The sequence below is a fragment of the Pholcus phalangioides genome, unplaced genomic scaffold (assembly GCF_987345545.1).
Source record: "Pholcus phalangioides strain wild (caught in Gottingen) unplaced genomic scaffold, Ppha-v1.0 ptg000043l_1, whole genome shotgun sequence".
NCBI lineage: Eukaryota > Metazoa > Arthropoda > Arachnida > Araneae > Pholcidae > Pholcus > Pholcus phalangioides.
Genome location: NW_028301629.1, coordinates 657,264 through 715,102, shown reverse-complemented (window position 1 = coordinate 715,102; position 57,839 = coordinate 657,264). Strand labels below are relative to the sequence as shown.

The 57,839-nt window shown below is 36.8% G+C and overlaps 2 protein-coding genes across 2 annotated transcripts; one reads left to right on the top strand and one right to left on the bottom strand.

The window, feature by feature from the left end:
- Nucleotides 1–4,419: 4,419 nt before the first annotated feature.
- On the bottom strand, nt 4,420–31,958 carry Gcat (Glycine C-acetyltransferase). Its single transcript, XM_089255651.1, has 12 exons — nt 31,834–31,958; nt 28,785–29,008; nt 27,370–27,459; nt 25,477–25,696; nt 22,326–22,422; nt 17,740–17,826; nt 13,871–13,953; nt 13,631–13,740; nt 11,921–12,022; nt 9,544–9,619; nt 9,389–9,436; nt 4,420–4,583 (listed from the first exon to the last, which is right to left on the bottom strand). The coding sequence occupies exons 1-12, from the start codon at nt 31,856–31,858 to the stop codon at nt 4,477–4,479; spliced, it is 1,269 nt and encodes a 422-aa protein (XP_089111777.1). The 5' UTR covers nt 31,859–31,958; the 3' UTR covers nt 4,420–4,476.
- A 462-nt stretch (nt 31,959–32,420) lies between these two features.
- LOC149063758 (protein SET-like) lies at nt 32,421–34,384 on the top strand. Its single transcript, XM_089255653.1, has one exon. The coding sequence runs from the start codon at nt 32,538–32,540 to the stop codon at nt 33,414–33,416; it is 879 nt and encodes a 292-aa protein (XP_089111779.1). The 5' UTR covers nt 32,421–32,537; the 3' UTR covers nt 33,417–34,384.
- Nucleotides 34,385–57,839: the final 23,455 nt, after the last annotated feature.

The window sequence follows — 57,839 nt, the reverse complement described above, 5'->3', positions numbered from 1 at the left end:
TAAATCCAGAATTAATGAGTGATAATTACATAATTAATGATAGTGATAATTACATAATTAATGATAGTTATAAATACAGAATTAATGAGTGATAATTACATAATTAATGAGTGATAATTACATAATTAATGATAGTTATAAATCCAGAATTAATGAAAGTGATAATTCCAAAATTAATGAAAGGGATAATTCCAAAATTAATGAAAGTGATAATTCCAAAATGAATGAAAATGATAATTTCAGTTCCAAATTAATGAAAATGATAATTTCAGTTCCAAATTAATGAAAGTGAGTTTCAGTTCCAAATTAATGAAAGATAATTTCAGCTCCAAATAAATGAAAGATAATTCCAGCATTAATGAAAAATAATTCGGAATTAATGAAAGATGATTCCAGAATAAATGAAAGAAAAATTCGTTTTAATGAAACATAATTTCAGTTCCAAAATAAATGAAAGAAAAATTCGTTTTAATGAAACAATTTCAGTTCCAAAATAAATGAAAGAAAAATTCGTTTTAATGAAACATAATTTCAGTTCCAAAATAAATGAAAGAAAAATTCGTTTTAATGAAACATAATTTCAGTTCCAAAATAAATGAAAGAAAAATTCGTTTTAATGAAACATAATTTCAGTTCCAAAATAAATGAAAGCGATAATTTCAGCATTAATAATGAAAGAAATAATTCCAGAATTAAGAAAAAGGGATATTTCCAAAATTAATGAAAGAAAAATTATAGAATTAATAAAGTGATAATTCCAAAATTAATAAAAGCGGTAATTCCAGAATTAAAGTAAAAGATAGTTCCAAAATTAATGAAAGAAAAATTCTAGAATTAATGAAAGAAATAATTCCAGCATTAATGAAAAAGTGATACTTCCAAAATTAATGAGATATAATTCCAAAATTATTGAAAGAGATAATGCCAGAATTAATGAGATATAATTTCAGAATCAATGAAAGAAATAATTCCAGCATTAGTAAAAGAAATAATATCAGCGTTAATGAAATATAATTTCAGCAATAATGAAAGAAACAAATCCAGAATTGATTAAAGCAATTACTCCAAAAGTAATGAAAGAAATAATAATTAATAAAGAAATAATTCCATAATTAATTTAAAAACATCCTAAACTATATGTATTGATGCAGTTGTATATTATAAGACAATACGGAGACATTAATTTTCATTTTCGTGCTTGAGATATAAATAAAAAGTTGAAATCAATGTTATTGCATGGATATCAACCTCAAAAGTGGGTCTGACTAATTAATTTATATTTAATTTTCTGGGCTTCGTATCTCTAAGCGAACTCAATATTTCGAAAACCGAGAATTCAATTCAATTTTTAAAATTATTGATGTGGCGGAAAACCTTACTAAATTTCCGCAATTCTATGTTAAAATCGGCAATTTTAACATTGATCTCTATGGGAGATCGTGTTTGTTTGCACCGAATCACGTGGTATCCTTGCATTAGATGTAGACGACGTCGCGGCTGCTGGATGCTGCTCCCTCCAGTAATATAAGCTCGATGCCCAAGGAGACATCCAAAACAAAGGACCTCCACACAAGCAGACGACAGGTAAGATCGTAAAAAGTGAATTTTTCCACCCTACACTTTATAGTAATGTGCTGCCATCTAATCTCAAATTAAAAAGTGATTCATGTGGTGATGATGAAGTTTAAAGTAAAAAACTATATTATTCATTCCGCTCAGTTCCTTTTAAACAAAGCTCATAAACTGAACTGGAAATTTAAACTAAAAGTTCGGTTATTTTATTTGAGCATAAGGAGACGTCCAAAACAAAGAACCTCTTAATGAGCAGACGACAGATGGTTTGTTCGTTCCCTACAAGCTAAGCTCGCAAACAGAACTGGAAGTTTGAACTGCCAGTTCAGTAATTTTTTCAGGACACAAGGAGACGTCCAAAACAAGTAACCTGGAAAGAAGCAGACGACAGAAATTCAGAGGCTTGGATCGAGCTTATATTACTGGAGGGAGCAGCATCCAGCCGCCGCGACAGCAGCGATATCAAATGCGAGGAAAACAAAGTTCCCGCCTGGCAATTTGCTCATAGAAAGGTACAGTTCGGTCTCTAAATATTGCGTTTTAAAGATTAAAAAAAGGATAGAGAACTCATCTAAAGGTGAAAAAAGATTAAATTATTTATTTCATTAATACTGGAATCATTTCTTTCATTAATGCGGAATAATTTCTTTCATTAATGCGGAATAATTTCTTTCATTAATGCGGAATAATTTCTTTCATCAATTCTTGAATTTTCCTTCATTATTTCTTGAATCTTCTTTCATTATTTCTTGAATCTTCTTTCATTATTTCTTGAATCTTCTTTCATTATTTCATGAATCTTCTTTCATTATTTCTTGAATCTTCTTTCATAAATTCTGTAATTATTTCCTTTATTAATTATTATTTCTTTCCTTTCTTCTGGAGTAATTGCTTTCATCAATTCTGGATTTGTTTCTTTCATTAATACTGAAACTATTTCTTTTATTAATGCTGGAATTACTTCTTTCATTGATTCTGAAATTATACCTCATTAATTCTGGAATTATCTCTTTTCATTACAAATACAACGCCACAACAGGCAAAGTGCCCAAAACAATAATAATAATTATATAATATAAACAATAATTTTGGAATTATCTCTTCCCTTCATTCTGGAATTATCTTTCATTAATTTTATTATTTCTTTCATTAATGCTGAAATGATCTCTTACATTAATTCTAGAATATTATCTTTCGTTAATGCTGAAATTATATTTCATTAATTTTGGAATTATCTCATCGATGCTGAAATTATTTTTTCACACACACACATTTATTGTTTTAAATTCTTTTTTTATGTCATAAGAAAATAACGGGGGATCGTGTTGTTTTCAATTTATATACTGTTGGTGCTGCCATCTAATCTCGAAATTTCAGGCAACTCATGAGATGATGAAAGAGAGATAGAGAGTTCTTAGTCATTTTTTGGCATGAAATTTTTTTGACGAAAATTTCGGTACCAAAATTCGTACATTTGCAATAATCGATTTTTATTTTGTAGAAAAAATAATTATTTCTTTCCATAAAAACATTCGGACAATATGGATGATCGAACAAATAAGTGAAAATACGGATTATGTGGTCTTCAGATATAGGTTTACCAGATTCAAAACTGAAAAAAGAGGACGCCTGGTGCGAACATGGAGGAAAGAATACATTTCTGGTTCTTGTTTCCTCCGTGTGGTGCGAACCTTAGGCAGTGTCATCTTAACGCATGCCTTCCCCATGCGCGAAATGTCTTATGAGAAGAGGTAACTCAGAAAAACGAGACGTAGTTGAATTTTTCGAGAATTTTCCAGGGGTAGGGCCTCCAAAAAATCCCTTGGCTCGCAGGGGCCCATGATGCTCTTAAGACTATCCTGCCTGTCAACCCCCACCCTTGTGGGGGGGGGGGGTCATAGAATTCCAGTACTTGATTCCTTTACTTCTATTAATTTACATTAATTAAACAAAAACAGCAATAAAAAAAAAATCGAAAAATGATCAAAGTTATAGAATTGCAACGTATATTTGATAAAGAGATGATGAAGCGCTTCAAAAGTATGACAAAAAGTTATGTCTGTTCAATATGATTCGATAAGATGAAGTGTCAGCAGGTGGACCACGCGCTAATTATTATTAATAATTTATGAAATTATTTGTAAAATTAATTTAAATGTTGTTTCTTTCTTTATTCATGAAATAAAACTACGGACCAAATTTCATAAATATTGCTCTGGCAGTTTTGGCTCGGCATGATTTCTCTGTGTGTATAACCTTTGAATCCCCTTGAGGGAGGGGGGGGGGGATTTTTTAAAAAGAACCACCCTCTTTCTTTATTCATGAAATAATACTATGGACCAGATTTCATAAATATTGCTCCAGCGGTTTCGGCTTTAGCATGATTTCTCTGCATAACTGTTGAACCTCCCCATAACTTCAGTAGTTTTGACTTGGCAATGATGAATCAGCGAATCAGTCAGGACATGTCATTATATTTAGATTACTGAAAATCATGAAAAAAAATGTTCTGTAAAGGAAAAATAGTGAAATATGTATGCAAAATCATAAAAAAATATGCAAAGTCATAGAAATGCAAACCCCTAATCATAATTTTCTGATAAGCTGCATCTAAAAAAATGTTTTCTCAGAAACATGGTTTTTTTTACAGGTGGAACATGAATTTTGTAGGACTTTCAATATGATACTTATACTGTATAACATGAACATGTGACCACAGCTTTGAATTAGCCGCAGGAGTCAGAAATTAATTTTGATAACTGTTTAAGCTGTCTTTACTTTGAGAAACTATAGCGATTATATTCCAGTGTTTTTTTTTCATGCCTTAAAAAAACAATGGATAAGAAATTACAAGAAAAATATATTTATTTCGTGACTTTTTTTACAGGAGATTGATATTGTGCTTCACTTAATCTCCAGTTCAGTAGCGACTTCTCTAAATGCTTTGACAGCTCTATCAATGTCCTCATCGCTGTGGGCTGCCGAGATCTGCACTCGAACTCTTGCTCGACCTAAGAGAAAAGAATAATATTTGAAGTGAAACTTATATGGCGACATAAAAATGGCAAAGTGAAATGCTTTCTATTTTCCTCAAAATCCATTCTGTATAATAATTACTTGTGTGATGAAGTGTTCAAGAAGTAGATGGGTTGTGGTGGTGGTGGTGGTGGGGGGGGGGGAGGATGTCAACAGACAATTCAGCCATGTAAGAAAATAAAGTAGTTGGGGTTGGTTTGGACGGTTTGTGTTGGACAAAAACAGTTTATTACCTTTCCTTCCTCCCTCCCCGAGACGCCACACAAGAGTACATTCACTACCTCCTATATACAGGAGTATGTATATAGGAGGTAATGATATACTTTACACGTGAATTCAAGTTTTGTGACATCACAGTGACAGCTCCTAATTGGCCGCACTGTCATAACGCTGTACATCCAGAGCATTTCATTTTGTTTTCTTACTCTCCTCACTACTGTACTACGCTTCAGTTTAGATAAAAAGTCCCCCTCTCCCGCCCCCCCCCCCAACGATTTAGAGCCAACCCCGATTATCACCAGAAATTTTTAGTGAATAAATCTACCACACATGGGATTCACTATGGGACTATTATGGCATTTAATTAAATTCAAAATTTCTAAATTCAATTTTAAATAATTGAAATTAAATCCAATTGAGGTGAATCTAGTGATATATATCAACCTAGAAGTTTCACTTCTATTACGCAAGAGATTCTCACACTTTTTATACTTTTTCTTGCAGCTTAAAACTTTTGGTAAATTTTACATCACTGCATCAAAAGATCTCAAAGCTCACAATACTGTGGTTATTCAAGTTAAAGGAAAAGAGATCAAGCATAAATAAACACACAAGCATATTATTTTGTCAACACATCATACACAAAGTGCTTGCAATTGAACTAACAGTACTCAGAGCCATGGCCGTAACTAAGATTTTTGTGGGGGGACGGTATAATTTTGCCACCCCCCAATACTGTGAAATTTTATTTTTAAAGATGTTTTAGTTGTTTCCAAATATCTGTTGCACTTTCTAAAATGTGCTGCAAAGTGCAGTTGTCCTTTCTCCTCCTGCTTAGAGCAATCAGGCTGTCGCTCGATCTAAAAACCAGAATGTCATCAAACTTTATGGGGGGGGGGCTAATGACCACAGGTGTGGTGGTAAGATGCTCGTCCCCCACCGTGCCGTGAAGGTTGCCATAATGATCCCAGGTTCAAACCCAGAGAATATAGATAAGATGTTTTCCCAACAAGCTTGAGGCAACCATCGATGGACGGTTCCTTCATTTCCAACCCAACTCATTAATGACAGTAAATTGCAATATAGTGTTATGGCCAGAGTTGGTGGTGTTTGGTGAAGTTGTAGGTCCGAAACCTAAGAAAGGACGACGCTTGTGCGTGCATCCTTGATAACATCATTTTCTCAATTTTCACTACAGATAGCGCCACTATACAGACAAAAAAAAAAAAAACAACTTGCCACTACAGTAATTTTTCACCTAGAACACAACCATTAAAAAAAACAAATAAAAATTTTTCTCCCTTTGCTTATAATGAAATTTTCCTACCATCTGGTCAGTTTCATTACTTTACCGTTTGAAAGCTTTTTTTCTTTCGGAAGCATTGTTTTTTTTGTCATAGGTGATTTGTAAATCAACATTGAGTGATTTTGCTTCCTATATTCCCTCTATTTCCAATACTCTCTTAATTTCAGAATGAAACACCCCGTTCCTCCTCACTTCAGTGAACAGCATTAGTTGTTCTATACTGAAACAAGTATCCTCAAAACAGATGTTGCAGCTTTCTTTTTCCAGATCTGCTTTCCGGACTGTCTTTCCCATATTATCCTGGAGCAAGCTGGGACACAGTTACATCAGCATCTGCTCTACTAGGAAGAAACTTGGATTCTTGTATTCTGGGGCTTTAGATGGCAATTGGCCAACGTATGTGAACATGTTGTGTGAATAAATATGCATACACATACTCATGTCAATGAAGAATTCGCAGAGTGAAAAATAAAATTCCCAGGGGAAAAAAATAGTTTGGAAACCTGAAAGGAAAGATAAAAGGGCAAATTTTCTGAAACATAGGGGCACGTTTGAAATGACATAAAAAAGAAGAAAATTTGGTAACTCTAGTCTATGCCAATAATACAATTTTTTTTCACTGAACAAGGGGGAAATTAACACAATACCCCCCCCCATTGTATCTGTCTGTGACCCCCCCCCCCTCATAGTATTGCAGGCTGATTACGATACCTTACAGAGAAGAATGTGTCGGGTTCAATTTTATACCTTAAAAATGTGCAGGAAAAAAACTCTCGACAAAAAAAAAATATATTAGTCATAATAAAAACTAAAATCCTGATCACTGTAAACCATTTTTTCTTATGTTATGATATTGGTTCATTCCATACTTTGCGAAAGTGATAACTAGAGCCCGAAAGTTCAGGCATATTATAATGAATTATATCAGGCAAAATGCCATATAACTACTGTACTATATATAAATGCCTTTTTTTGCCCATTTTCAAACTTTTTGGTAAAAATGCCTTTTTTTGAATTTCCATGCCATAAATGCCTATTTTAAGTTTATTAGTAAATTTCAGAGGCTATAATCTATAAAACTTGGGTATTTTGTTTTGAGCATTCAGAACTACAAAAGAATTGCTCTTTTTTAAAATTTTCCAACTCTCAGTATTAATTATCATCAGAAAGCCTCCCCCTCTCCCCCCAGTCCCCATTTGATCTCGAATAAGTGAGCTGAGAGATTGGTGTTGCCATGCATCAACTTTGCTCTAACCGGAGGGTGTCAGACATGAATGATTTTGTTTTAGAGAAATGCAGCCCGTGTCACAAAAGCAGGGGGAAAATATATTTTTGGTTTCCAAAGTCAAACATTACCCAGAGTCGCCCCCAGGGGTGTGCAACAGATACGATTACACAGAGCAACACGGCAACACACTTGAAGGAGTCTCACACATGTGGTAATATTTCACAAAAATAGAACAAAATAGCCATGCTTCAACTATAGAAATATAATAATGATTATTCCAAATAAACGAGAATTATTCGCAACTCAAGGGAGCCCAACAGATCATTTTCTCTATGGGCTCCATGTCTGATAATGGTGGCCCTGGAATTGGTTTAATTCTGAGGGTCTACTAACATTTTATTTTGGGCTTGAAAACAATTTAACTTGGATAATAATGCAGTTATTATAAACTGTAACTAAAACAATAGACTGATTAAGTGCAACCAACTTTTCAGCTAGTTTTTGGACCCTTCATACCTTTTTTTTTTAGTTATTTTTCTTCCTTTCAAAAATTATAAATGTCTTTTTTTAGTGTCTATTTTGAGCATTTTTAGTGCCTTTTTGCCTGCCTATTTCGACCATTTTTAATGCCTAAACTTCCGGGCTCTAGTGATAACAATACCCAAATGATAACATTATTCATGATTCTAATACGCAACATCTACTGCTGTTCTAAATGTTGCTGATAGGGTAAAATGTAGCTCTGTCGTAGTGAGAGCAAACAAATGAATAATAAAAACGAAATTGCAGTGAAACATTATGCTTTAATTATTACATTCATTTCTCCAATGAGGTTGGAGATCTTCAATGTGACCGCCATTCTCATGGACCACATTTTGCAGTTCTGTTGCATGGGCACATTGTCTCCACATCCTGCAGCAAGGCCCTTAGGCTGGGATCCTTGACAGGTCCCCTCTATAGTGAATTTATAGTGTGAAAAAAAAAAATAAGAATCCTCCCAGGGCTAGAGTTCTGTCAGCCCTGCTCTTGGGGGACCACGCATGAGCAACTTGTCCCCCCCCCTCCCCTCCAATCTCACTCCTTTTGACTTTGGCTTTAGGCTCGCTAAGCCATAATGTTGTGCAGGGGATGCAAAGTGTGATCCATAAGAACAGTGACTATATTGAAGGTAGTCTATGTAGCTGCCAGAGAAATGAACGTGATAGATGTGAAGTGAGACGTTCCACTGCAATTTTCAGTGCAATGGTCTCCTTATCAGTGCTTACGTTGCTTCTTGCGGCAGAGCTTGGGTGTCTCACGGTTTGTCCAGTTTCTCCAATGGAGCCCAGGCAGAAATGAGATCCAGCCTGAACAGTCCCCAACGTTGTAAAAATCTTATTCGGCAAATGAACTTCCCCAGCGTAACTTTCGTTACTTAAACTGTTCCGTTTGGGTATATAGGATTTTATGGTGACTTTTAAGCATATGGCAATGCTGTTAACAAGCTCTTTTTTTAATGGGAGCCATAAAAATAGTCTGTTCCTCTTTCTCATACTTTTTCATAGTGACGACTTAACTGAAATTAGCGATGAATAAACGAGGGTCAATAACATTGTGGTCTATGAGAGCTGGAAGGGTCTGAAGAAAAATGACGACTTATCAGGGTGACGACTTAATGAAGTTTTACTGTATTACATATTCAACAGAAAAAACAGTGACAATTTGTTGCCGACAAAGGACAGCTGGAGCTAGACACGTAACAGGCCCCCATTATTTTCAATAGCCCAGGGCCACATCAAACAATTTCAGCCTTGTGCTGATGAGTGCAATGAAGATAAGAACTAGTGATGTAAAAAGCTCAAGAAAAATTTTGAGTGATACCAGTTTAGATACTTCAGACGAAGGGAACAAGACATTTTATGACGTGCATGAAAAAATCAGTAAAATTGCTCCCGTGAACTTCCATATATGTTTCACTACAAAAACCTATGATAATTTGATTTCAAAATCTTAACGCACATACCAAAACTAAAGTAAAGGGTACTAACCTTTTGGTACCACAGGATAAGTAAATCCAATCACATAGATCCCTCGCTCTGAAAATCAAATGAATCTAGTTATGTATCTAACAATAAAATGACAATTAGATTCAAGACACGATGTCAACACACAGGGACACTTATTTTTCCTCGAAAATACCTACCCAACATTTTAGCTGCCATACTCATTGCAAGTTTCTCTTCGCACACCAGAATTGGGCAAATTGGATGATCATCGCCCTGAAATGTTAATAATGGCTAATAATTCATCGGCTGTTTCAAAAAGACATTAAATACCTACACTACATAGCCATGAGTAGTTCACTTTGGAGATTAGAAATTTTTTTCCAATTTCTAGAAAATACTACTACTACAAATCGGTTTTTTGATTTATTTCTGATTTAGAGAATAAGCACACAGCTTTGTGACCTCCCAATTTTTTTATGAGCATAATTTTTTCAGCGACCTCGTTGGGTAATTAGCCTGTTCTGGCATTTGTTTTTGTACTTGCATTATGCAAATGAGAAAAGACCCTGTGCTGGATGCCGTATAAGAAATGTGCTTGAGCATGACACATGTATGATGTCAAAATGAAAAACTGAAGGAAATAATCAAATGACAGAAAATAATCAAATTACAGATTTTTGGAAAATCCCTTTTCATCCAGCTACTTCAAAATAAAAATACAAATACAAGGCCACAAAAGGCAAAATGCCCAACAAGGTGGTTGAGAAAAAGATGCCCATAACAAATGTGGATGTCATATATTTCTAAAATACAGCAATCCAATTAAAAATGCAATTACAAAATCTAAAAAAATATATACATATAATAAAACATTTTAAAATGGCCATAAAAAATATTTATGGTTGTCTTATTCTGAGTATGAAATATCTTCTCGATTTACCCCAACATGTTTATCATATTTCTTTTTAAACGTGCAAATTGTGTTAGAATTTACTACTCCTGGGGGTTAGCTATTTCATTTATTAACAACCCTATTCGAGAAAAATTCCCTGCCACCCCAAAACCTAGAATTGCCATGAATGTACAACGATACTAGTGTCCAATTGTCAAAGCAGTCGATTGACGGTGCATTAGTAATTCATGGTCCATCCTTTTGAAAATTTTGAACAGTTCGATCATATCTCTCCCTTGACACCTGCGTTTTTCTAAAGTGAGCATATCCAAAAAATGAAGCCTTTCTTCATAACTCAAGCTCTGTTTGCCAACAAGGACACACTTAGCACTTCTCTGCACCCCCTTCAACCAATTCTATGTTCCACTGTAGGTATGGTCATCTTACAGCATACTAAAACTAGTTCTCCAAAACCTTCAACAAGTAACTCACCTTATCACAGACACCTTTTTGAATTTTTGCGACATTAAAGTGGAATTTTTTTTCAAGTTGCACTATATATTTTGGCAATCAAATTATGAAAAAATAAAATTGATATTTTCTTTATGCATGCATAATTAAAAATCTTTTACTTGAAATGCTCATATCTAGAATTTAAAATTCCGTTATAGTGTGCCTCACATGTAGTGTCAAATTTTGTTTAAGTTTCGCAAAAAACTGAATGATTACTCTGCATATATAAGCAGAAAACATGCAATGAAAATTGGAATTGTTTTAAGAAACTTTATATTGTGGCGGTATACTAACATCTCCATTACTGCCAAACCATGTCACCGCTTTAGGGAACGTTCTGCTTGTAATGACATACAAATGAGTGTCAGTGCTAATCTATATCACAACCGATTCATGGTGGTTGCACGGATCCTGCCATTTGCAAATCCTCGGATTGTAAAACATGCATTGTGTATAAAAGGACTGAGCTATGTTACTTCACTTGCTTATGCTACTACTGCTAATTCTCAATGTAAAATCATATTCTGTTTGCTCGCAGCTTTTAGTGCTGTGTAGTTTAACTGTTAATTGTTACAATAAATTTTTTAATTGTGACAGTTTCATCACCTATCCTTCCGTGAGTGTCTTAATTCGTTCATAAGGTGTATGCACTTAATCCTGCCTGACATCATCTATAAGGATTCGAGTCGGGAGTACATATCTACGTGAGATACTTGACCTCATTGAGAACGAGAAAATATCTACATGAATATATGTGCTATTTTTTCAAGAAAATTCATACAAGTATTGCGCAAACCAAGTAAAATATTCTGTGAAAGTTACAAATTATTCACAGCTTCATCATAAAAAGCTGTCTATTGACTATTCATAACATAAGACACACTGTAGTGGAATTTTAATTTTGACAATTCAATACTCAATGAGCTATAAGAAACAGGGTTGATAAGAAAAATTGTATTTTTTAATTTTTTCTTAGTCCCCTAAAAACTATTGAATCTGCATTGGAAAGTGTGAGTGCAAGTACTATGTTCACATGCCCGAGATTATAGAACAACTCCTCGAGTATTTTTCTAGAAATTCGAAAAAATGTCTAAACTCCAAAGTGAGCACTGACTTATGGCTATATAATGTAATTTAGGGTGCAAAAAAAAAATTAAATTTTTACTCACAATGACTTTTAATCCAACTTTCTTCATCGATGATCTAAATTTCTCTGTGTTTTTGTGCAGTTTCTCGACATACATATTCGATTCCATCAGGAAATCAAAGGCCTAAGTGTAAAAGCAAAATTGTATCAATTGTATCCAATTAGATTTTTGACAACATAGAAACAACTTGATTAAGGAAGTAACAATTTACTCACAAATTTCACCATAGCACATCCTTAGGTTTATCACACGCACTGTCTACAGTGCAAGTGTATTCAAAGTTGATATTACTTAGGTCAGAGGTTCTCAAAGTTTTCCCACCAACACAGTACCCCTTTCCCGAATCAACACTTATATGCGGCTCCTCAGAGCAGTTTAACTCTTGAGTCTTTTAGAAAACCTTTATCAAGGCTACTGTTCCAAGGTGCCCCTGATGAAGGTTGGAGGCTCACCAGGGTGCTGTGGCACACAGTTTGAGAACCCCTGACTTAGGTGAAGTTCATAGCTGCCAACCTTGAGGAATGACAATTAGGAAGATTTTCAAGCAGATCCATATTCCTTACAAAAACTGTACATAGAAAAATATAAAACAGATTTTTGAAAAAGTACGGATTTTTCATAAATGGAAATGAAATTATAAGGATTTTTTTCTTGGCAAAAATGAAACGAGACACACATGAGCCACCCCCAGTTAGTTAAAACTTGCTAATTTTCATTGAATTACCTGTCACTATTACATTCAAATCCAAACCATGCTAACAAAAATCACCATCGAACCAAAGATCTGTCGAATGGTCACGACCATTCTATCAATCAGCTGAACTGTTGCTGGCTATTCAACAAATATTGTCTTTTCTTCACCGAAACTGCATTTCTTTGAAATTAGAAGCAATTGTGCTAATCTAAGCATTTCTCATTATTTCAGGAGCTAAAGACTTTTTCTTGGTAAATTCTTTGTGAATATTTTTTTTCCTTCCAAAAGTAAGGATTTTTTTTTGTTTATGTAAAAAAAATTCAAGAGATGTAGGAACTTCTCTGGAGTCTGTAAGATGGTGTACAAATTCAAGAGTCTCCCAGAAAATTTAGAGAGACTTGGCAGATATTCAAGTTCTTGAAATCTGACCTTGGTAGCACCATTTTTCTAGCTTCTGTTTCAATGCCAGCTAGTGGTACACACTAAAGAGGATCAAAGATTTTTCTGTTTTGAAGATGTGCCAGGGGCAAAAATTCACCAGAAGCTTACAAAACAAGATGGGGACAATAACCAAATGTACAGTTGACGCTTGTTACATAGACCCCCCTTCATTCCCTCAAAAACAGAAGCTATATCGAAAGAAAAACAGCTAGGTTGTTATACGAAAATATTTGTAACTTTATTCAACCAGTCATTGTAATGAACTGGACACTATAATGACATCGACTGTACTATGTAGGAGTGTGTGGGAGTAGATCAAGCAGTCGAACAAATTTTATGCATGAAGAGGGGAAAAAAAACGCCTGTCAACGGATAAAGAGATTGATCTCAAACATTTGTGTAAACAAATCAAGAAAAAAAAAGGCTGCTGGTTTTTATCTTTCCCTCCCAACAACGTGCACACAAAGCCATTTAACACCTCAGGATATTTTTATAATTTATATTAATATATTTATAATTTATTAATTAATATTATTAGTCCCAATATTTTTATAATTTTTGCAAGAACAATAAAATGCGAAGAGAAAAACACCTACCTTACCAGCACACGCTACAACCGGTGGTGGCAGTGAATTTGAAAAAAGATACGGACGAGACTTCTGACGAAGTAAATCAACTATCTCTGCTTTGCCTGTTGTATAACCACCTAAATTACAATTCAAATAATAATCACACATCAGAGCTCTTTTTAAAATAATTTTAGCTGAGACATATAACATTGAGATAATCGACAAGTACCATATTACAGAGATAATTTATAGATAAGGAAAATTTACCTGCAGCACCACCTAATGCTTTTCCCAAAGTAGAATTGATGATATCGACTTTGCCCATTAAATTCAAGTGTTCTTCTGTTCCCCTAGGGAAAAAAAGGGCATTCGAATGGATAAACCGACAGTTCGTAACTTAAATGTGAAAGTTATTAGCACATATTCAAGCATCACTAAAATTATTAAGAGTGATAATAATTAATTATAATTTTTTCACAGGTTAAATTTGACAAAAAACCTTTTCGAATAGAAGGTAGCTCGCTCTAAATGTAAAGCTCCTCACATATCCAGACGGTTAGACACTTGGCATCAGGGCTGCAAAAACTAGTGAGAAAGTTTAGTGTGTCGTCTAAGGCCAGTGTCCATTTTGGTGCCCATCCAACAAAATTTTGAACAAAAAAACCAGTTAACTAAGCGCCTTTCCTGATACAGTTACCACAGCTCTAGACCTCCCTTCCATCCACCCTAGTTGGAGGCCCTGATCAGTAAATAATTTCTTACCTTCAACAAGTTGAATAGTGCTTTCACCACAGCACCTGCTATACATTGCTATTGAGTGATTTGCTGAGTTCCCATATACAAGGTGGTCATAAAATAACTTTGATGATACACGAGCCCCTGACTGCCGCAAAAATCAACTAATGCAAATGAAATTCCAGATATAGGTGTTTCAGAGTATGCACTCAAGAGAGAACAACAACGCAAAACTAAAAAACCATGAATGGCATTAAAGCGGTACCTGAAGCATCATAAACGCTGGTGCAGGATGCTGATAAAGAAAGTTCTCACCAAGGGGTTGGTGTGCTAACCAGTCAGTTGGGCATCTCAGTCAGAGTCTCTGATCAAGTGGTTAGTGCCCCAACCTCTTGGTGAGATCTTTCTTCGAGTGCGTCCCGTACCAACATTTATGGTGTGTTTTAAAGCCATTCGTGGGTTTTCACTGCGCAGATAATTTTGTGATGCATAAAAGTGAGCACTGTTTTAATTTTTCTAAATTTTGTTTCTGTAACCGTAACCATAAGAGCTAGGTTTTTGTTTCCCATCTCATTCTTAAGCGCATAATCTTAAGCACCTATATTTTGATTTTCATTAACATTAGGTGATTTCTGCTGCCACTAGGAGCTCGCATATCGACAAAGTTATTTTGTGACTATTCTGTAATGTGGACAGCATGATAGGCAACTATGATTCAGAAGACAAATAATGAAACAAGTGATGATTGATTTATTTATTTATCCCCTCACAAGGAACTTGAGCACACCTTAAAATACCAATGCACAGCCATATTCAAAATAATCCAAAGCTATCTTCGAAAACCTGCCCTCACAGAAAGTCCAGGTAGTGGACAGTATATGTAAGTATAATATGACTTTCTCTAGAGTGTTAGATTTCAGACCCGATTCTATGGTATTAATTGCTGTATGGCTGGAATTTGTGCATTGCGAAAAGGAAGCCATCTTTTGAAAACCACCCATAATGCCTTCAGCAACACTGCTTTTATCTAATGACACAAAATGAGGTCCTAGCAGTTTTTGTTTAATCAGTGGAAACAATTTGGTCCATGGTTCCTTTGTGGGGGCAGACAGGGCGCTCCAGACTGGGGGCTTGGGATTATTTTCCTCACTTTTTGTTTTTTACACTATGAATTCCCTATGAAGTCCAGTGAAAAACCTGGCCTGGGGACCTTGCTGCAGACCGTTGGGGCCATGATTTGGCCATAAAGCAAGTTCCAACAAAGACAGCTGCACCATTGTGGAAGATACACTTGTCATACATATCTAAGACCATTTATGGTGAACAGATTTCCACAAGTGACGTGAAATGTCTAGATTTCACTCCTTGTGTTCACTGTTCTGACTTCTGGAAATAAAAGAAAGTTATTTGAGTCCATTGGTCATAAACAGCTGTTGTCATGAGTGGACAAAAGTACATTGCTTTGCTAACGGTACTTAATGGTTTAATTTGTTACCAATTATTAAACAAACTCTGTAAAGATTCTGTTTTATATCAGACAAGAGTTAAGACAAGTCAATCGCAGGAGGCATTACAAGTGATCATGAAGGATCAGCTCCAGTAATTCTTTGAGAAACTGTATAAGTGCTGGCAAATGTTTGTCATCTCCACACTGCAAGAAGATACAGTAGAACCTCGTTTATCCAAACATCAATTTTCCAAACAACTCGGTCAACCGAATACCTTTCCAACCTCTCATTTTCAGTTTGCTACAGTCAATGATGCTCAACAGTTGGTATTTTCTTGGAACTTGAATCCTCTTATCTCCCAACTCTAATGTACAATAATCCACTTCCAAACAATTGTACATACTGTACTATAGATGTAAGTAGGGGTGGATTCGGGTATAGTTTATGTAGTTATAAACGATTGACAAGCAAAAAAAAAAGTGTGAATAGGAGCAAATTTGGCTTTCATCTTTATTTTTTGTCTCATGAATTCATCTTAATCCTATGGGTGTGCTTAATGAGAGGGAGGAGTGCATCTTCTTGACATCAAAAAAGTTCTTATCACGGTTTTGCGGGGGGGAGGGGGTATCATTTGTGTCCGAATTTCAATTTATTCCTTTGCATTACTGAATTAGTTTGGAAATTGATTTACCGAACCCTTGACTTTTCTGAACACCCTTCGGTCTTGATGTGTTCAGATAATCGAGGTTCTACTGTAGTTTCGAATATGGCTGTCTGCCATTACTTTAAACAATTCAAAGGCTAGAAATTTGGTGATGCCTTTAAACTTTTGGATCCTTCCAGATATTTTATATGAGTTATACAAGAGATAACAATAGCATTAGTAATCAATATGCAATAGCTGAATAGCCTATAGATCTTGGAAATAGGTTTTGTGACACAGGAGATATTGGTAAGATTCGAGGAATTTTTCATTTAGACCTCATAATCAAAATTCCATGAATGAAGAAAATAGTAATTTCCTTTAATAGTAAAAAAAAACGATAATTTATCATTGCAGATTTAATACTCGTTATTTGATGACATCGTTATGATTTAACACTTGGCCAAATACCTCTTTTTCTTGCAAACAAAACATTTCTTCAAGATTTGCAGCAACGATGTTGAATAGATACTCCAGTTTTGCAATGGGCAGCTAGATGGGGGGTGGGGGAGGGTAAACATAATTTCTGGCGATACTATCAAGTACGAGAACTCACCGGGAAAAAATCTGAAAATTGACTCAATCTGTGACTTTTCTTCTTTTTTGTTCAGGTAGACATCCTGATTATTGAAAAGTTATCATTATTACCAAGATCATGTTATTACAGTGAAACTTGCACAAAAGGGAATGTCAAGAGACTGATAATAATATTTCGTTTTAGACAAATTTCCATTTTATAAAAGAGAAAATCAAAGTGCTAATCATTGAACAGACTATATTTTAATTCCGTGTAAGACAGGTTTCCATCTCATACAGTGTCCAACTTTTTAGTTTGGTTCAATGACAGGTTTTACTGTATAACAATCAGTAAACTTTTTTTTATACTTTTGTATTATTTCCCAATATTATTATCAAAAGGCCTAGACTACTATCATTATCACCCATGGTTCCCACATAAAGAGACTCACAGAGCTCCACCCCGGTAAGCCAAGGACACAAATCCTATTATTTCTTTCTACACTATTTTTTTATCCGTGAAAAATCCTAGAATGACAGAGGGCCTGTCAAAGATTTTGGCAGGAATCTTGGCTTCAGAATGTGCAGGGAAGGTGTGCTAATAACACATTGATTCAGTGTAAATGCCCAGTTTAAGGGGACTGGATTTGAATCTTAAAATCAATAAATGCAAGAAAAAAAAATTACAATAATAATAATCATTATCATCAGCACATGCAAGAAATATTTCTGACCTTCCAGTTGCACCGAATAAGCCAGTGGCATGGCATTCATCAACAAAAACTATGGCATTGTATTTTTCAGCTAAATCACAAATGTTTCTGCAAAAATGTGAAAAGAAGTATAAGATCGCATCACATTCATGAACATATATATACAAAAACAACTATATAGTGGGTCTCGATTTTAAAGTAAGCGCTGCATCGATGTAATCTCCAGGGTAAAATTAAAAGGAAGAATTGTCGGATGATACCAGGAAATCTAACTTCTGAATTTTTGATTACTGCTATAACACTTTGCAGGGAAGGGGGGGTGAACTACATCTTTCCGCATTCTTTTGAGCCATTTGTAACATGACATGGCTCTAAAAATATGACTAAAATTTGGCAACTGCTGCCTTACTTCATCAAAAAATGGCTTTAAATTTCTTATTAGCAGACATTCACTAGGAACAGAACATTTTTACATTAATGGCAGCTGAAGAATAAACCACCCAGAAGGGGCCTCTCTCCCCTGACGACATTCTAGGAAGAGGCCAAAAACTATCTTTAGTTTTAGTTTCAGTCCCTCTTTTTTTCTCCTTTTATTTTGTCTGTTTTTATATGTGTGTGCTTGTTGTAAATGAGGATCTTCATGTAGAATCATCCTCTTTACATAGAGAAATTAAACATCAGTTAATTGTTATGATTCATTACTTTCTTCATTGAAAATCTTCTTCCTATCAAAAGAACCTCTAACACACACAGCAGCTATTGCTAATCCTATCTTCATCTTCTAAAAGCATTCACTATTTTACCATTCCAGTCGAATTCGCTAATAACGCAAACAGATATTATGAATTCTCACAGTCCATTTCCTGTGAATTTTGCATTGCTCTTCTATGCTTATCAAACTGGTGTGGACAGGGGCAGCTTTGGGTTCAGTAACGTGTGCGGCCATTTTTTGGCTCTAGAATACCATTCAAGTATTACATCAGCAGATTTTTAGCTATTTTTGTCCCCCCCCAAAGCGAAAGTCAGGAAAACTCTGACTCTCCCCCCCCTCAGCAAATTTTATCAACTCTGCCATCCACCCCATCTGCTACTACTGCATATTGCAGGGCTCTCACTCAAAAAATTATAAAAAGTAGGAAAAAGCAGGAATAAAAAGTAGGATGGGGGGGGGGGGTACCCCCCTTATACAACATAATCATAGCAAAAAAAAAAATTTCATCAATATTTTTCCACCCCCATAGCACTATTTCAGTATCCTATAAGATTGACTCAAGTCAAAGCAAAATAACAGAAATGATTTGGTTACAAAAACAATTTTTGACCAAAACAGTGCACTAGCAACCACATACAACAGTTTTCTGTTCTTCTTACAATATAAATTAAATTTTTTTTTGAGTCTTCCACAGTCCAATCTGTCAACTCTCTTTGACAATGCACAGCAAATTATAAAGGCGTGTAGGATTTTTAAGAATGATGCTCCTTCGAGACTACTTTTAAAAGCACAGTGCAAAATGTGTAAATTGAAAAAGCTCCGATGTAAATAAGTCAAGGTGAACCGGGTGGTTTTACTGCATGGCCATCCCTTTTTTAAAGGGATTTGTTTACATTTTCTGTTCAATACCAGTGTAATTGTTTTTGAAAAATGAAGCACTTTCATTTCTAGCTCTTTGCCGAGTATTGTATACATTGTTTATGTCTCTGCATGCCCTAAAAATACAGAAGACAATGGAAGAAGCTATTGGGTGGCATCAAAATCATCAAACCTAGAATATGCCTATGTACAAGATATACAGAAGACTGGATGTTGTGAAGATATTTATTATTTGAGATGTTAATTTTTTAAGGAAGGAAAAAACTCATCTCTGCCTCTACCGGGAGTCGAACCCAGGTCCCTCTGGTGGCTCGTCGTCCATGAGCTATTAGCTGATCGGTTTCACCGTCCATTGCACGGTTCCGTTCAGCATATATACGCTATAGCGAAGGAAAATCTCTATCTCCTCTGTAGCTTAGTGGTCAGAGCACTCGTCCGGCAATCGAGGGACCCGGGTTCGACTCCCGGTAGAGGCAGAGATGAGTTTTTTCCTTCCTTAAAAAATTAACATCTCAAATAATAAATATCTTCACAACATCCAGTCTTCTGTATATCTTGTATTAACAAGTGGAGAGCGACATTCATGTCATATATGCCTATGTATCCAACTGTTTTGTTATGCAAACTTTTGTTATGCATAAACTATACACAAAATGTGCACCATAATTTTGAGCAATGACTGCTGATTACTGTCCAAGACCATGAATAGTAAATACAAAATTATTTTTTCCATTGAGACAGAAGTTTTTAATGATCACTCTACTTGTTGAACCCTCAAACTAAGCAAATGAAAAATTAATAAACCAAATGGTTCACATACACCTCCCCAAATAACCTTGAAAACGATACAATTTCTGCTTTGGCAGAATCATTATATATATATAATTGTAATCTACAACATTTGTACTGTTTGGTAATATATTGATGATTCTCTGCTCAATTAAAACCAATTACACAAATTTTGTAGTAGAACTAAAACTAGAAAGTAGGACAAAAGTAGGATATTTTACCAAAAAGTAGGAAAAGTAGGACAAGTGGGCCTGATATTAGAATCAGAGGCGTACGCTAGGGATCATTGGGTGGGGGGTAACTGCATACCCCACAATGACAATCGAAAATTTATTTTTCATGCAAAAAAACTTATTAAAATATCTAGAGAAAATACCTTTTTTGCTGTTATAGACAATTTATGCTTATTAGTTAATTGCAATGCTATTTGAAGGCTAATAACTCAAAATGTCTCTGTAATCCCTCCAAACATCAATGCCCTTGATTGAGATATTGTCCTCTGAGAATATAATGAGCCTATAATGAGTCTGATCATCACTATAGTACAGAAAGTTCACTCTGTAGTGAACTTTGCTATAAATGCAAAGGGACCATTTTTCACATGATAAAAAATGAACAGTGAACACACTATATTTTTAGCTTGTGTTTCAAGTTCTGAGCATTAATTTATGGAGTGGTATAGATTGTCATTGCTAATTGTAGTGAATTACACTGCACTGAGATCTTGTCTTCATCATGGTTTCTCTAAATTCCAAAGATGTCAATCAGTCAACGTCAAAATGATTGCTTGAAAACAACCATTTGAATAATTTTGGGTAGTTCTGTCTTCTATAGCTATCAATGGAATTTCACAGAATCGTTGCTGATGATGTCTGATCTTGACTATAGTGGAAGGTGAGCCAAGCAAGTTCAAGTTTTCCGGGGAATATTAAATGCACATGAAGATACACAAATTAAATACGTCATTAAGAACATTTCATATTTTTATAAAGGGTGGTTACCCCCTCCCTTTCTTATCATCAAACATCAAAAGTCAGAAAATACACCCCCCCCCCTCGTTGCTGACTTAATACTTGAATGGCCCCTGCAAAGGGAGTCAAATCTGAGGTGAAAGGAGAAAAAAGTTTTACTAACCACAAAAAAAATTAGGGAAAATGATTTAAATTGGCTCTAGGAGGGTGCAAATCTGAGGTGAAAGGGAGAAAAAACATATGTAAAAGAATTGTTGGGATAAGTTGGGGGGGGGGGGTGGTAGGCAAACAGGCCAAAAATAGGTTCTGTAGTGGTAGAGATTTGGTTTGAGCCGCCCTTGGATATAGATATGACAAAGTTTGCATACAACAAATATTTTTACAACTTCATTTTTTCAGACTTCATTTTAAGCAGGTCTGGCTCTATATCATTGTAGCTATATAGGTTCATTCAGAACTCGTGGGAAAACTTTAAGGAATGATACAGCACATGCAAACAAATGATTTTTTTGACACAATTCATGGTCCCAACACAAGTGATGAACCACTTGACTGCACTGATATTGTACGCACCCACTGCTGGTTTTACCACTTATCCTCATTTATATTGTGGATTACAGCGCAGTATAGTGTTGCAAACGGAGAAAAAAACTAAAAAACTTCTGGAAGTCCAAAGACTGCACTGGGAGTGTTTTCTGATAAAACATGAGCTAGATTAAAAACCTTTGAAGAATGGCACCATTTTCTGAGCAGAACAGACTCTTTCATTAACGGTATGCAGGATACAAAATGTGCCAGGAGTGCAAGGACACGATGAAAAGCCCATTCCATACAGACACTGGCAAAATCGCTCAAAAGTTTATAAACCTGGTAGGCATGCTGTCAAAAACAAAATACATGTCTTTTTTTCCATTCCCTTTTGCAGTACATGACAGAAATGAGGATAAGTGGCAAAACTAGTACTTCACATGTCCAATGACAGTGCTGCCTAGTGGTTCACAATTTGCGTTACAACCACGTAGTTAGTATGTGACAAAACTTGCTCGTTTAGATGCATTCACTCACTTCTTAAAGTTTGCACGAGTTCTGAATCACCCTGTGTATCTATTGCATCACTTTTGTTCTACAACACTGTTTAATATACAGTAGTACCTTGAGTTATGAAAGTCTCGAGTTGCAAGTGCTTGTGCAATTCAAGTTAAAAGATAACATATTTCCAGCATTTAAGAATCAATGAAAACAGGTAAAAAACAAACCTCAGAGGAGCGACATTACCGTCCATACTGAAAACTCCATCTGTAGCAATTAGCCGCATTCGAGCATCTGAACTTTCTTTCAATTTCTGCTCTAGGTCTTGAAAATTAACAACAAATAGAATAACATTACTTAAGTTCTATGATTAAAAACATACATAATGCTTAACTAAACTTATATGAGATAATACAAAACTACTGGATCAGAATTTAATGGTCGATAGAATGCTCCTGAAGAGCATGAATGAATGTGAAGCATCGAGCTGCAAACATAGTAATGCAACGTTAGTGGCACCAATTTTGGTAACGAAATCCTTTCCTGTACCCAAAATAGCTATACACACAATGTGGAGAGCCCTATGATATGGCTTTATATCCAGCTGAGGGCCACAGGAAACTTACTACAGAATGAGTTGTGCCAGAAATGTGCATGTGCAACCTAACAGTCTGAGTGCATATACAGTAGACCCCGCTTATTCCACTAAGTTTTTACTGTTCAATACTGTTCAATCAAAAACTGCTATAAATAAACACTGTAAGCAGGAAAACGCTTCAAACTGGAAATTTTTATGAGCATTACTAACAGTTAGGACCTCCTAAATAAGTTGTACTAAGGGAGGAAACATTCTAAGTCGGAATGTTATAAGCGTAATCGACTTATAATATATACTCGGTGGTTTCTGGTCCCGGTTGTTTCTGCTGCTCAAAATCTGGTGACTTTTAAAAAACAAACCAACATTCGTTCATGCTTTAAAGTCGGAGAACAAGAGAAAACTATCTTCAACCAAACACCACTAAACGATCATGATTATCTATTGGGTTTTCATTATGGGAACAGGGGGGTTGTATGTAGGAGCAGGACGCTCGGGCAAAGTGATTTTTCAGAGGTCCTACTGGTAAATTTTAGAAAATTTCAACCAGATCTCATTTTTGTTGGGGCTCCTCTTCACCTGAGGCCCGGGTGTACCCATGCGTTAAGACAGCACTGTGTAGGAGTGACCTTTGGAGAAGGCACACCAGGTTTGGGAAGGGTGCAATGAATTTCTTCCAAAGAATTCCTGGTTAATAACCTTCAAAACACATTGTGAATTAACAGAAATTGATTAGAGAGGATATAAATGTGTTTTCTTTAGATGTTTTAATCATTTCATAATATACTTATACTTGATACTTAGAAATATTTTTTAATTTTCATCATCTTGGGGATGGGGCACTGGCCCTCTGTGAACCTCTGGATGGGAAGCCAAATAATGATTTTCTGCAATAAAATTGAGCATAGGAACTTGCGGGGGGAATCAGTAAATCTATTCTTCAAAAAATATCCCTGAACTTTTTTTTTTCTCTTTTTCTGAGACTTTCCAATGATGTCGAACACCAGGTTGTAGAAGAACCTGGGACCTTAGCGAGTAAAAGTATGAAGAGAGGAATTCTATTGAATTAAGTTTTTGTACTTCGTTTTCCAAAATGTTTTTGCGTTTGAAGCAATATAGCAGGTCAGTAACACCACTGTCAGATTGATAAAGAATTTTACTATGAAAGGGGACCAGCTTCACCATGCTGGAATCACACACATCCCAGAAAAGCAGATAGCACTTCCTGCAGCCAATTTTTGAAGAAAACCATAGCACAGTGAAACCTGTCTAAGATGAACAATGTATCAGATGAAACTCTGTCTTGAAAGGAATCAAAAGATATTCCCATCGATGATTAATGTTTTTCATGTGAAACCTTCATAAAATGGAAGCCTGCTTAGTAAAGAGTATTATTTCTATCTCTCAAGGTTCCACTGTATCAGCTTCTGAGTATGCACTTTTCAGAAGTAACCTTCACCTTGGTAATCTACAAGGTAAGATTATAGAAAAGAGCTAGATATACCCTGATGATTTTTATTACACCATTTTGGCATCAGTGGTAGTTATAACTGACTATTATCTAACCTTTAATAAGTAGGTCGTTTGATAAGTGAGGTAAATCTCTATGAGATGGCAGCACGATCACTTTAAAATTATAACAACTGTAAGTATGACTCTTTAAATTTTGTCACAACAGAGTTGTTAGAATACAAAAAAGCTTTATGGTTTATTTTTTGATGTCTTCCTAAGTGTGGGCTGTAGTAGTTATTCTAGAAATGTAGCCCCCACTAGTATTCCTCCCCCCCCCTCCTGTAATGACATGAGTGTCGTGCAGTAAATTTCTTTTTAAAATCTAAAATAGTTGCAAGTTGTCCTGATCAAAGCTGAATTGGAATAAGTTCGTGGGGACTCTGTGCCATCATTACAGATTATTTGATAGTGGATCAACAAATTTGAATGGGCCACACATTCACCAAAGAAGAAAAGTGTCTTGGGCACTCGGTTTAGATCACCACCCTGTAAATGATTGGAAAAAATCTCAAGGAATCGTAGTCATGGAAGATCGCAGATTGAAGGTGCCTGAGATAGCTGATGTTGTGGAAATTTCAGTAGGTTGACAATATTCTCCACGAGAAATTAGAAATGAAAATGGCTACCACAATTGATCAAAAGCAAATGCAAAAGACATTTCAAAACAAAATTTATCAATATTGGTTCATGATCATGAAAACATTCTGTGTTGATTTTTGACCATGAGTGAAACATGGATTCACCATTGTACACCAGAGCCAAAGCAACGTGGTGAAACGATGGCACCAAACAAGGCAAAGGCTGTTTTGTCTGCTGGAAAAGTGATGACTACATTTTGTGAGATTCCCAAGACATAATATATATAGATTACGTACAGAAGGGTCAGAAAATAATTGGAGAACATTATGGTATATTTCTGGGAAATTTGAAAGAATAGCTGCAGGTGAAACGGTCAAGATTGGCACACAAAAAAGCCCTATCTCACCAAGCCAATGCGTCATCTCACAGATACACTATTCCAACTGCCAAATTGCACGAATTAGGCTCCTCAAAAATTTGCCATTTATCATGGGCTGCACAAAATTCTATGAATTTGGCCCCCACTTGACTTTTTCCTGCTCTTAATAATTGAAAGTTCGATTTGGTGAAAAAAATTGTTCAACAAGCTTTTGCTTAAAATACCCAGCAGTGTAGTAAAGTCTCAGAAACGAAACATGAATAATTAAAAGTACAAGTATTATGTAAAGCAGGCAAAACTGCCACAAATTTACCATTCATGTCCCTGTGCTTGTATCTGTACTTCCTGGCTTTGCATAGTCGAATACCATCGATAATGGAAGCATGATTCAATTCGTCTGAGAGAACAGCATCTTCAGGCTTCAGGAGGACTTCGAAAATACCTGCGTTGGCATCGAAACAACTAGCATATAATATGGCATCTTCACGCTGGTGGAAATCGGCAATTTGCCTCTCCAAATTCTTATGAAGGTCCTAAAGTATTTTTAATTTATCAGCCATAAATACACGCTCTGTTTGATTAATGATGCAAATATTTTATATGATGCACTAGATTCGAATGAATACATCCCCACACATATTGAACATACGTTGAAAACGTTCCTCTGGGGAATTTATAACAAATTGGTACATGCTGAAAAGTGCTGCATGCATATGTGTAGCCCTAATGTATATGATGTTAGAGTAGTGATGAGAATGAACTATGTTAATAGAGAGAATTGGCAAGGGGGTGTCTTGGTTTCCTCTCATTAAAATCTCTAATCAAAATAAAGACAATGATGGGGAGGGAAGTGAAACGCTCTTGAGAGCGGCATGAAGAAAAACAAAACTTTCTCTGCTTTCCGCCATAAACTACATAATAGGAAGTTCAAGTTTGAGCGCTGTTTGCTATAAGACTCTGCTTAACAACGAGAGAGTCTTGAGAGGTTTGAGATGTAAAGCGGGTGTGTATCCGGTCCTTCAATATTCAATGGTATCTGTCGATATTTCAAACTGGTCCCAGAACCGTTAGTGTTTTTTGTTCCGTCAACGAGGTACTGTCGATGTGTAAATCAACATTGTAGTTTCATTGGGCAGAAATTTGTGTTTGTAAATTTATTATAATTAATAAATTCTAATAATTCCGGTGTGGCCCCATTATTGGTTTGTGGACTTTAGGTTCATCAATATGGAATGAAACGCTACAGCCGATTGAAAATTCGAGCTGAGGTTTCGGTTTCTTCGAGCTTGTGGTCCGAGTACCAGCAAGATCGTTTGACAACATGTTAGTTCATCATTCGCTGACAGGAATAAAGTGCATTCCTTTTTATTTGCAGTGAGTTTTCTTTCATAGAGCATCTCCGTCACAAATGCACAATACAAAAAATGCCAAATGTGTGAAAATTGAAACAAAAAAAAGAAACAAACAATTGTAGTAAGTCAAATAGCCAGAATGAATGAGGTTATACAATAGTACATATAACTAGCCACTGTGTGGTCATCGTGCTGGACTCGGATTGCGGGCAGTACAAACTTCTCTATAGGCTAGACAGGCCTATAGAGAAGTATAGATATTATTCTAGCCTAGAGCTCCGAAGTCTACAGAGGGTCTTAAATATCTTGAACTGTTATTTTTCGGATGAATTGCTCAAATTTATTATGTATAAATTACCATACATAATTTTTGAAGTGAAAATTCTTTAGCGCCATAAGAGTGAAATTTTCTGAGGGAAAGAAAATCCATCACAGAAAATAGGAAGCTTTTTCCCTCAAAACTGATCCTGTAGAATGACTGTGTGAAGTTCGGAGAAGCAAATGGGATGTAATGGTGGTGGTGGGGGAATGCCAACAGAGATTCGGCCACATAAGAACATAAAGTAGGATGGGGGTTGGTTTGGACGATTTGTGTCGGGCAGTTTAATATCTTTCCCTACCCCCAGTGACACTGCTGGAATTGTAGAACACCAGTATGATGGGCGGAGAACACAGTTTGGAAGAAAAAAAATTGGGTTACGGTGGAGTGTGTGTTCCCACACTATTCCCGCCGCCTAGGGATTAAACAACCTAGAAGTTTCACTTCTATCATGTGAGATTCTCAAGTAGATTTTTTTTAATGGAATTCTGAATCAAAAACAGAGAAGTAGAGAAATTTGGCTATCACAACTCACCTGAGTGCCACATATGAAACGAACCGAGCTCAAACCAGCACCGTATCTGTCCAACGCTTCTTTCCCAGCCTTGATAACATCGGGGTGGCTCTAAATGGCATCAAAAAATTTCAATGATTAGAAGGCAAATGATGCAACAAAAAGAATGATACCTAAATGAATTGTCTTATCTACAAGCCAACACCAAAGAATTTTTCACGAGGCCTCCTTCTAATAAATATACTGCACGGGTGCGGATCATTAGACTTGAAAAATCTGTAGTTTTTCACGTGACAAAATATTTTGGTGCCCCAAAAAAACAGCCATACAAATAAAAGGGGGGGGGGAACAGGAATTTTTGGAGGGAACTCCATAGGGGAACCATATAACTCGTTTCCCGGTATTATGGTCTATAATCCCTAATTATGGCCGCTGTGGTGGTCGAGTGGTCATAGTGACGGACTCGCATTGCAGGGACCCGGTTCGTTTGGGCCCCAATGTTGCCACAGAGGTGAAGTTGGTTTTCGGTGGTTCCCAACTTTGAAGTGCAAATGTGAGCCAATCTCCCTGTTAAAAAGTCTTGCCACAGAGAGCAACAGTACAAGTATTCAGTCATTACACTTGACTTTTGAAATACAGATCGTGCAATGAAAAATCAGACACCACACTGGATATGCACTTAGATTGTTAAATACACACACACACACACACATACATTTCCAGCGCAACTCACTAGGTAGAAAATTGCCCATGGCGATAGACCTGAGTTGTGCTCGGTTCGAAAAAAAAAAAATCCCTATAATTATGATGATCACTCTCTCCTGACATTTTTTAAGATGTGACTTGTTCCCCCCCCCCCTGCATTTTCAATGCAACCCACTACTTCACCAAACACCAACTCTGGCCATATCGCTATATATTGGAACTTACTGCCATTGATGAGATGGGTTGAAAATGAAAGTGTTGTCTATTGGTGGTTGCCTCAAGTTTATTAGGGGAAAATATCTTATCTATATCCTCCATCCTCCCTCGGGTTCAAACCCAGGACCGTGACAGCAACCTTCAGGGTTGTAGACAAGCATCTTACCACCATGCCACTCGGGCGCAATGAAACCCACTGGTGAATATTTATTCTTGACTAAAATTAAGGATTAAAATTATTTTGCAAAATACAGAAGACTCTCTGTAATCCAACCCATATCAAATCAGGGGCATATTAGATTACTGAAAATGCCGAATTACTTGAGCAAAGGAAATGGTTTCTTATACAATAACAACAACAATTGCACATTCTTTCTACTTTGAAACTGCAAGCTGTACACTTAATTTTCATGGGCTGATGAAACTTTTCATATACACTCACATACATAAAGTTAACTAGAAAGAATTCAATAGATTTATGAAAGAACAAGAACGGTTTTCTTTTCGATACTCACTGACAGTCCAAGATAATTGTTGGCACAAAAGTTCAAGACAGTTGCCGAATCTCCTTGTACAGTTATGCCAACTCCCTGCTTCGAAGTGATCACACGTTCAGTTTTATAGGTCTTTGCTTCTTTGATGGCACTGAGTTCTTGGTCGATGACACTTTTTGCCACTGCCCAGGCGCTTGAGTAATTCGCAGGGATAACGTGACACTTGGATAACAGCTTAGTCAGAGCTTATGGGGAGACATGACAAAATAGCATTACTATTCAATCCGTACAACTTGATAGTTCATTTAGCCTAAAACATCAAAGAGTAAAAACTAGAATTTTGTATTTTTTTAAAATGTGAAGTAAAAAGACACCATACAGGCAATGTTCCCTCTAATTTTCACTTTACGTTTTTTAATTTTCACTTTGCGCATATCTGTTTTTCCTCTGTGCGTAGAAGGGACATAGGCATTGAAAGTTTTTCACACCTGCGGATGCTCATCCCTGTATTTACATAAGACATTTTGATTTCATGAATTAAATTAATTTTGCAGGTGCTCAATCTGGTGCTACAAAATACTGTGGATGCTTGCAGGACCTCAACTAGTGGGGGAGCAGGTGGGGGTCTGGTGCTCTTGGCATTGGACCAGAGGATGTGGGCAGTGCTGCCATAATGCATGGGTTCACCCGGGCACGGCACGGGGGCTTCACAAAAATGAGATCTGGTAAAAATTTTCTAGAATTTACCAGGTAGGGCCTCAGAAAAACCACATGATCAAACCACATGGCATCATGCCCTCTGGAGGGCCTCTTATCCCGTCTTAAGAGCATAAGGCATGATGCTCTTAAGACGGTCCTGGATGCGGGGGGGGGGGCGCCAATTCACCCTTTAACTGTTCTTTCTACATTATGCAGGATGCCGAAATGCATGCTTACCTCCGGCTGGCAAAGTATCTAGCTGGGGCCCTGGATGCAAGTGCACCCAATGCACCCCCGAGCTCCAATGCCACTGGGGGAATGATATTATGCTATTCATGTGTGGAAGCATTTTCAAAGTATATGGTTTACAGAAATTTTCTATGGCAATCTGGCGCCTAGGATTTATCAATTTCTGAAAAACATAATTTACTAATTTACTTCAAGTAGACTTTTGTTGCAACTTCGGTACCATCGAAAAATTCTAAAACAAAAAAAAAAAACCGCTGTTGTGGCCTATAGGCATCATAGAGCATCCCGTGGAATTTCTTAGGTGCCTGCTAAACATTCAAATGTTTGGCAGGCACCTAAGAACTTTCACGGGATGCTCTATGGTGAATTTATCGTGTGGGGGAAAAAAAACTGATGAGAGTTGTCTCGGACACCCCCCCCCCCCATGGGCTGATGCCCTGTTAGCCCACACTTGGCTCTGCTATGGACAGAAAAATTTTAGAACCCACTGTCTTAGGAAACTTCCAGTAAAGGTCAAATGAATCTCTAGGAAAGAAAAAATATACCTTCATCTGGAAATAATATAAGAAAATATAAAGTAAAGTCTACTGTCTCGGAAGCGCTATAGTAGTATAATCCAGAGATTCCATTGGCAAGTTTTTTTTTGTCGACTTCCTTACAGAAATTCTCTTGGTGACTTTTGTTTGGCAAGTTCCTCATCGAGATTCTTTCGGCAGCTTTTTTTTGTTGAGTTCCTTACAGAAACTTTCTTAGCAACTTTTCTTTGGCAAGTTCCTTATCGTCTGATAAGTTTGGCACCGAAAAAGGGCACCAAAAATCACCAATTTTCAGATCATACTTTAGCTGTTCTAAAGTCTCTTTCCTTGAATATATTGGGCTGAGAAAAACAATCTCAATTTCTATGAAACTTAGCTATACAAAGTTTTAAGACACTTTTCATAATTTGCTGCAAAAGTTCCCTAACTAGAAAGGAACCCAACCCTAACTAGCTTAGGGAACTCAACTTTTAATCCATGCAGTTTTAGCTAGAACTATTAAAACTATGCCAGTGATTCCCAAAAAGTGACGAAACATCTGGATTTAACACAGTGACAATCGACTACAATAATTTCTGCTGCTTCCAGCGACAAATGTTTTTTTAAACGGAAACACTTGAATTTGCACTTTAAAGCTGAAAGGCATTGCAAACCATCTTCAGTTCCACGATCACGGACAATATCAGGGTTTCGCGATGGAAAGCCCGATCAGGGACCGATAGTTTAAGTATAGTGGAATAATACACGCTCTTCTCGTAAAGAAACGTTTCGTGGCTAGCAGGAACAAAAATTTATCGGTGTCCTTTCCGAAATTCCGGGCATACTGAAGCAAAATTTATTTGGCGCAGAAAAATGCGAAAATATGCTATTGGAGCAGGATGGCGCAAGATATTAGTTTTGGCGCAAAGTTCCCACCCCTGTGTTTTGGATTGATTCTTCATTAGGCTATCGTGGGGAGCCATGGATAGACATTGACTAGGTCAAGGGAGCTGCGGGTGACAAAAGTTTGAGAACCAATGAACTATGCGGATAAAATATAATTGGATCTTTAAAGATTCTCTTACTATGTTTTTCTCACACAACTCCCAACAACGGTGTTGTAGGGTAACTGTGGGTACAGTAATCAAGGCGTTCAAAGACTGCCAATCTGCCATTTATTGTAAAATAAATTACAATAAAACCTCTCCTTTGCAGACACCGTTGGAACAAAAAAAAAAAAAAAAAAAAAAGAGGATGCCATCAGGAGTTTGAAATGTATCGTTTTATTAAACAAGGGTAAACTGTTATTTGTCAGTAAAAGAGGGGTGACCGCATCTGAGAGGGGGCTTCAATGTATTACATAGTATAGTAAACCTTCTTTTACGGATACCCCGGTGGGACAAAAAGATCGTCCGTAAAAGAAAGGGGGTGACCATTAATACGGGGTTTAAAATGTATACTTTTATTATACAAGGTGGGGGGAAATTATTATTAGGCCGTACAAGAGGGGTGACAGCATCTGAATAATGTCCATAAAGAGGGCTTTTACTGTACTGTATTTATAAAATGTTCATTACAACTATAATTAAAAAATATAGATAATATACCACGAGATCTCAAGGTTACGGCCATAACGAATACTTTAAGCACGCGGTTTAAATACTCCACGTGTAAGGTTTTTAGAAATGCAACGTGATTTGACGTGCGAAATGTTTTTTTTTGTTTACATTGGCGATCTGGAACCGAAAAAAGAGAAGGAGCATCAATTATTCATGTGCCCATATTGAAGATGACAACAAAGGCGAAAATAAAAAAAAAAATTTAACTTTTTTCTAGAAAGTCTTTAATTAGCACAAAATAAATAAATTTCTTTCCATTTGAATTAGAGATAACCATAGTGGAGCTTGGAAGGGAATAAAAATGTATTTTATAAAAAAATATAGATGGTTGTAAAAAGCTTTAATTGAATCCACTTTAACTAGAGATAAATGATTCATATGAACTATTTTAATGAAATATTTCAGTAAATTTCCGCGAATTCTTTCGAAGAAAATGCTGTTTTACTGAAATTTGTGAAAGAAAACAAAAATGTAAAAAATGCGGTACGTATGGTTTGATATAGATCACACTGGGTTGCGCATGCGGTAAGACTGAATTTGATGAAGTTGGGTTTCTCCTTTTTTTTTTTGTTTTACTCGCGTGGCAACTTACTATCGCAGGTTAAAAGAAAACGGTGGTTACTTGAGTGTGTGTGTGACTCGCTCTCTTTATTTTTGAACCATTTTGTTTTTTGGGTGAGTGACAAATTTCGATGGAAGCGAAGATGTCAGCTTCATCATTGAGTGGCCCGGCCTCGAAGAAGCTCAAGAAGATGGACGGCTGCGAAGTGGCTGTCGCAGAGGAAGGCAACGGTGGCGGCGAGGAAAGCCGCGACTACGACGCCGAAACTCAAAAGGCTCTGGAAGACATCGACTCCTGCCAGAACGAGATAGACGAGCTCAACGAAAAGGCAAGCGAGGAGATCCTCAAGGTCGAGCAGAAATTCAACAAGCTGAGGAAGCCCTTCTACGAGAAGCGCAACGACCTCATAAGGAAAATACCGAACTTCTGGGTGACGGCCTTTGTCAACCACCCCCAGATATCGGCCATCATGGACGAGGAAGAGGAGGAGTGCCTTCATTTCCTCACCAAGCTGGAAGTGGAGGAGTTCGAGGACATCAAGTCCGGCTACCGCATCAAGTTCCACTTCGACAAGAACAACCCTTTCTTCGAGAACGACGTCATCGTCAAGGAGTTCCACCTGGGCTCGGCGGGCGACCCGGCGTCCCAGTCGACCCCCATCAAGTGGAAGGACGGCATGGATCTCACCAAGAAGCAGGAAGAGAGCAGCAAGCTGGAGCAGCAGCAGCTGAAGGGCAGGAAGAGGGGTCACAAGCAGCCAAGGACTTTCTTCTCCTGGTTCACCGACCACGGTGACGCCTCGGCGGACGACATCGCCGAGATCATCAAGGATGACATGTGGCCCAACCCCCTGCAGTACTTCCTGGTGCCCGACATAGAGGTCGAGAACGGACTCGGCGAAGACGAGGAGTGCGAGGATGAGGACGAAGAGGCAGATGAACGAGTTGTAGTCGTCGAGGAGGAAGGCGAAGATGACGAGGACGAAGAGGAGGTTGAGGGTGACGAGTGAAAGAAAGGAAAACGGGACATTGACTATTCACCGACAGCACATGCAGTACCTGTTTCGTCTATAGACAGGACACCATCAAATCATAGTTTTATATTATGTCCATTTAGTATCCCTTTTGTTTTCATTTATTTGGAGAATGTTTTTTTTTTCTTGATTCTTTGACATTGTGAAATTTGACATGTTTTCCCATATCTGACATATTTTTTGCTTAATTATCAACATTTGTGAACTATTTTTGTGTGAGTTTAGTTTCTCCCCGGAGTTGCTAATTCTAAATACTCGATACTTGCAGTTCAATTTCTATATCCCATTCTACCGCTATATACTTTCATGTGTGTGTATATATGCTTTCCCGCTATCTAATATGCCATGCTTACATAAATTTGAGGTAGTTTAATACTGATAAAAATTACCCGATTTCTGTTCCAGAAGGTTCCGTAATCAATCCTGTTTCCCTAGGGTTTGGTGTGGAGTCTCAGTTGATCAGGTTCTGTGATGCATACTTGCATTTATTGAGATTGAGTGGTTTTTATAGAGTGGGGAACGGGATTGGTTTCTTGATCTTCGATAGTAGACTATCATGAATAATTGTAGCATTTTCTTTTTTTTTTTTTTAAATATTGTAGTTTTCTTAAATGTTGAAAGCATATCCAGATCGATATTTTGTGATTCGAAAATGAAGTAGCGAGTTAATCGTTACAGGAAACCCCCAGGGTAAAGAAAACCTAACGGTTGAAATTGTGACTGAATTTCTGTTCTTGTGAGCCTCAGTTAAGATTTGGTAATGAATATATGTTTGAAATTATGTTAAGACTTATATTTTTCTTTTGTATGTGTGTGTATGGTATAGGTTTCGCATGTCACTGTGTCCAGGAAAAAACTTGATTAGAATTTTGCGGAACTATCTTGCTGTCATTTTTTTTTCTTTGTTTTACAGTTTCTACATTAAAACTTTAAGGGGAAAAAAATACTTTGGTTTCCTTGTGCTTAATCGTTTTTTTTTCTGTGCATTATTTTCTTATTTTGTTCGTTTTCTTTTAGGTTTTGGTGAGAAATGTGGCTGATAATTTACCGGAAATCTTGTTGCATTCGATTTAGTGATCAAAACCTCAACCTGAATATAGTTTAGTGGTTGTGCCAATCAATGAGAGCCGGTTTATACAGAGAATACAAGGTATTCAATCTTGTCTGTTTATGAACCTCTCCCGTATTTGAAAGTACGTTTAAATTTTTGCACACTGTGAGGTGCTTTGTGAGAACAATTCCACTTTACAGGCAGTTTCATACAGGGCTGAAAAATCCTGGGGTTGTTGCGGTGGCTAAGAAGTCAAATCGCATTGGCACCTGTTAATATTTGGGTCAGGACGGGATGAATCTCGGGTTGCCAGGGCGACTTAAGGAATTAGTATTTACACTTAAATTTTATATATATGTGGTTACTAAATTGGAATATGTGGACAATACAAAATTTTTGGAATTAATATTGGCTTAGCTACCATCTTCGTTTTATTGATAGATATGTCCTCGAAAAGTCAAAACAGAACAGCTTTGGTATAAGGGACACGCCAAATTGGTGATTTTTTTTCCTGCGATGAGTTGGTGTTGTTCTGCTGGGTTGTCGCTGTTCTGGAAAATTCTGCCAGGCGGCGTTAGTTGTAGCGCGTCTTTTCAAACAGCCATTTTGTGTGTGCTTGTTCCGAGTGTTTGGATTACATTTTCGTCACTAGTCAGGTTGTATTGTTCCTTTTTTTTCCCCCTTCATTTAAATAGTGCCCGTATTTTATTTATACCCTGATCGCTTTATTATTTGAATAACGGTCCGGGCTTTATTTAAAACAATGGCTGGGTTTTATTTAAACCCTGATCGATTTATTATTTAAACAATGCCCAGGTTTTATCTAAACCCTGATTGATTTATTTTTATCCAGTTTTATTTTTTAAACAATCCAGAGCTTATTTTTGTTTATACCATTTGTTTTTACTGTTTTTTTCTGCTGGCAATTTTTTTTTTGGCGGCTTTTTCTCGGACCGTCGGAAAAAAAAGTAGCCAAAAATCACCAACCTGTCCCTTATACCAAAGCTGTTCCCAATAATTATATATATTATATTTGAAAGTAGGATTATATTGACAGTAATATAATCTGAATGACGGGGCCAGGTAGGAAGGGGGTGTGTGTAAATTTCACCCTTTAAACTCTTCGTGATGTGCAAACCAAATGTGGCCTGCGATCTCAAACCTTATTTTGTAAAAATGAACTAAGTGGCATATTCTCTCATCACATCTGTGACTTGGGCACTGTTCCAGATCACTTAGCTGACCCGTGATACATTTACAGATCATGTGACCCTTGCCACAACTATAGATCACTTTTGTGACTCTTTTTCTCTTTCCACTGCCTTTCATGTACCCATCTAGTATTTACACCCAGTGAAAAAAAGTGTACATAATTCCCCCCATCTCCCCCAATAGCCATTTTTCAGAGTCGGCCATTAATCCCTTGAACTGCAATTTATTTTTAGGAGCACACTGTTCTCAGACAATTTCATGGCAAGCTGAATTCATTTCGGTTCAAGGGGGTTAAAGGAGGTTTTACTGTATTTTTTTTTTGTGTTTGAATAAAAATGTTTGCCCCCTCAAAAAAATTGTTCTGGTGCCTATATCTTCGTGCAGTGTGACGTTTGGTTTATACTTTATTACATTGTAAAGCTGCCGAGTTTTCTGGAAGTATGAATTTCTACTTTGTCTCCCAGGCTCCTGAAAAATTCAAAATTTCGACCATTATTTAAAAAATTTATTATTGGGGTAAAGGGAATTCTTCCCAAACCACTTACTCAGTAAAAACAACCAATGCTTTTATTTTTAATCTCTTGAAATGACGCAAGTGTAATGTAAATTTCACTATTGGGTCAAATCCCCAAAAAAACAATTGGAGAAGGGGGAGACAAACCTTTTTTGCCAAATAGCCAGCATCTATTCTACCTTTCGACATCTGAAATTGGTGAGATGGTGCAACGTTTAGCTTGTATTTCCCGGTTCTTTAACATTTCTACCCCAGTAACCATTGAATGGAAGACAACAATGAAAAGAAACAAGATTTTGATTAAACTATAAACATTTATTCAATTATGTATTAACTATTAATATAACATTTTAACAATTATCACAGTTAAACATATCTCTCAATATTATAACACAACAATAAAACTGAATGGTCTCACCGCCATGTCCAGGTTTTCATGTATTAGTTCACATCACCTGATAGACACTCCAAGGTGTCTACCTCACAGCAGAAGACTTCCAAACACCAGCTTCAGACGGGTTTGCAAGCTCCAAACACACGCTGAGGTCACCGCGCAGGGAACTGGAGGCGAACGTCCACGGGTAGCCAGTCTGGCCACTAACCAATCCACAGGCGACGGGATCACAGCGACGTTCAGTTTTCGCATGAAGTCCAGTGAGGTGCCAAGGGCACACCTCTACAATTTCAACTCATTGTTTCAAGACATTCGATTGTCTTGTGTACTTTTAAGAAACGCAGAGGCATACACAATATTTATAATGCTCAGCAAAGAGCTGGAAATGAAAATGTTTCATTTGTCAAAAACGATGCCGCTGGCATTGAACAGTAAAATGTAAACAAATTGATTTAAGAACATTAAGGGCAAATTAATTTAAACCAAGCTGATTTAAATTGGCGTACCCTGTCATCAAGACATGAAGGGAAAAAATTCTCCAGGAAGGGTGGAACTGACTCCTGAGAAATTTGACTGATGGCTGAATTATTTTTTTATTTGCTAAGTCCTGTACAATAGATATCCTCTGCAGCAAAATCTTTGGTCCTGGTGTACTTTTCCTGTCACAAAAACCATGTTTCTTTGATCATGACAACTCTTCTATAACAGTATGCATCTCCGGTCCTTTAACTCTATAATTCCCAGATCGGCCGAGTATGTTAATGCCCATAACCGCCTCAAGTCGGCCCAGCTAGGGGGTATGGGTATGTTTTGGTGGGCTTTTGTCACCAATGGGAAAGAAGATGAAAGCTCTTGTCAGAGGCGGAAAAGGCAACTGCAACGCCCTATCAATGGGATTTTAAAAACTGATGTACTAGAATGTTCCTTGAGAATGGACTAAGGGTATTCAATGCATTTTACAAAGAGATAATACTGTGAGGAAATGGGTGTTTTCAGTATAGACAAATTATCTCCCGAAAATCCATTGAAATGAAAGGGTGAATGTCAATGTAAAGGGTGGCATGAATAGAAACTCGTGGAGAAAGGGTGGGGAGAGGGAAAGTGGCCGAAATTTGGACGAGTCCACTTCGACCACAAAAAACTTGGTATTTTCACGACCCTCCCAGGTTTTCTATCTGGGCGTTAAAGGGTTAAGTCATCAGAATATCTGATTTTAATGGTGCGCTACAATCACCAGTTCCACAAACATTCTTTTAGCTGTAGTGTTCGAAAGAGCCTATGATAAAGCATATCAGCATTCTAGTTTAGGAGAAATTTCAGCCTTTTGTTTACAATACAACACTAAAATCAGAGTTTGGGGGAAAGACATTTTAGTAGATTTTGGTGACAATTAGATTTCCATTGCTTGTTACGTAATTCAGAGATACCACTGGACTGTAATTATTTGAAAAATCTGGTTCCTTATTGAGTGATAGTGGGTCTCTCTCAAAAACAATTTACGTTGAAAAAAATTATTCCCCCTATAATTCACTGGTATCTCTATGGATTTTTTTCCAGCATGCCCCAGGTCTTTGATCACCTGCTTATATTTCTTCATTGAGACTGAGCGGGCGAGTCATGTTCTGCGTACGAGAAGGTGTATCTATCTAAAGGTTCATTTACTTTCATTGTCTACTAATAGGAAAAACTTGCAAAGAAGCTCATTAGTGCACTGAGAATTTAACATGGAATTTCGCACATGTAATAAATCTAAAACAAATATACAGTTGATCCCGTTTATAATGTTTCTTCCATTTGGAATGTTTTTCCACTTAGTACTACTTATTTTCGTGGTCCTAACAATAAGTAATTCTCATTAAGATTTCCCATTTAAAGTGTTTTCTTATTTAAATTTTTTTATGACTGTTTTTGAAAAACATAAGTAGGATCCACTTTAATTAGCAGTTGGAGGCACACATTTATATATTTACTACTAAATCAATCTATAAATTCCCTTCTGATTGATTTTACATTTCGTTAAAAGAAATCTTAGCACTTTCAATATCTTCTGATTCCCCCTATTCATACTTTGGTTTTCCTGGTAAAATGATTTTATTTTCTCTCCCTGATGGTCCACCGCTTTGATCTGTCACCATTTAACTGCCACATATTTTCACACCTGAATATGAGAGCCATGTCAGATTTGTGTTGGAGAAACTTAACAATGTGCTTATGTGTGTGTGTGCCCAGCATTTGGCGTGCTTTGTGTTCAGTAGGAGGTGCCATCTATCTAGCGCCGCAACTAGATACTTTCTCAAACGGGGCAAGTACACATTTTGGCACACCCATGTAATGTAGAAGCAGCAGTTATAAAGGGTGAATTTTGTGCCCCCCCCCCCCCTGCTCTATTCCAGAGCCCAGGACACTAGGCCCGCCTGTCCCTCCCAGTTGCAGCCCTGAATCTATTCTCCAAACTGGTAATGTGTGCATTTAAAGTTTAATGTATGCATATTTCTGTTGTAGGTCTGTGTGATCGCTGTGGTAACCAGAAGTATTTTTCAAAGGAATAACCAACTCAAAAAAATTTGAAATCTTTAGAAAATCACATTTTTAGCCAATTACCATTGCACAATCGCAAGTTCCAAACACGGATTTTCACGAAAAACAAAATTTGGGGGAGGGTTATAAGAAGCCTCTTCCCCCCCCCCCCCCCCCGAGATCAAAAATTAAAAATATTTTTGTTGAGAATTAAAATATTGGAATAAAACAATTTATTTCATACTATCTGTGAAGAATTAGATCCTTGTGTCCCTCCAAATGCCGATTCTGCTTACACACCCATGATTTTAGCGATGCGAAACAGTGACTACTGCATAGCAGCTAGATAACAAAACTGTGGCTATTCGAGGTCGAGCTTTTACAGGTTCTGTTTTTTTCCCACGATATTGGGAAGTTTTATAATTTGAATGGCCATTCCAATCCTTTACGATTTAAAAAAAGACGTGCATTCGCAATATACAAGACGAATTTACACCGTATAGACGTGGTCTTTGAATGCTGGCCGATACCTGCGAAAGTACCATAATTTCTGATATGTAACTGGAAGGAGAAAATCCGCAGGGTAATGAAAAATCAGAAATTCAAAACTTCTGTGCACGGCTCCTTATTCAGGGGGAAGCAACCAGATATTCCTCATCTTATTCAACAACCTGTGTGTATATCGATACAGTACAGTGTACATAGTAAAACCAGTTTTTCAAGGTCGTGCGATCATGATACATGGTAAAAAGTTGGGATATTTTCCTTTCTACTTTTTTCTTAGAACTAGGAAAGGACACATCCCGGAGGATGCGTGAACAAAATTTTTATGCTGCCTTTTCCGAAATTCTGGGTATTTGACGTGTTATAGCCCTGTCAATGCCCTCCGTTAAATATATCCTGATAGAGGCAGGGTTGTTAAATTTGCTCCCTGGGTAGATAACAATTCCCCCATCCCCCGGGGTGGGTTTTTTGGGGAAACAGTTGTGTTGCTTTCACATTAAAATTTTATTTTAAGGTTAGTTTATGTGCATTCCAATAATTGCATAGTGTAGTGTTTAGAATATGTATATTTTGAAGTATTTTTTTAGGAGTAAAAATGTGATAATTTCTTGGGATCACAAAAACTTTTTATAATTGACTACCTTTTCTTACTACTGACTTTTCTGACTACCTTTTCTTATAGCATTTAGGTATGAGATTCACATATTAGAATGTTACAAGAAATCGTAAACAGAAAATATAACCATCAACTTAGATAAGTAATATATGTATTATACCTGATATGTGATAAATATATTCAAAGAAATTATTTCTTATTTATAATGCACAATAATTTTTCACACACACAAATCCTTGTATAAACAAATTTAAGCCTCTGTGAAAAAGTAAGCCCCCCCCCCCCCCCGTAATTGCAGGGGTTAGGTTCTAGGGGTGACAGCAAAATAATCCTAAACAAATCCGAAAATAACTGAAACCATCAGCTTTTTGTATTATCTTGTTTATTGAACATCATAAGAAAGAGCAGTGTGATGCAGAGGTAGAAAGGAATGTAAAAGAGTGCTGTGATTATTGGCGATGTTTTCTGAAAGAACAATTGTAATTTCTTCTTCATATCAAGTATGTTCACAAGGCTTCCTCTACCAATTTTTGTACATGTGAAGAACGTAAACTAGAGGGACCTATGTCATGAAAATAATTTATTGTTGATTTGAGCTTGTGAAGTTCTTCCGCTATGTTATTTGTGGTGAACTTTTGTACTTCATCTTCTGCTTCAGTTTCAAGACCAGTCAGCTGCATTAATTCCTCCTCGGTCAATCCAGTATCAAAAAAACTTTGAATAGCTTGTATTCACTCTCAAGGTACCTCCTAACTTCCAGAACGAAACACCGTATAAACCAGTGATTCCCAACATGGGCATTAATGCCCCCTGGGGGACAATGGAATGTTCCAGGGGCGTGGTAGAAGCTACGGATATAGCATAGGATTCTATGAGTTAGATTGCATTGGGTGCGCTGGGAGAAATAAATTTCTGAAGAAGGGGACGATGTGGGGGACAAAAAAGGTTGGGAAACTATGGTTTAAACCAAACCCACCCGACAATAATGACTGCTCCCCCAGACTTCTAAGTCTATGGGCTGTGTTGTGCTTGTAGCAGGGCCGTCATTTCAACTTTTTCCGGGGGGGGGGGGAGGGGCAAAGCATATGTACTCAATGTATATATATATATACCATTTTTAGTGCATTTTCAAAAGCCGGGGGGGGGGGGGAGGGCAACGGAAAGTCTGCTTGGAAAAGCGTATTGCTACGACCTTATCGTAACTCTTTCTAGTGTTTCCAGAAATATAACTGCGCACTGTAGAAAGCCATGGGTTCAAAGCTCAGTTGCGATAATTTCGTAAGTTGACTTCAGTATATTTTGACTTCCACGTGGGTATTTTTATTTGGAAACTGTGTTGTAAGAAAACTTGTGTGGACGGATAAAAACCTGAATCGTCAGTAGGCTGATTGGATCAAAGGAGTCAAAAATGACCCGCATAAATCGTTTGGAGTTCAGAAATCAGAAGAGTTCAGTGAACGACCCCCTAATTTGCTAAGCTTCTCAGTTCTAGCGCTTACGCGAGTGCAAGCCAACTGTAAAGAATTTTGATACAGTGAAACGAACTACATCTTTGACTAATTATGTCACAAAAGAAACAACTGTAAAGACTTAAATCTTGTGGGCATTGAAATTGCAGAAAAGGGAAAAATCTTTCATTTCTTAATTGTGTTCCATTTTTCTTCTCCATCAGGTGTATTTGAAAAGCATAAGTGTGTGTAAAAAAAATCTACGATTATATGACGTCATTATGATATTGTAATTGAAATTATTAATTTTATAATTAATGTAAATAATTTTATAATTAATTTTTTTGTAAATGTTTATTAATTTATATCAATTTTTTTATTTAAAAAACCTGTAATTTTTTGAAAATTTGACTGGAAAACCTGGGAAAAGTCATGGAAGTTTTTTCATGAAAATGAGTATGAACCCTGTATAAATATTGTTACGATCTATAGATGATAGATGGCGCGATTCTATTTTTGTAGAGCCCTAAAAATATTGCAATCTTCTTTTGGCAATGGCAGATGATACCGGTTTCGGTTTAGCGCAGGGACGTGCGATTGGCGGAGAACGTGGAGGGTTGGCAAGAACATTCCAGAGGGTTCTGCCCCCTCCAGACAGTGGCGCCACAAACCTGGTACTATGAAAGAGAAATTTGTGGAATATTCTTTTTCTCGAAGTTTCGACTAGACCTATAAATAGTAGGGAGAATGAGATTAGAGAGATTCGATGAAAAAAATCAGTTTTGTGATTTAACTTTGCGAGAAAGTTGTTAGCTCTCTGATTAGCTTGTAAATACATGTAAATTGCTGTTCTGTAAATAAATCTGTCCGTTGCACCACTTCTTGTTTTGCAATCTCATAGTCTTGTGGAAATTATCCGGAACAATATATATATATATTCAGGGCTGCAACTAGATTGTCACCCGGGGCAAGCCAGAATTTTGGCCCCCTTGCATGGATGAAGCAGTTAAAAGGTGTTCCTTCTGGTTCAGCTCCTAAGGTACCAGATCCGCTTGCTCCCCCCATTTGCGGCCCTGTGTATATATTATGTAAATAATAAAATAATAAATAAATTATATATAAATAAATGTATACAGAGTATATATAAGTTGTAAACAACACTCTCAATACTTTTTCCTACATGGTAAATCGTGGCAAAAAAAGCAATGCTCCGGAAAAAGAGACACCTGAGGCAAGCTCTTTTTTTTCCCCCTTAACACATTAACTAGTGGGGTTTTTGTACCACCATAACAGAGAAGAAAAAATGTTTTTTTTGTCAATTATATTATGTGTCCCGTGGCAGTGTTAGATGCTGTGGTTCAGAAAGCAGTGGTTCTCAACCCTTTTTTGTCCATGGCCTCCTTTCAACTATTTCTCATTCCTATGACTCCCTCTTGTGAACATGAATAATTTTCTACCCCGCCCGTTTTTCCATTAGAAGATAGTTATTCAAAAATTAAAGACAGTCTGAAGTATATAAATATGTTTGAATTTGATTAATTTTTAATTTATGAAAATAACGAAAGAGCAAAATAAACGTAATAGAATACAGTAAAAAGAGAAAATAGAATAAATTATTTTCAATCAATGTAAATTCCGTGCTTGAAGATGACACAAAGTCATCAAGTTATTGTACTGGATGAAATTTGTATTATTTCAAATTAGTTTATTTTTGTGTAAAGGATTATGGTTTCGTTGAGAAAATGTCAGTTGTAGCTTCCAAAATACGCATTATGCATTCTTGTAGTGATAAAAATCGCAAAAAGTGGTAGCAAGCAGTTTTATTAATTTTATTCTCTTCATGCGGATAAAAGTAGTTAAGAGGGAGTAGTCACACACAAATGAATCACAATTGAAAAGTTCAACCTTTCACATCATTTTCAATAATGTATCAAGGATATAGGTTCATGTTGCAGCCATACTATGAACTTAAAAAAATGAACTAAAATACGTGTGAAAAATTTTAAGATATTTGTTTGAAACATTCATTCCAGAGAAATCATGTGCGCAGTCACAGGGCCGGATTAACCATTAAGCAAAATAAGCACGTGCTTAGGGCATCAGTACAAAAGGGGCACCTCAAAAAGATATCATATGGTATTTTCTTTTTAATGCACAATTTTTTTTTTCAACATCGATCATCCGATAGAAGATCCTAAAATTGTAAGAACACTTGATTGCATAGTTGAAGATCATTATCACAAGAATGGCACGAAAGATGAGAATCTAATAATATTGCAAACTAGACTTCACATTATTGCCAAGTATTTTGATTAGCATTTCACAATTTTCATAAAGTACACCCAGGGCTGTCTTAACATCATCATACGCCCACATACAAAGTGACTTTTCTGAAAGTGGCACTACTACCTTGCTAAAAATTCCTATCTACCTATTTGCATATTTACTCTTGAAAATCGGAACCAGATCTAATTGTCACTTGGTTGCCAGAAGTGACCAGATGGGCCCCATGGAGCAAACCATGGGTAAGTTCTACAGAATAAGGACATGATTTTTGTGGGTCATTAGTGGATCAACTGTGTAGTTTGATCCATACAAGTAAAAGAAATGCTACCAGGTGTAAATTACAAACTTGAGAATGTATCTAAAAAGAAAAAATACCCAATATATATATAACGGTGAATCGCCAGAAATAAGATACCTATTGGCAGGGCCGCAACTGGATACTTGGTTAGCCGGGGCAACTACTCATTGAGGCACATCCCCACCCCCGTAATGCTGAAGGATAGGTTGAATGGTTGTTAACCAGTCAAGTGGTTACGACAGCGTTTGCCGTCGCTGCCATATGTAATGTAGGTGCCTACGACGGCATTTGCCGACGCGCAGACTTTTTTCGGTCTTTTTCACCAGTCAAGTGGTTAAGACGGCATTTGCCGTCACTGATATACGTAATGGTGTTGCTTATGACGGCATTTGCAGACACGAAGACTTTTCGGTCTTTTTCACAGATATGACAAAATAATTTGTCATACATGTGCTGCCATCTTTGTACAGCCATCCTTCTACTTTATTATCTCATCACTAGATGGAGTTGACAATTATATTTCAAGGTCTGAGATTATTATTACTATTATCTTTGTCATGTTTTGCAAAGCTGCATCCCCATCGCTATGTTTTTTCCAATTCCCTTACGAAGATGCATCTGTTTTATTACTCATATATCTTTTAGCAAAGGTTCAACTACTATGGTTCCACATAAATCCATCAACAGCATTTCTTTTAGTCACAGGACATTATGACACCCCCTCCACTTTTGGGGTGTCATATTATGTCTCGACACATTCAAGCTATAAAAAAAACATGCTATAAAAAAATATTTTAATATTTCAAACTTCCAAGAAAAGGAAAAAAAGGGAAAAAGCATGCGCATCTTAAATAAAAGTGGGCACTGCGGGTAACGCTCGGAGAAATTAATTGGACAGTTGACTGGTTAAATTTGCGCCCTATTTTGTAATGCGCCTGGGGCACCAGACTCGCCTGCTTTCTCCCCCCCCCCCCACTAGTTGCGGTCCTGCCTATTGGTAATATTATGGCCATTATAAGATTCAATGGTTTCTCCTTGGAGTGTTGGTACAGCCCTTTATCTCATCAACCATTCGTCATAGTGGTATGGTTATAATTTTAAAAATTCTCAAAATATGACCAAAAATCACCCTGTAGGAGTTTTGAGGATGAAAATACAGTGTACACAAAATAAAAAAAATTTAAATTTTTATACGACCCCCCCCCCCTAATTTCCAATCAGACAGTTGGCTCTTTCTCTTCTGAGCCCAACAAACAAATCACATGTTTTTAACTGCATGCCTGAGATATTTAAATTCAAATTTTTCGAGTTGCGAACATAAATCTTGGAGGGGAATTTTTTTTCAGAAAAAACGCATTTTATTACATTAATTTTTTTCATTATTTCAGGAACGCGTTGATAGTCTGGATCGTAATCAAACAGGATCCATTGAGAGGGAATGACATTTAAATTAATTTTACAAAATTCATAGATTATTAATAATAATTAGCACGTGGTCCACCTGCTGACATCGTGGCTCGAATCATATTGAACAGTCATAAAATTCGTCAATACTTTTAAAGCGCTTCATCATCTCTTTATCAAATATACGTTGCAATTCGATAACTTTGATCATTTTTCGATTTTTTTTATTGCTATTTTTGTGTAATTAATGTAAATTAATAGAAGTAAAGGAATCAAGTACTGGAATTCCACAAGAGTAGGGCTGACAGGCAGGATCGTCATAATAGCATCATAGGCCCCATGAGCCCAGGGATTTTTTGGAGGCCCTACCTGAATGAACGAACGCCAGGGTCTCTGCCACCGGACTTATCCCGTTGCCGAGATCTCTTCCAGCCATAGACTAAAGATATAATAGACCACACACGCTATTCATAAAACTTGCCGAACGCGAAGAAAAGATGAACAGTATTGTCAGGGAAAGAACAGGTTCTGCGCTATTACATTTGGCTCGTTTTCGCAGAACATAGTGATTTCGTGTTAATACTAGGATGTTGTTGTAACGAAATTTGACTCGATCGAGTTCATGAAAACTTTCCTTCATTTCTTCAATGAATTTCCTTCATTCTTTTGTAAAATATTTAGGGAATGAGGGATTCGAAAAAAAAATCAATTCTATATAATATAAACAAATATTGAAAAACGAAATTTTTTCATTTTCCAAAGGGGGTAATTCCTAATAATTTAAGACTTTTGAGTTTTTAAATCCTATTATATATACAGCCTATTTCATTTATATTTTTAAATATTCTCTTCTCATTCACTTTGTCACTTAATTTAATTTCAAAAATTTATTTTAACTAGGGGTTATTAAAACATAAAAATTATCTTCCAAGAACATTAAAATTACTTTAATCATACATTTATTTTGAGTATATAATTATAATGCATCATATTATGTTATGTAATGTAACACATTCGCAATCATACCATATTCAGTCAATTCAGAAATATTTAAATAATAAGTAAAAGTTTCATTTCCAACATTCTTGAAAAACTTTTTATAACCTTATCACACAAAAATGTAAACACTTACATAATATTTCAGGAATAAAATGAATTTTTCAAGAAAATTGCAAAACCTCATCGTCAGTACTTTTCTAAATTATGAGAAATGAAATTTCGTGTAGCGTATATATGTAATAATTTAGAGTACGTAAATGTATGTTACATGTCACATATATGTAACCTCTTCGCTCCAGAAGTATACATATGTGAATCTTAATTTTTTTTAGGCATTAAGTAGTTTTTAGAATGATTCTTTCATTCAGTTAACATCTGAGGTACACATAGTGACTTCAGATCTTAACTCAGATGGTCGTAATAAAGATATTGAGTGAAAATTAATTAATCAATTAATTGATTTTTGTTGCTTGAGGGCAATTTCACAGACAACAAACACAAATTAATCAATAAAAAAATTTCTTTTCTGTAATAGTTTTATCTCAGGCGTGAAGAGAGGTAAAAATACTATTTTTAGAGGTAGTTATATGCCATTGCAAAACTGCCATTGTCTAGAGTGTACGTTTTCATTACATTCTATTTAAATAAAATATTTGTCATAAATTCCTCATTCTGAAAAGCATATTTTCTTCAAGTTGAGAGAAACTCGAATAAATTCACTAGCTCGCCAAATCTTGCGGAGACGTATATTTCAGTTAAAAGTTAATAAAACTCATTACTTCAATCATTTATTGCCAAAAATTCTATTAAAACATTTAATAATGGCTCATGACATTTGAATTTTACCAAAACTTGGAACTTTAATTGAATTAAATTCAAAATGCAATCGTTAAAAACTGAGACTACGTCAGAAATCCATTGAATCATCAATTTAATATTCCAATTTTTAATTTATAAGAAGGGGAATAAGCAAAAAAGTATTCCCTTGTGAAAGAATACTGGTTCCCCTTTCCTAAACCGTTCAGAACATCCGAAAGCTGCGCAAGTGTTGGCCATTCTAATCAAAAATAAGACAGCGCGTGTAGATCGTCATACGAATAGCCATAAGGAAAGCATTGAAAGCGAGATTCCCTGACCAGCCTTTTGACCTGAGTCACGTGACTCTGGATCTTTGCTTCACATTGTAACCCCTCGCGCGCTCTCTATATTATTCTTACTCTGTGCTTCCAGCCCAGCTTCGTGGCAGAGTCTGGAAAAAAGTGAGTGTGTACACCTAACAGTCTGAGTGTGTAGCTAGTGTTGTGTATGATATTTCAGTGCTGCCATCTATACTTCAAATTGTGAGTGAAGTGTAATGATTGAATATTTGTAACGTTGTAGGCCTGTTGCTCTCTGTGTCGAGACTTTGTAACAGGGAGATTGGCTCGCATTCGCGCCTTGAAATTGGGAACCATAAAACCAACTTCAGCCGACCACCACTGTGGGGGTTCGAACCTGGATCCTCGCATTGCGAGTCCGTCACTATAACCACTCGACCACCACAGCGGCTGGAGGCCCTACCTGGGAAATTCTCGAAAAATTCAGCTAAGTCTCTTGTTTCCCCTCCCACTTCCCTGGATTACTGTCAATGAAGATGAAACAACCCGTGGTTTCACACTGAGAAGAAAGGCCAGTGATTGACTATTGTTAAGCATAATGTCTGAAACAATTCATATTTGACCATATTACACAGGAATGTACCATATTTTTTGTGATATTCCTGTGTTTTTGGTCATTCTCACTTTTTTGTACAATTTTCTGTTGTTTTTTTTTCAACGAAGCATATTTGAAGCGGCATTCTCTACTGAAATTATGAAGATAATTTTTATCACTTGTAAATTATATTATGATAATTACGTATAAATATAAATATTCATCTAAACACATATTTGTTGTGTTCCAAGTTTTTTACCCAGTGGACTACATTGGGATTTCCAGTAAATTCTTCATTATCCTTTAATTAATAATTTATGAGCAATAACTTGTGATTTCGCCGTCTTTCAATCAAGTTTTTGGTGAAAATTGCCAACATTCCGTATTCTACAATATTTAAGCTCCAAATTCCCTGTATTTTCTGAATGAAATATGTTGGGTTTATAATAAAATATACACCCACCACAAGTCACGTGGTGAAATATATTCTATTGAAATATATCTATTAAAATTATTATTTTTTAATTGCGATTTGTAGCAGCTCTTTACTTCTCCGTCCTTCGGGAATTTATGCAATAAATTAGGGAATTCGTCGTAAATTGCAGTTTTGTTATTACAATTGTCTGGTATTACGGGGATTGCAATTTCCCGCATTTTTCTCGTTGAGATTTGTTTACCCTTAGCACGAAAAAATGTCTAATTTCCCATCTTAAATCATAATTTGAATATACATGGCAAATACATGCTACAAATCGCAATTAAAAAATAATTTTAATAGATATATTTCAATAGAATAGATATCACCATGTGACTTGTGTGTGTGTGGGTGTATATTTTATTATAAACCCAACATATTTCATTCAGAAAATACAGGGAATTTGGAGCGTAAATATTGTAGAATACGGAATGTTGGCAATTTTCACCAAAAACTTGATTGAAAGACGGAGAAATCACCAGTTATTGCTCATAAATTATTAATTAAAGGATAATGAAGAATTTACTGGAAATCGCAATGTAGTCCACGGGGTAAAAAACTTGGAACACAACAAATATCTCTCTTTAGATGAATATTTATATTTATACGTAACTATCATAATATAATTTACAAGTGATGAAAATTATCTTCATTCATAATTTCAGTAGAGAATGCCGCTTCAAATATGCTTCGTTGAAAAAAAAACCAGAAAATTGTACAAAAAAGTGAGAATGACCAAAAACACAGGAATATCATAAAAAATACGGGACATTCCTGTGTAATATGGTCAAATATGAATTGTTTCAGACATTATGCTGGTACGTCAATCACTGGCCTTTCTTCTCAGTGTGAAACCACAGGTTTTTTTATCTTCATTGACAGTAATCCAGGAAAGTGGGAGGGGAAACAAGAGATCGGATGAAACGGGACTATTTTGACCTAAGGATGAATCGGGAAAGGACGAAACGGTGCCTAGCCCACCCAATCCCAGGACACATCACCGCTCGACAAAGCCAGGACAGCACCGCGGGCACGACACCCCCCCCCCCCCCGACAAGGCCCCGCCGGTGCTGTCCACAGCGCCCCAACATGCCCAACGAAGGGAGACCCCCACGAACCTCCACGGCGGACACGAGACAGAACCCGCCACAGGACGGGGACACCACCTCGATGAAGAAAAACACGGAACGCCTCGCGACAATCCCCAACCGACGCGCCCCCCCCCGACCCGCCAACACCCATTCCTGCCCGCCCCCGAGGAGCCACATGCGAAGCGACAGTCAAAGCCGCAATTTGCCAAAAGACATGGGCCACATCAAAAAAATAATAATAATACACTACAGATATATTATACATATATATATTTTTTTTGGAAAGAGATAATTCCAAAATTAACGAAAGAGACAATTCCAGAATTAATGAGATATAATTTCAGAATCAACGACAGAAATAATTCCAGCATTAATGTAAGAAACAACCAGAATTGATGAAAGTAATTATTTCAGAAGTAATGAAACAAATAATTAATAAAGGAAATAATTCCAGAATTAATGAAAGAATATTCAAAAAATAATGAAGGAAAATCCATAATTGATGAAGGAAAATTCAAGAAATTATGAAAGAACTGATTCCGGTATTAAATGAAAATAATTTAATCTTTTTTCACCTCACTTTAGATGAGTTCTTCTCTCTATCCTTTTTTTAAATCTTTGAAACCCAATATTTAGAGACCGAACTGTACATTTCTACGGAACAATTACCAGGCGGGAACTTTGTTTTTACCGGGTCACGTGATTTCTTTGCATTTGATGTCGCTGCAGTCGCGGTGGCTGGATGCTCCCTCCAGCACTGAGCTATAAGTAAAGCTATGTAAGTTTACTTATAGCTCAGTGCCCTCCAGTGATAAGTCCGACCAGTAATGTCGTCTGCTTCTCTCCAGGTTACTTGTTTTGGTCGTCTCCTTGTGTCCTGAAAAAATAACTGAACTGGCAGTTCGAACTTCCAGTTCTGTTTGCGAGCTTAGCTTGTAGGGAACCGATTTCTTGTCTGTCGTCTGCTCATCAAGAGGCTCTTTGTTTTAGACGTCTCCTTATGCTCAAATAAAATAACCGAACTTTTAGTTTAAATTTCCAGTTCAGTTTATGAGCTTTGTTTATAAGGAACTGAGCGGAATAAAGAATATAGTTTTTTTTACTTTGAACTTCATCATCGCCACATGAGTCATTTTTAAATTTGAGATTAGATGGCAGCACATTACTATAAAGTGTAGTGTGGAAGAATTCACTTTTTACGATGTTACCTGTCGTCTGCTTGTGTGGAGGTCCTTTGTTTTGGATGTCTTCTTGGGTTTTGAAAAAAATTACTGAACTGGAAGTTGGATTTTTCAGGTCAGTTTATAAGCTTTGTTTATAAGGAGCGTAGCTGAATGAAGAATTTAGTTTTATATACCTGAGCTTCGTCATCACCACATAAAGCACTTCTGATTTTGAAAGTAGGTAGCAGCACCAACAATATTTTTAAAAATGAATTTCTTAAAGTATTCTAGAGTATTAAATTAATTTTAATTCCCTTTTAAAATTGTTAGTGCCATTGTGAATTCGCGGCACAATACAAGGCAAAAAACCCCCAAAAACCTGCTATTGGCGGACGGCGTAACATTTCGAGTCACCCGGTATATACGGATTTTGTCATTGCGTAACGCAGTGACAAAATTGTTCATGTGAACGTAATAATGATTCATTATCAGGATCTCAAGCCCATTGGAAAATATAAATAAGGGGTCATTCAAGTAATACGTAAACAGATTTTCAGCCATTTTTGACCCCCCCCCCCCCACTTGTCAGCAAAACACTGACTCCCCCGCCCACTTCCCCCGTCAGCAAAATTTCGTCAGCAGCTTAAAATATTTTGTATCTTCAAAAAGGGGTGGTTGATGACGTAAGCAACCTTCAACCCCCCCCCCCCCATCATGAAAAGTCAGCAAATCCGAAACCCCCTCGATGCTGACGTAATACTTGAATGACCCCTAATTAGATTTTCAAATAAGAAAATTATCAATTTGTTGACTTCAATCTCGATGCGGTGAAAATCTGATATTTCGTTGGATGACAAGTTGCATTCAAGCGGCTTTTTGGTTCGTAATATGGCCTTTCTCTCGCAGGCGAACGAAGCAACGTGCGAGTTGGCTTAAACACGACACAATATTTTTCGCATAATAGTCCGTACTATATTTAATATACAAGGCGCATAGGTAACAGGGCATATGACATTTTACTGGCGAACCATTGGTCCTAGAGGCATAGTTCCAGTTGGAAAAAGTACCCGAATAATGTGTAGTACTCAGATATTTGATTCATGTTGCTATGGGTTACATAGTTATTAAAATAAAAATGTTAACTTTTTATGCGGACACCCCGTGCCCCAAAACCCAATTGGAAAGTTGTTTCCCGGTCTCCAACAAAAAAATTCATCGTTTCTAAGTGCAATATTCACTGAGATATTCGAAGAAAGTTTGAAAAAAAAACATCATTAAATGAGAGGAAACCATTCTACCCGCATTTAATGCTGGTTTCCCCCCCCCCCCAAATTTCCTCGATTTTTCGAATTTGCATATCTCGGTGAATATTGCAACTTAGAAACGTGAAATTATTTTAGTTGCCATCGCAAAAGTCAGAGCAACAACTTCTTAACTGGGTTCTTTGGCACACGGGGATGGTATAAAAAGTAGTTTTTTATTTTATTTTATAACTATACAACCCCATTACAACATGAATGACATATCTGAACACTCGCGATTTTGAAACAACAGCAAATTTATGCAATTACAGTTTCTTAAGTTATACAGCAATGCGTAGTTTTAAGAAATTTAATTTCGCGGGTATTTTTCCTCATGTATGATTTGCTCTCTTGCAGTTCGTTATAACTGAATTCGGCTTTATTTCTTTTCAGTGGAGGCGATGGATGTTGGCACACCCCCTCCCCAAAAATTCACTAAAAAAATACCACAGAGCAATCGTTCTTTATTCGATTTTTATAAATATATTCCCCATCAGACCACTCAGGTTTAGAGGTGTCGCGAGTTCGATACCCGGTTCGTGTTTGTCAGAAAACTTTCCTGACACAGGGGTGCAACAAAAAATGGCGACTTGACCGCAGCAAAAAACTGATACCGCAGGGAGTCCCCCCATCGAGGGGTTAGCTCACCAACCTCTCGATGAGTATAAGAAACAAGCCTGCCGTTCGGAATCGGCAAAAAATTGTAGGTCCCGGTCTAATTAGTCCTCGTGTGTGTACAGAAAATGACCGTGGTGCGACAAAAATGATCAATGATCAGACCACTCAGTGCCGGTTGAAGATAGCTTTGCACTAAACTAGATGGCTATCCGTCTGTAATTGCATGAAAACGATGGGTTTTTTTTTACACACAAGCTTTCATTTCTCACCCATCTACTTCTTGGATTGCATTTACTACCTTATTCTACTTCTGGGATCCCGGGAAATGAGTTCAGATTCCAGGGAAATTCCCGGTTGAATTCTAGGTGCGGGATCGCGGAAAAACTGGATCCCAGGAGAGAAAACCTAGTGAGCACTTGGGATCCACTTTTCCATGCAATATAAGAAAATGGCCGATATGTACGGGATGACAGACAGGGCCGTCTTAAGCGCATCATGGGCCCCCCGGGCCAAGTGATTTTTCTGAGGCCCTACCCAGCCCTTGAAAAATCCAACTACATCTCATTTTGCTGAGGCCCCTTTTCTCTTGAGGCCCCGGGCCGTGTCTGGGTGGGCCCATGCGTTAAGACGGCAATGATGACGTGGCATAAGAGTGATATTTTTTTTTTCTTGTCAGTTTCTAAATCCTTAGTTTTAGGTTTTCATTTTTTTCCTTTATTTATAAATGATCTTTTCTTGATGCCTATTTTAAAATTTTTGCTTGCCTATTTAACTTTAATCATAAAATTTTATAGGTTTAAAATTACTATTCTGAAGCCCTTAAATTTTAATTCTCAAACGAGTGAACAAATTTTCTGAACAAATGTATTCAATTTGAAGGAGCTTATCAGAGCCATTGCCAGAAATTCTTTCAGAGGAGCTTTGAAGTGACAGAGCAATAGATTGCCTTTTTCTAATATGTTGGGGGCGAAACCGGACCTCCCAGTTTCCCTCTCGCCACGGCCTTGCAGCTGCTGTCTGTGCTATATTCTAGAAACCTTGCTGTCCGTGATTGTCTTTTGCCAACGGCTATCGATGCACACAAAAGCATGCACCCAGTGCCGTCTTAAGGCATGGGCCCGGGGGCCTCAAGCGAAGGGGCCTCACAAAAATGAGATCTAGTTGAAGTTTTCAAGAATTTGCCTTGTAGGGCCTCAGAAAAATCACTTTGCCCGGGGCCTAAGATGCTCTTAAGACGGCCATGCATGCACATAAACCCCAATTGGTGACAAGTATCTTTCTTGCACAGCAGGTGACACACCCGCCCCTAGGTCGGCGTCTGAAATCAGTAATTGTATTGCAATACCTTTTTTTACAAAGTAAAAAGAGTGCCGCTGCGCTGATCAGTATGGGATTGGTGACTGTTGCTCATATATCCTGCCTATTTTCTTGGAAATATTTGGTGACTGTATAGCAAAAAAAACCTACATTGCTGCTGTTGTTGAAAACATGTTCCTTTATTTTGTTTGGACTTTCCCTGCCTAGTAGCGTGCATCATTTGTAACATGAAACGTTCTCGCGCAGAGCTGAAAGAAAAATTTACAATTTTTCCCCTCAAATTTCATATCGGCATTTATCAAGAAACGGGTCGCACCTCATGTAAGTTCACTTTTATATAAACAAGCTTTATCAGAACTTTCCTTTTTTTATGACTAACTTCGTGTTAGCGATCGTCTGCAGGCTGGCAGTATTTTCTTTTTAACTATGTACAATCAAATTTGCCGAATGTGCAATACCAGTGGTAACCAGATTGTACATCACATTGCCCTGGGGCAGATGCATACGAAGGAATTTGGTTGGAAAAGGGGCCTCCCCCTAAGCTGATAAAAAAAAAAAAAATTGGAAAAATTGAAAATATTATCGTAATTAAAATATCGCAAGGAATACTTTAAACCATTTTAAATTAATTTAAATGTCTTTTGAGGGTTGGTAAATCAAAATTTCTCTGAAAAAATTCCTTATGCCCACTTTAAAAGTCGGTCCTGCGTACGCCTCTGCTTTGGGGAGCTATGACGTCTGTCTATTTGAGTTGATTCGCTATCATAACAGTACTGTAATCAGGGCCGTCTTAAGAGCATCATGGGCCCCCGGGACCAAATGATTTTTCTGAAGCTCTACCAGGCAAATTTTCGAAAATCTCAACCAGATCCCATTTTTGTGAGGCGCCCGGGTGTGCCCATGCCTTAAGACGGCACTGACTGTAATAGCTAACACAATCATTTTTTTATTGAAACAATTCTTACTGTGTACTGTATATGTATTTTTTGTGACAAAATTTAATCAAAGTTCAATAGAACCTCAATTATCCGGGGGGGGGATTATAACGGGAGACGTTTTTTCTTATTATTTATTATAAGAATTATTTTCCTTCTTTAAATATATTGAAATTATTTCTCTTTCAATAACTATGCAATTATACCTTTGTTGATTGTGAAATGATTTCTATCAGAAATTATTTTTCTTATTGATTTCGCAAATTCTGTAATTATTTCTTTCAGTAGTTCTGAATTTTTGCGAATTCTTGAATTATTTCTTTCATTTATTCTAGAATTTATATATTTTATCAGAAATTATTATTTTCAATTAATTCCGAAATTGTTTCTTTCAATTCTAGAACTAATCGTTTTTCAATGTTTTCCAATGACAACCATTTTCCGAAAATCATCGGCGGGTCACGACAAAAAGCTTCGAGGGCTTTGCGTTGGCCATGCGTTGAAGACCCCTGGCTCAAGCCTTCCGCCGCTGTGGTGGTTGGTTATGGTGACGGACTCGCGATGCGAGGATCCGGGTTCGAACCCCCACAGTGGTGCAAAAAATGCAGGGCTTGACAAATCCAAGGCACTAGGTCACCATGGCGACTGAGAAATTGTCTTTGACGCCTAATATTTTTATGTACGATAACGATATTGAAGTCTGAGGACAGTAGAGAATTATCGAAAATTACGTTGAATTGTCTGCCAGCATGGAAGGGGTCCTGAATAAGTCAGAATACAGGAATTTGGACGGATTTTGTGGGGGGAAAAATCTTGGTGTCTATAATATTTTGTTGGCACGTAAATTTTTTTTTTTTGGATTTGTCAAGCCCTGTTCATATATATGTATACACTCATGTATTTCAGCGTATAAAAACATTAATAGGTCTACATATACTGTACGCAAGCTCAAGGACGTGAAGCAGAACCAAACTTTGTGGGAGAGACCGGGGTATCTCTCCCAGAAAAAATTTGAATCACTAACATTTAAAAAGAATTTAAAACAAAGCGAAATAGAAAGAAAATGCATATAAATGCTATATGCAACTTCTGTCGATATTTTAATTTATTCAAAAAATACTCTAAATTTTTGATCATCTTGAGGCAGACATCCATAGATTTGCCATATTTTACTGAGGCGAAAATCTTTTTCCACAAAAGTAGGTTAAATTACCCGTCATCGCTGAAATCAAATACAGATTGAGGATAAAAAACGGGATATTCTAGTTCAAAAAGGGACGCATGGTCAATAGGAAATATATGTTGTTATGACTCGCGTACTGGGTAATGTCCCATAAACTTTGAGCAACGACAATCATTTTTGACTTCCGATGTCCCTGCCAGAAGTAATAACCCGCCCCCCCCCCCCACTTTGCGTACGCCAATGAATGTGTTAGATCAATATTCTATTTATAGTTGTAACTGTCATAATATAATTTATGAGTTGAAAAATAATTTTAATCTTTGACTTTAATAATAAAAATTCAAGTAGGCTTCATGTAAAAACAGGAAACACGTGTAATATTCGTAGAAATTTTATTTATAGCACTGGAAATAATTTCAAACCGCGTCAACTTATATTTACTGGTACAAGATATACAGAAGACTGGATGTTGTGAAGATATTTATTATTAGAGATGTTAATTTTTTAAGGAAGGAAAAAAACTCAGCTCTGCCTCTACCGGGAGTCGAACCCGGGTCCTTCGATTGCCGGACGAGTGCTCTGACCACTAAGCTACAGAGGAAATAGAGATTTCCCTTCGCTAGAGGGTATATAAGCCGAACGGAACCGTGCAATGGACGGTGAAACCGAACAGCTAATAGCTCATGGACGACGAGCCACCGGATGGCTATATATATGACATGAATGTCGCTCTCCACTTGTTAATGCAAGATAATTTATCTTGTATTAACAAGTGGAGAGCGACATTCATGTCATTTATATTTACTGATTACTGAGTTCTGAAATTCATTAATAAGTTATGAAAACTGCCCGTATTAACGTTCGGATGCAAATAACAATTTCAAATATTCAAGCAAACTATTTAAAAAACGGGGAAAACCGGACCATTTGCGTAAAAAAGTCGGGACAGCCAGAAAAAAACCAGGGCTGTCCTGGGAAATACGGGATATATGGTCAATCCTTGTTTGTACTTGTTTCTTGATGAAGAATCTAGTTAGAGTTTTTTTGACCGTTGGCAACACTGGTCAGCGCTGGCCATGGAGGAAAGAATAACAGGAGGTGACATCAGGAACGAAAATTGCAGCCGTTGTGGCAACCCTATGGGCTGACGAGTAAGCCCAAACAAACCGCTCTTTTCCCTATAGTTAACATGTGTTTTGCCGGATCGAATTCTCTTAAAATATTAATATCAAAATAAATTTAAGCACCATGACCATTTAATGCGTCTTCAGGTGACGTCTACATGATCCAATAATGGGGAAAGATAAAACTTTATCCTTGTATAAGGGGTATTTATATTTTTAATTTATTTTTGAAAAAGGGGAAGATCATTTTTCACTCT

Bases quoted from the DNA above. Each gene is read 5' to 3' on its own strand.
- LOC149063758 (XM_089255653.1), top strand. From the start codon at position 32,538: ATGGAAGCGAAGATGTCAGCTTCATCATTGAGTGGCCCGGCCTCGAAG.
- Gcat (XM_089255651.1), bottom strand. From the start codon at position 31,858: ATGGCCGTAACCTTGAGATCTCGTG. The intron at 13,954-17,739 runs GTCAGAAATATT...TTTTTTCCCTAG, and splicing joins TTATTCGGTGCAACTGGAAG to GGGAACAGAAGAACACTTGA. The intron at 9,620-11,920 runs GTGAGTAAAAAT...TTAACATTTCAG, and splicing joins AAGTTGGATTAAAAGTCATT to GGCGATGATCATCCAATTTG.